Genomic DNA, 67276 nt, shown 5'->3' on the forward strand with positions numbered 1-67276 from the left:
GGATGGCGAAAGCAGCGAGGTGCGCACCTAAGGGAGCCCTTCCATTGGCCAGCTGCAGCACAACCGCTCGTGGAGGTCAGCCGAGTTTGGTGCCGCAGCCTCTGTTAGGCCTGGGCTACCGGGAGAGAGAGCAGAGGCATCGCCGCCATAGCCCCTGGAGCCCCCTGCTTCGCCCCTGCGGGAAGCTGGAGGCCTCAGCCCTGGATCTGGGCGGATCCGGGGCTTAGTGGAGCTAAGGGGGCGGCAACCCGCCTGTGTTGCCCACTTGCTGGCGCCTGGATCTCACAATGTTAAAGAAGTGTAAGTTTAAGGTGGACTTCAAGCTGGAGGAGCTCTCTTCTGTACCCTAAGTCAATGGGGTCTTCTTCTGTAAGATGAAGCTGCTGGACAGCAGCAGCTTCATCCCGGAGTCCTCCAGGTCAGGCGCCCTCCGGGCCTCCTGCTTCTCCTGAGCTGCCACGCCCCCTGCGCAGCCTTGGCTGGTTCATGGACAGCATCCCTTCCGTGGGCCCCTTCATTCCAGCCAGGCAGCCAGCCTCCTGAGCTCGCCGTCCTCCAGGGACTGGTCTGAAACCAGTCAGGAATGTATCCATCAGCACAAAGTGCTTCACAAATGGGTTTATCTAGGCTGGCCTTGACTTCTGCATTCCTGGCTCCAAATGGTTCCTGGTGACAGCTCTTTCCTCCCAATTCTCTAGGAATGGGAGAGATGGCCAAAGGGAGAGAGGATGCTAAGCATTAAGTGCTTCTTACAAAGTGGAATTGGAGCTGGTTTTTTTTGTTGTTTGTTTGTTTTTTTGTTTTTTTTTTTTAATGACCCCAGCTGCTCAAGTTCCAAGAATCTGCTCTGAACAGCCTGTGTTTGGTGTCACTCTTCTTTCTGGTGGGCTAGGAGGGATTTTGCATGCCCAGATTGAGGCTGAGGTAGGCCAGGTCAGCCTTAATTTAAGGCAAGTGTTCCTAGCAGATGAGGCAACAGTCCATGAGACTATAGATTGCACCTCCAGCTCCAAGCTAATGCTCATCAAATTACCTGTCTTGAAGTGACCACTGTGAGTCTCAATGTGGGAGACTTGGAACCAGGTGGGAAGCCCAAACTCTGTGCTCATTTTTAAATGAGCCTCTCCCTGTGTGCCCTGTGCACTCCCTAGGAGAGACATTAGTAGGTCCCAGAATGCAGCCAGGTGTGGCAATGTTCCTTGAGTAATTTCAGGGTTATTCCCAGATTGATAGATTTGCCCTAGGGTGTTTTTTTCTTTTCAAGAAAATAGAAAAAAACAAAAAAAAGTTTATAACTGAATTTTTGAGTTCTTGAGGTCAAGGAGAAGGATTTATAATCTTTGTTTAACCCACATTTAGTGGTCACAAACTATTTTTACACTAAAACTATTGTACTTTCTTTTTTTATCTGTCATCTCATTAAAATTGTAAAGGAAATAATGTCAATGGATTATGGAATTGGAGCCAGAAAATTGTCCATTGTGTCAATGTTGAAATCTATGTGAGGCCGATAATGTCTGGTTGGATAAACCAAAGGATGTGTAAAGCATTATTGATTCTCAAAATTAATAAATAGTCCACTGAGGATAATTTTAAAAATTAAATTTTGGTAACAAATCTGAGGATATTCAGCTAATTAATTTTAGTACATAATTTTTAGCACACCTATAAGAGAATACTGAAATATTATAATATTTCAAATAATATATATATGTGTTTGTGTGTGTGTGTGTGTATGTGTGTGTATGTAATACCAGCTCCCAAGGTAGGGACTGCAGTAATGTCATACCTAGAACTGGGTGGGAAAAAGGTACAAGCTAGAAAAGTATAATATTTTAAGACCTTCAAGAGTGATGAGGATATTAAAGTTTCAAATAAACCCAAGAGTTTTATTTATATTTAAAATTTGTTAAGTCGATAGTGAAATAGCAACTTATTTGAGAGATGAAAATACTTACAAATCCCATAACCCATAGGGTTTAATATCCAGAGTTGGGCTGGGTTTGTGGCTCAGTGGTAGGGCACTTGCCTAGCATGTGTAAGGCACTGTGTTTGATTTTCAGCACCACATAGAAAAATAAATAAAATAAAGTTATTATGTCCAATTATAACTAGAAATATTTTTCAAAAAATACCCAAAGTAATGGGCTGGGGTTGTAGCTAAGCAGTAGAGTGCTTTCCTAGCATGTGTGAGGCCCTTCATCATATAAAAATAAATAAGTAAAATTAAGGTATATGTCAAACTACAACTAAAAAATAATTTTTTTTAAAAAATCCCAAGTAAATAAATAACTCCTTCAACTCAACAACAATAAAATTTGATTAAAAAATGGGCAAAGGATTTCTCCAAAGAAGTTGCACAAATGACCAGTAAGCACAAGATGTACAGCATCATTTATCATTAGGGAAATGAAAATCAAAACTACAATTACGTACCACCTAACACCCATTATGATTGGCTACTATTCACTAATAATAATAATAACAAGTGTTGACAAGGGAATGGAAAAATAGAAACCCTCTTGTGTTGTTGGTCAGGTAATGTAAAATAGTGCAGCCACTATGGAAAACAGTATGGCAGTTGCTGAAGAAACTTAATAAGCAATTTCACTTTGGGGTATAAGTCTCCAAAAGAATTGATAACAAAAACCAAACAAGTATTTGGACACCCATGCTCATAGCATTATTTGCAGTAGCCAAAGGTGTAAGCATTTTAAGAGTCCATCAAAGGTTGAATGGATAAACAAAATTTGGCATACACACATATAGTAGAATACTATTCATCCTTAAAAAGGAAGGGAATTCTGATACATCATTAATGACATTTAAGGATATGATGCTATGTGAACTAAGGACAAATACTGTATAATTCTACTTAACATTAGTTAATCTGACCCAGAGTAGTAAGATTCATAGAGAAAGAAAGTTAGATTGGTGATTGCCAGGGAATGAATAGTGGAATATGGAGTTGCTAAATGGAAATGGAGTTTTGGTTTTGTAAGATAAAGAGTTCTGAAGTTTGGGCACACAACTGCATGACTGTAATTAAGCCACTGATCTGAACTGTACACTTAAAAATGGTTTTGATGGTGAGTGGTATGTGTATTCTACCATTAATTTAAAAAATGTGTAAATATTTTGACCAAGCCCCATATTTTTATAAGGCTAAGCTAATTACTTATGTGTTATTATATTCAAGTAAAGTACATGAGTGTTAAAAAGAATTTTCTTTAATACTCAATTTTTGATGAGTCCAGTCAGTCACTCTACTAACTAATATGATTTAATAGACATATAGCTTAAGATTATACCGTGATTAATTTTTATTTGACACTTTTGGAAAGTTCCTCCATCATAGTATAACTGTTTAACTCTGAGGCATTGCCAAGTCTTTTTTCAAGAGCCTGCACTAGGAAATGCTTTCTTTACAAAAAGCATCAGTGCAAGCAAGTGTGCTTCAGGTTAGCTGGGTTCTGGGGGCTCAGGGTTCTACAAAATTTAGATTTCAATCCAAGGTCATGGTAAAACATGTGAAGTTCAATGCCAGGACTGTGATGGTACAAGAGGGAACATGGAAGTGCCCACAGGACCCTCAACAGAATCCTCACCATGGATTGGCACTGAGGACATGAAGCTATAGTGGTGCTGTGATGTGCCTGGCCTCCTGTGAAGGCAGGAAAACTGGGAAAGTGTGAAACTGCTGGTGGATCTGCAAAGTAAAAATGGCTCCAAATATCCAGGGACTGAAACCCAGGAGCATTCTACCTCTGAACTGCATCCCCAGTTCTTTTTACAAACTTTATTTTGAGACAGGGACTTGCTAAGCTGCCCAGGTTGCCCTCAAATTTACAATCCTCATGCCTCAGCTTCCTGAGTAGTTGGGATTATAGGAAGGTCAAAGTCAAGGTCAATTTCTGTTTTTTTTATGTTTTTTGTTTTGTTTTGTTTTGTTTTGTTTTTAGTACTCAGGATTTAACTCAGGTGTGCTCAAACACCAAGCCTCATGCCCAGCCTTCTTTTTTTTTTTTTGTATTTTATTTAGAGAGAGGGTCTCACTGAGTTGCTTAGCCCCTTTTGCTGAGGCTGGATTTGAATTTGCAATCCTCCTGCCTCAGCCTTTTAGGCTAGTGGGATTACAGGTATGCACCACAGCACCAGGTGGAACGTCAATTTCTTGATGTGAAATAATCAGGCAGATCTGTGGCAGGGCTGCTTAAGCCTGTTGATAGAGATCCATATGTTTAGTTTTTGTCTCCACCTCTTTTTTTCCCCTATTTTCTGTTACCTGTCTTTACAATACACTCAATCTTGTATGTGCAGCAAGGCCTGTAATTATACACACCACCCATTAGTCAGTCGTGGACCTCTCTTACTAAGTGAAAAAGAAACAGTCCAAAAGTACTCTAGGAGTAGAGTGGAGGTTGCCAGGGACTGGGAGTTATCTTTATTAAGCGTGAAAAGTTGCAATTTGCCAAGATGGAAATGTTCTGAAGATGGTTGTTGGTGATGGTTGTACAAATGTGAATGTACTCAAAGCCATGAAACTGTAAAGTTCTAGTTAAATATTAAATTTTGTGAGTATTATATATATATATATATATATATTAAATAAGTCTGATTCAGAAAGTCAAGTTTGAATGATTTCTCTCATAGAAGGAAGCTTGACCAAAGAAAGGGGAAAAAGTGGGGGAGGAATCTTGTGAAAATAGAATGGAGATCAGTGGAGCAACGGATGGGGAGGGAGGAGGAATGGGAAAGGAGAGGAACAATGGATTGAAATTGACCAAATTATGCTATGTACATGTGAATGCACCATAGTGAATTTGACCTTTATGTTTATATATAAAGAACAAAATTTTAAAATTATAAATAATTAGAAGGAAGACCATTAGAGTAGAAAGGAAATAGGAGGAGGGAGAAGGAGAGGACAAAGAAAAGTACTGGGGACTGAAGTGGAGAAAATTTTATTCCATGATATATAATTATGTCAAAATGAGCCCCACTATTATGTGTAACTATAATATACAAATAAAATATTCAAAAGTAAAAACATATGCTCTGTTGATGAAGATTTACTACTGATATACCACTCTTTAAAATGCCTTTTTTAATTGATTTTTTTATATAACAGCGGAATCCATTACAATTTGTTTTACACTTACAGAGCACAGCTTTCATATCTCTTGTTGTATATAAAATATATTTACACCAATTTGTGTTTTCATACATGTACTGTGGATAATGATATGCAAACATAAGTCAAATGTTATTCAAGTCAAAATGTCTGACTTTCTGTCATCTCATTTTCCCTTTTCTGGTTGAATCCTATCACTCCTATTTCAAAACTTAGCTCACATACCACTTTTACTAAGTAATCTTTTCTAATTTCTCAGCCAGGATTAACAGTTCCATTGTTTTCTTTGAACTTACCCTTAACCAGTAAGGGGAAAGAGCATATGCCCCAGTAAGTCCCAAAGGTGTATATGCTAGATAAATAAAAATAATATGTTCACATAGAAAATTGCACATGAATTTCATATGGCATTATTCATAAGAGCCAAAAATATGTAAATGACCCCAGGATCTGTCAACTGAATAAAATGTGGTGTATCCATAAAAGTGAATATTTGGCAATAAAAAGAAATGAACTACTGATACATGCTGCACGATAGGTGAAACCTGAAAACATCATGTTAAGAAGCCAATCACAAAAGACCACGTAATATATGATTTCATTTATATGAAATATCTGGAGAGTCGTGGGAGGGGGCGGGAGCAAAGGAGGGGAGAGAATTGAAGAGGAAGAGGACGGGGAGCAGGAGGTGGACTTGCCATGATCCCGACCCCAGAGAACTAAGAGCAAGCAAGCAGGACCACCTGTACTAGGAGTGCTACAGGGACATGTGGGGGAGGAGAGGATCTCCAACTGCATCCTCACAAATGCCTACCGCCTTGGCATCCTGCTGAACTGGGCAGCTCTGCAAGGCAAGACCTTGTTGGAGGTGGGCGCAGGCACAGGCATTTTGAGCATATTCTGTGCCCAGGCTGATAGTGCCATTTGGCAAGAGGCCCGAGAGGTAGGGTGGTTCAACGGGCTGGAGGACCAAGTGCATGTCCTTCAGTGTTCAGTGGTGATGGTGAAGTTGCCAGAGCAGGTGGATGCCATCGTGAGCGAGTGAATGGGCTATGGACTTCTGCATGAGTCCATGCTGAGCTCTGTGCTGCACCTGCAGACCCAGTGGCTGAGAAAGGTCGGTATTCTCCTACTGATTTTCACTGAGCTCTTTGTAGCCCCCATCAGCGACCAGATGCTGGAGTGGAGCCTAGGCTTTTGGAGCCAGGTGAAGCAGCACTAAGGCATGGACATGAGTTGGCTAGAGAGTTTTGCCACAAGCTGCCTCATGAGCCACTCGGAGATCTTGGTGCAGGGTCTGTCCGGCCAGGATGTGTTGGCCTGGCTGCAGCACTTTGCTCAGCTCCAGCTGACCTGCGCACCTGGAGCTGGAGCTGGACTCAAGGTGGGTGGGCACTTCCGCTACAGCTGTTATGGCTGGGCGCCCATGCATGGTTTGGCCTTTTGGTTCCAGGTGACCTTCCCTGGAGGAAATTCGGAGAAACCCCTGGTGCTGTCCATCTCGCCTTTTCACCGGGCCACACTCTGGAAGCAGGCACTCCTCTTCCTAAAGGAGACGGTACAAGTGGAGCAAGGCAGGGTCATTTCAGCAGAGATCACGCTGCTGCCCTCCCAGGACAGTCCTCTTCACCTGCGCTTTCTGCTTCGCTACAAAATGGGGGACCAGGAGGAAAAGACCAAAGACTTTGCATGGGGAACTGAGCCTTGCTTTTTCTCACAGCCATCTCCCAAGGCAGCCTGGCCTGTTTGGGAGAGGAATAGGGAGGTCTGAGGAGAAAGGGAGATTTCATGTGCAAGTAGGGGACTATCTCTCTTTTCCCTCATGGTTCTTGGGGAGAGAGAGTGACTTCAGTCTCTATTAGCGAAGATTCTTCTGGCAATTTATAAAGTGATCTCCTCAATCACGGATACAATATGCTTATTGATAGGCTTTTAAGCCTTAAAAGCATGTGGTAACAAGCACTTGTATTTCCATTTCTTTTATTTCATGGAAGAAAAAAAAAGAGATGGATAAAATGTCAGTTTATGGTGGGTCCCATGCACAAACTAAACACCTCACACCTTATCTAAGTCTGCAGCTGGGAAAAGGGTATAAGAGTTCAGTTTCACTCCAGAAGTTTCCACTATGACTTAACCTCTCCAGAGCCTTAATTTCTGTGTCTGAATTCCCTCCATTGCTAGATGCCTGTAGGCTATGGTACTTGTTCCTCATTGTTCCCTAAATAAAACTCATTACTGGTAATTAAGAGGTGGAGATGAGGAAGTAGTTAATATGGCCCAGTTCCTACTACTTTTATTGGGTGCTCAAGTTTATGAACACATGGAAATGGACTTTATATAATTATATAGCATACCTAAAAATTTCAAAATCCACATTTAGGAAAAAAAAGTCTGAAAAACTGCGAAGTAGCATGGATTTTAAAAATTCTTATTACTATTAAAACTGAACCAAGAAAATGTCTCATTGTGTTCCATAATATAGGAGTAATTATGAAACAGGCTGATAGAGAAGGTTTCTGGACCTAAACCCAGGCCTTATTCATTACCATGGGTACATTATTTAAGCTCACTAAAATAAGGAAAATGCATTCTCAGCTAGAAAAGTGTAGTCAATTTAAACATGTGGAGGGATTAAATGACTTGGCCTATTTACATGTAGTGAAAGTTCATTTCTTTTCTTTTTTAACTTTTTTTTTTTTTAAGATCACCCAAATGTGAAAGTTGTGAATTTGGGAAAATGGCTTGTAATGAAGTGTGAGTCATGTTGTCCAATTCATTCCACTGATGTTTCCCTCCTTATCTCCATGGCAAATAAAACATTTGCATTCGTATTATTTTTAGAGATTAAGTAAGATTTGTGTGCTGTTTATGAGTTATAATGCTTTTTGCCTTTTTAATGCCAGTTCTTAAGTGTTACAAACTCTTCAGAACATAGCTTCAGGGCAATTCAAAGGACTAAAGGTATGGTTTGTGCATATTAGAAGCTTTTATATGCTAATAGAAAAAGTGTAGAAGTTGTGTTCTTAAGTACTCTAGCATTTTATTTATTGTAATTTGCATTTTCTTTTCTTCATTGCATATTAAAGTATTTAAGTCTAAAAATAAAAATAAAAGAAATATCTGGAAAAATCAAAATCTTAGAAACAAATGGTAGATATATTGTTGTCACTTGAGTCTGAGGGGTGGGAGGGAGGGAGGTATAGAATGACTACTAATGAGTGCAAGCTTTCTTTTGGAGGTAACAAAAATGTTCTAAGGTGATTTCACATACTGAATATACTAAAAACTATTTAAAACATCTTTTAAATAGATAAATTGAATATTATGTGAATTATATAAAAAAATTTGTTTTAAAAAACAACTGTTTTCTGATTAATTCCCATCACGCACAATCTAATTTCTTGGACAAGTGCATTCTTTTATTTAACAAATACCTGTTGAATATCTACTAGATACTATTTCAGGAATTAAACTACTTGTTATTTTTTTGCTTTTTTAAATACTATTAAAATATTTTTCTTGGTGTTTATTCTCTTATGTGTACAATGTATAAAGATTTTATTATTCTGATTTATTTTGATTTCCATAATCTGTAGAGTGGCTATTATTTTTATTAAGATTAGTTTTTTAGGATCAGATTATGTATCTAAATTCTATTAGAAATTTTTAACTTGTATGGCAGTTTATACTCAAGAGCAAATGTTATCATGTGTCATGTTAGCCAGTGAGTTTTATGTTTATTATTCCTACCAATATATCCATTATGGATTGAATAAAAGAATTTCATTTTTTCTTAGGTGATTCTGAATGTTGTCCTCCAGCCTCTGTCTTAGGGTTTAGGGAACAAAGTTCTTCAAGGTTGACATTTCCCACTTTTGACAGATTTGCTAAGACATGGACAGAACCATGAAGGAATGTTGAAAACATAGTGTCCAGCAAGAGAGCAGAGAATGTTTTGGGATATAGTGAGGGACAACAATGCAAAGTGTACTGAGTGTTAGATTTTGTGTGAATGCCAACATAAAAATTGGGGCTTACTTCTATTAGGTGCAGGACAGGCTGAGTAAGCTGTCTGCAGGGCATGCCAAACAAAGGTAGCTGAAGGATGACCTGGCCTCTCAAACCCTCTATCTGGTTCTTTATCACCTGTTTGCTTCAAGCCCAAATGCCCAAGCCCCCACTCAAGGCTGAGCACTTTCCCCCCTGCTCAAGGCTGAACACTCAGCCCACCACTCAAGGCCGAACACTTAACCCCCTTGTGCCAACAAGGCAGCTTGCAGACCCAGAGACCCCATTAGATTTGGGCTATAAAAACTCCCTCCTTCTGGGCCCCTCTCTGTCTCTTGCTATCTCTCTTGCTTTCTCTGTCTCTCTCTCTCTTGTTCTCTCTCTCTCTCTCTCTCTCTCTCTCTCTCTCTCTCTCTCTCTCTCTCTTCTTATCTCCTCTGTTGCACTGCTGTAATAAAGATCTCTTGGTTGATCTGAGTGTTGTGATCAATTTCCTTTCATTGGTGTCAAATCCTGGGAGAGGGTTAAAACCCACTTTTGGGTCCCTTTTTTATTCAGAAGTGCCACACACTGGACAGCCTGAACCCATTTTCTGCACCACCAGAACTCCATCCACCACCGGCCTTCAATTGGCAGTTTCCCCTTCCTGGATTCTTAAACCCAATGGTGGTGGCAAGAGAATTTGACCATTGACAATCCAGCAAACCTCTTTGCCCACCTGAGGGGAGGAAAACACCCCACCACAGCCTTTAAGGCCACAGTGGCCCTCAGGGACTCTTTCCTTGGGCAGATTAGACTCTTGGGTTCAAAATTTTTCCCCTTCCCAGCTGGTAGTTTACCAGCATAGGCTTTGTAGGTCTCCCTCAAAGGACTGTGTAACCTCCAGGGACACATAACAGAGAACCAAATATCACACCCCACCCAGACCTTCATGGTTTCTGTGGCTCTCATAAAGTCCTAGTCCTCACCTTCAAGACTCAGGTACTAGAGAGATGCTTACTCTCCGCTTCCTCTCTCTTCCCCTGTCTCTTTCTTTCCCCTCTTTATGTTCCTGGGATTATCCAGCCTCTCCAGGAAGGGTCCCAAAAAGCTTTGGCAAAGGTCTCCCATGGCTCTGGCTCCATCCAGGAGGAGAGCTTTCACTGTCAGGATTTGGTGATGACCAATCTCTGCAGCTCGAACCTGCCACTAAGGCACTCCTAATTTTTGGCTCTAGTGGGATGCCCCTTTTGCCAATAAATCCGTTTTCTCCTCCTCTCTTATATTATCTTTGTGTCTTCTTCCCTCTCCCTTATACTATGTTTGCGTCTCCTTCCTTCTCCCCTATACTACCTTGCATCCTCTTCCCTTCTCCTTATACTACGTTTGTGACATGGGTAATGTGTCCTCTCTGCCTGTCAACTGTCCCCTACAATGCCTCTTGGATAACCTCAAAACCCGCTCATTGACACCACACCTCAAACCCCCAAAATTTATCAAATATAGCACCCAGCCCTGGCCCATTTATCCCTTTAACAACCAAAGCAGATGGCTCTCTTTTGGGTCCCTGGATCCCTCCATTCTAAGGGATCTCTACAATCACTGTGAGCATTCGAAAAAATAGTTAAAGATCACCTTCTTCTTGCTCCATTCCAATTATTCTCTCTGCACCTCTTGCAAACCTCTACAAATTCTTCCAGCTTGCAAATCAACTCCCCCAACCATTGATCCCCAACTTTCTCTTCCTTCGCACTCATCCACTACTTTTGACCCTGCTAATGAACCTCCATCCTATAGCCTGGCTCGAGTAAGTCCTCACCCTCAGCCATCTGCCCCAGACTCTCTGCCTTCACTCCCACCTCAGTAACCTGCTTTCTCCCCTCCAAATACTAGATCAAAAATGTACATCACTACCCTTCCTCAGACTCTTGCTCCCTTGCTGAGGTAGCAGTTACTGAAGGAATCCCTCCACCCACTCACTCCTCTCTTCTCCTGTCAGTGCCCACACTCAGTCCCACCAGGTCCTCTTACCAGATAACAAAAAGCTCAAACCAGCTGAGGAGAGCCCTCAGACCTCTATTCAAGATCTGGTGAAAATGGCCTTTAAAGTTGCTTTATCATCATTAAAAACAGGTTACTAAGAATTAAAGTCCCTTACAGGCTTTTTGAGATATTCACTCCTGTCTTCCCCTCTGCTCTACCTGTTCTACTGCTCAAGTTTTCCTTGCTAGGGAAAATCCCAAACCCCTTTCCCATTATTCTTTTACATCTTCTTCTTCATTCTTAGATTCACCTGAGCTGCTCTCAGCCCCACTTTCCTGTCTTCCCCCTCCCAACACAGGCCCACAGAAAAGTCTTTACTGACCTTCTCCAGCAATATTCACCATGGCTGATTTTATGACTTTCAGCAAAAGAATCTCTACAAAACAGTTCAGTGTAGATAAACTTCCTATTTTCATGTTGCCCTGTTTTACTTGGCTACTGTCTGGGAAAAATCAGCACTCCAGATGCTGGACACCTCCTTACTAGTTTTTCACAAGTGCTGACTAAATTTCTAAGATAAGGGAGTTACTAACTGGGCTCCATGGTAACAGCTGGCAGGGGGAGGAAAGAAAGGGAAGAAAAAGTTCTCCCCTTCCCAGGTGTCCTTGAAGTGTTAACTTTCCCAGAACAGAAAAGAAAATAAAAAACTGCTTTTTTGAACTTCTGCAGACTGTGAACTTCTGAGCACTTTCCCATAGATGCTGGGTGCAAAATTCTGAAACTACCTAAACTTTTAGTTCAGGGGATTAATTGATTACAGCAGAAGCTGTGCCCTCTGAATCTGGCTGCAACCAAATAAAACTTTTTCCCTATCTTCACTGCTATCTTAGGTGCCTTGCCTTGTCCATCCTAGAACAATATAATTATATACATTTAAACATTGTTTATGTTTTAATGAAATGGTAAAAAGATGTGATTAATTGTGTACTGAAAATAACAAAATATCTCTTATTAAATTGGAATAATTTGCCTAAATTCAGAAATTTACAAGTATTATTTCAAAGTGTGAATAAAGAAAGAGTTAACAGATGGGAAAAAGAAATTAAAAGGTTCTAAGTATGGATTTAATAGAAAGAAAATGTGTTTCTGGATAAGAGAGTCTATTAAGTAAATAAGAGGGTTTAAGCAAATGATAAAGAAGGTCTGTGTACATTGGCTATATAAGTTTAAGCAAGTGATAAAGAAGGTCTATGTACACTGGTTATGTATGTAAGTTTTTTGAGCAAGTAATCTTGAAGGAATTCAGGATTATACAACTATGGTTAAACAACAACTGTTATTTTGCAATATGGTAATATGTTATTTCTTTAAGAGCTAAACTTGATTAATATGAAAACATCAATGTAATTGTGGTACTATTACTCTTCTTTGTATATTAAATGTGTTCATATTTTCCAGGTATATAAGGCTTTAAGATAGGAGCTTTAAAAAATTATATCAATCTGATGTTCTCCAAAAGGTTGAATGGTAATTTCAGGCTTATGAAAATAACATATTGGAGATGTATTTATATCATTTAATGTTCTATAACTGGACGTGTTATGAATAAGATTAATATAAAGTTCTATACACTGGGTACAATTTAAATGTAATATCATATTGTGTTAGCTAATATTCATGTGACATAAAGCAACAACATATGTAAACTTTATAAAATAATATATTAAATAAGATAAACTTCAATACTAGAACACTTTACCTAAGATTTATAAAGAGCCCTGGCTTACCTGAGATAAGGCTATGCCTTCCATCTTACTACATGTCAGAATGACTCCAAAGTAGGCCAAACTTCAGCTAAAGCCCAATACTCTTAATTTAAGGTGAAACTAACATTGCTGGATGTTTATAATCAAGACTTAAACTTAAATTAAAATAGCCAAGAAAACCAATATTTGGCTCTTGCCCTCTGAGTCAGTCTGAAATCTAGGGAACAGGGAATTTTTCTAAAGCACTTTGCAACTGTAGGTCACATAACCTCCTGATCAGGGAGACTATTGAGACCACTGGAGAATGAAAAGCCAATCAGTGCATTTGCTATGAAGAGGAGGTTCATTAGAGACAAGAGACATCCCTGATACTTCCAAGGGAAGCCACATTGTGAAGCAAGACCTAGACCCATCCTAGCTCAAATGGCACTAGCAGAACTAAGAAACTGTTCTCAAGTTCCCCCACAAGTGACCCCTATGGAAACTCAGCTGACACTTCACAATAAATAGAAACAAAGTCAATTTTGTCTAGCTTGATCTTAAACACCTACCAAAGAGTTAAGCCAAAATGCAGACATTCCTAAGAGTAGTGAAGGACAAGAACAGCTAGAGAAGAGGAGACAGCAACCAGGCCAACAGTCTCCATGGGGAATGTTCAGTCAAATATGGAGTTGCCTCTTTCCCCTCATAGGACCCCTATTAGTTCTCTTTATGTTTCTCCTAATAGGACCATGACTATTGAATTGCCTAGAGAAGTTCCTGCAAGATCAGATACATAAATTCACCAACCAGTCAGTCAATCAACTACCAGCCCCTGATGCCCAAGACAGAGACCCGGGACTCATGACCAACTCCTCTAACTCCAGAGACTCTGTGCCTATCTAAAACTCTCTCTAACCCCCTTTTCCAGTTTTCACAACCCCTCTTTCACGTCCTAGGAATGAGAACTACTGTCCAGCAGGTCCACTCTGCTTGTTAAGTCTGCTCTACAGTATCCCCACAAAGAAGCAACAAACCTAAACTTCCCACACGTCAGATGAGGAGCCACTAGCCATGCAAAGACTGGTAGATCAACTTCACTCACATGCCTAGGCACAAAAAGCTTTGCTACCTACTTACTTTGGTTGATACTTTTTCAGGTTGGATAGATGCCTTCCCTACATCCAGGAAAATTGCTGACACTTACCTCCATCCTCATTTAGGGGATCATTCCCAGGTTAAGAATTCCTGCCTCCATCAAGTCAGACAACAGTCCCGCCTTCACTTCTCAGGTTTTTCAACTAGTCTCCAAAGGTCTCAATATCACTTGGAGGCTCCACATCTCCCACCAACCCCAGTTCTCTGGTAAGGTTGAGAGGCCTAACAGCATTCTCAAGGATCATCTCGCTAAACTTGCTTGAACCCAGGCTCTTCTGGCCCAATTTCCTACTCTTGGCTCTCACCTGAATTCAGATAGACCCAAGAGCCCCCTCAGGCCTTAGCCCCCTTGAGCAACTCTATGGGTGCCCTTTCTTAACCACCCAAAGCTTTCCAATCACTATTCCTCCCCTTGTGTCCTACATGTCCTATCTCACACTTCTACACAAACTCCTAAGGGAAATGTAGACTAGTGTCTTCCTGTGCCATTCATTGCCTCAATCCCAGCACAACCACAAACTGAATTGGACACTCTTCAACTGGGTGACTCAGTCTTACTTCAGGAACTGCATTCTCAATCGTTAGAACCTTGATGGACGGGACCCCATATGGTCATACATACTACCCCACTGGTGACCAAGCTTTTGGGGCACTCCCCCTGGTACCATGTCTCCCACCTAAAAAGGCACCTGTTCCAAATGTCCAGTCCTGGACTTCCAACATACCCACCAAACTCAAAATTTCTCACCAACCCTCTTCTTCTTTACTAATCATTATTCTCTCTCAAGCTTTTATCTCAAACCACAGATGCTGCTTCTACAACCAAGCCACAAGGATGACACCACCCACTCTCACTTTATGGGTCAAAGCAATTGCTCTTCCACTGGCTGCAATCAGGCTGTCACCCTTAACATTACTGGATTTAACCAAGCCACTTCAATACTTTCTAGAGTTCCTACAACAAGACCAATGATTGATACAAAAGATCTTCTCCCATCAGAAATGGTTTGATGCCATTGACAACCTATGGCTTCAAGGAACTTTTATGGACTTTACCCCTACCAAAGTAGTTATCTAAAGCCACTGAGTGTTATTTTTTGTTGAGAGCCACAGCCTAGTCGGAATGGCCTCTGGCATTTTCCAGAAGAAATGGTTGAGAGGCAAGCCATTAAAATAATACTGGATCGAAAAAGGTTGTGTATTTAATTGTATATAGACCCTTGCTGTCCGACTCCAGCACCTGTTACTTTGAAGTTCTTGTAGGAATTCCTAGGGAGTTCGGGTTAGTTGGTGAAGTTTTGGTGGTGGGAGTTGGTAGGTAAAATTTTGGTGGTGGGAGTTCCGATTAATGTGTGGTGTGCCTGGAAGGGCTACATGGGTGGCATTCTCAGGAGTTTGGAAAATATATAAAGTTTGTTCCTGCTTGAGTGGCTGGGGATTTGTCCGCAGCCAGACTGTGGCAATTTTTGGCTGCCCTGGTGTTCTCAGACCTGTCCCTCCCTCCTCAACATTCCTCCACTTCTTCTTCTAGGCCCAAATCTAGCCACCATTAAGCAGGAAGTAGCCAGAGGACATTACCCCACCCCCATGTCACTTAGAAAAACAAAAAGGGAGGGATGTTAGGTGCAGGACAGGCTGAGTAAGCTGTCTGCAGGGCATGCCAAACAAAGTTAGAAGCAGGATGACCTGATCTCTCAAACCCTTTGTATGCTTCTTTCTCACCTGTTTGCTTCAGGCCCAAATGCCCAAGCCCCCACTCAAGGCTGAGCACTTTCTCCCCCTGCTCAAGGCTGAACACTTATCCCACCACTCAAGGCCAAACACTTAACACCCTTGTGCTAACAAGGCAGCTTGCAGACCCAGAGACCCCCATTAGATTTGGGCTGTAAAAACTCCCTCCTGCTGCCCCCCCACTCTCTTCTCTTTCTCTCTTTTGTCCTCTGTTGCACTTCTGTAATAAAGATCTCTTGGTTGCTTTGAGTATTGTGGTCACTTTCCTTTCAACTTCTGTAGCCAGTATGAACTTTTAATTTTTTTTTTAGATGTAGATGGACACAATACCTCAATTTAATTGTTTATCTCTTGTGCTGAGGATCCAAACCTAGTGCCTTACACATGCTAGGCAAGCACTCTCTACTATTGAGCCATAATCCCATCCCAGCAATAGGATGTTAAACTCACTTTTTTACTGAGTCTAACATTACATCAAGATCAGTATAAAAAATTTGGAAAATGCATAAAGTTACCAAGAAGGAAAAATGTTACCCATCAGAGGTTATCACTATTAACATTTTGGAGTGTAGCTTTCTAGTTTCCTCTGAATCATTTCTTTTTTTTTTTAGAGAGAGAGACAGAGAGAGAGAGAGAGAGAGAGAGAGAGAGAGAGAGAGAGAGAGAGAGAGAGAGAGGGAGAATTTATTTATTTATTTTAGTTCTCGGCGGACACAACATCCTTGTTGGTATGTGGTGCTGAGGATAGAACCTGGGCTGCACGCATGCCAGGCGAGCGCACCACCGCTTGAGCCACATCCCCAGCCCCTGAATCATTTCTTTACATAGTTGAAAGTAAATTGCATACACGTATTTTAACTTGTTTTGTTTAAAACTGACATTATAAAATAAACATTTTCCATGTTGTTAAGCACTTTAGCATATGCTATTTTAATGGTGCCATACATAATATTCTTTCAGGATTGTAGTGTAATTAAGAATTGTTCGTTTTAGATATTCCTATTGTTTACAATTTACTGCTTTTATTTTTCATACATATTTCTTTTGGATCTCTGAATGTAAGGTGTATGAAAGTATGCAGGTGGTTGAGGGATAGCAAATAAAACAATACCCAAGGGTCAGAGGATGGAATTTTGGTAGAAAGAGACCTGTTTCAGGTAAATGAGGGGCATGATACACAAATAAAAATATGGAAAATAAAATGGCCCTGACGCTGTGTGGATACATGGGGTGGGGTTAGAGCTGCTGTCTTTATTTGACAATATATTAGCAAGCTCTGAAGGAGACCATTCACTAAGTCCTAGGAGCAAAAACCAGGTTTCCAGGACTAAGTGAGTGAGCAAGTGGTGAAGCTCAGAAGCATGGAGTGTAACTTTACTTTTGGGAGGTTTGTTGATGAAGAGAAGGAGAAAAATGGAATGAGGTAAAAGGGAAAAAACAAGAACAAGTAGCATTTTTATTTTATGTGTTTATTTTTAAAGATAGAGACTAGAACATTGTTAGGGCCAAAGTATAGCATAAGAGAAAATAGGTGGTTGGGATTGTGGCTCAGCAGTAGTGCACTTGCCTGAAATGTGTGAGGCACTGGGTTTGATTCTCAGTATTGCATATAAATAAATAAATAAGGGACTATTTGTTAGGGTCTAAACAAGTCAAGATGGTGCGTGGCATTTTGCCAGAGGGAGTGGTTTGTGAAGTAACATCAGTGAGCCATTAAGTGTGGAGATTCCTTATTGGTTGACTGCTGTATCTAGTTTATGTTAATTAAGATAAGCTGTGTGTAATGTATATATACCCCTCCTTTGCTACAATAAACGACTCCCACTCCTGCTGTATCAATGTACACAAGTTGCTCGTTTTCCCCGGTTATTTTGCTTCAGCCCGACTATGGCAGATGGTGGCCCTTCTGGGGAGCCCCAAGACACTCAGGGGTAAGTTATGAAAAAAAGGTGCCAATCAATAGATAGGACAGAAGCAAATCTGCTCGTCCCTATACAGATAGGGTGAAAGGAAATATGGCCATTTTGAGAAAATGGAGAAGATTGATACAGTATGTTTGTATCTTGTTTTGTCTCAGTGTATTGTATTGTCTTTGTGAAGAAAATATGGTAGGGGTGAAAAGTAAATTACTAAGGGAAAGAGGCACCCCAGTGGAAACAAGAATAGTTAGGGCATGTGTTGATGGAAACCCAAGCACTCTAATCAGAAAGAAAAAGAAAGTTCAGAAGAAGAAGGATTATGAGGAAAAAAGTTGCAGCAAAAGGCTATTACTGAATACTTTTCCTTACTGGATGGTGTGTGAATAAGCACGGTGTCTGCCACATGTGTGAGTCGGTCATGGCACAGCAAGGACTTTCCAAGCTGCAGCAGCCAGAACTTCCCCGCCCCCCGCCTGGGGAGTGGACACCACAGTGGAGAGCCCAAATCCAAACCTCACCCAGAGGCACAGTCTCACAGGCTCTTGCTCCCTGTGCCCGGAAGCAGTTTGAGTCCAGGACACTCCCCAGGGCCATCTGGGGCTGCCCAGGATGCTGCAGGTAAAAGACGGCCCATGCCCCTGAAGTTTGATCATTTCCAAGGCCAGTAACTACAATGGTTCTCCCACACATGAAAGCTAATGAGTAACAAGCACTATTAAGGCTTATTTCAAATGTAAATAAAAACTTTCAGATAATGTACTAAATTGTTCAGAAGGTTGTTTTCTTAGTGCCTTCTGGAATACTACAGGATTTTCTTTAGCCATCCGTAGTTCCTGCCTTCGTCCCAGTGCCAGTGAAGATGAAGGTGGAAGAATTTCCAGTGTTGCTGAAAACCTGAGGAAACTTCAGATCAAGCTAGCTCCCTAAAGAACTTCCCTGGACTGTGACTTAAGCTAGCTACCTGCAAAACTTACCTGAACTGTAATATACATAGACTGTGAGTTAATCATTTGAGACACTGCTTTACCTGGACTGAGACAACAAACTGTAATCTACAACAAATTGTAACTCAGTATCTTTGCTAACGGTGTCATTGCAAGGGCTTCTTGCATGGAGCCATCAATTAGCTTGGTATGGTGGCATTTTGTATCCTCCCCTTCTGCTTGTAGCAGGTTATTTACGGTGTTTCTGTAAAAAACCACTATGGTCCTCATTTAAATTAAACAAAGGGGGAAATGTTAGGGTCTGTAAAAAAGTCAAGATGGTGCCTGGCATTTTGTCAGAGAGAGTGGTTTGTGAATAACAACAGGGAGCCATTAAGTGTGGAGATTCCTTATTGGTTGACTGCTGTATCTAGATTATGTTAATTAAGATAAGCTGTGTGTAATGTATATATAACCCTCCTGTGCTACAATAAATGGCTCCCACTCCTGCTGTATCAATGTACACAAGTTGCTCCTCATCCCCCCCCCACCCCGGTTATTTTGCTGCAGCCGGAGTGCAGCACTATTAATAACTAGTACAAGAGAGAGAGAGAGAAAATAGAGATACGAGTATTAAAAACAAACTGAAGATTGGAAGTCCATCTGCTGTTTTACATTATTTTTCTTTTTTTTCTTAACCCTGGTAGTTTCAGAAGAAATTTTGAGACTCCTCATAATCATTGCATATTTTCATACATTGTGGCTTAGAATCTGACTTACACTCAAGACCTATTTTAGCCTAATGAAATGAGGAACTACACATAATGTTGATTTTAGATGTTGCATGTTTGTTTTTGTTTCATATGTGTCATAGTAGTATATCATTAGAATAAGCTCATTTAGTAACATCCTCTCTGAAATTTTATATATTTTATATATTTAAATATATAAAATATATAAAATTATATAAAATTTTATATATTTCCTTGTCCACAGACTGCAACCACATTTCAATAGCAGTTTCTGGGAATTCTCTAGTCCTGATGTCTAAACAAATTATTAACATTTTATCTCCTATTGTTAATCTTTTTTGACCTGTTTAGGTTCCCAGTATGTTTTATATTTTTAAAATATTACCTTTAAGTCTCATCTGTGCATTTTGTTCATTCCTTATTGTTAATAAATGACTTCTAGCAAGCTCACATTACTATCTTGCTTGGACTGTTCTTGTCAAATAAAGACAGCAGTTCTAACACAACTGCATGTATTCACAAAGTGCCAGAACCATTTTATTTACCATTCAAAAGATTGTTCATGGAGCTTGGAAAAGAAGCTAATTGGTCCTAAAATTTTGCTTTAGACTAAATTAATAAAGAATCTTTTATAAGCAACTGTAAATGAGCCACTATAAATGACACTTACAATTTCTACTAACGGAAAAATAATCATCAGGCTAATAATACAGATAATATGTATTTGCAATTCAACAAGTTAAGAATTGTAAATTCATTATACTAATAAAGTGCCAGGCTTCCTTCAGCAACCAGGAACTCAGTAATAACTGCAACATTAGCACTTAGCATTTCCTCATTTGAGAAAACTAATATATCAGCTGGTAACAAGTCAAAATGAATTTGAAAACTTTTTTTGCTATTCTAAATTGTATAAAACCTAGCTGCTATATAACTCTCTGCTGTATTATATTGCCTTCAAAGAAACATCAGTTTAGCATTCAAAATAATTAAGAAGATGTTATTTTTTTTTCAGTTTTTCTAACACAGCTACCTTGTTTATTCTAGGTTTCCTAGATGTGAGAGGTGGTATCAGACAGGTGAAGTAATGCAATGTCATGCATAAATATGAAACTTATTTGTAACAATTGTGATCATTATCAGCAGGAGATTCCACAGTAAAACTGTGCCATCATTGCAGCAGAAACAATGCAACTCCTAGAAGAAAATATAGGATCAACATTCCAGCATACAGGCATAGAAAATGACTTTCTCAATAGGACCCCAAAAGCTCAGGAAATAATGATAAGAGTTAATAATTGAGATGGCACCAAATTAAAAGGCTTCTGCACAGCAAAGGCAATAATTAAGAATGGAAAGAGAGAACCTAAATAATGGGAGAAAAACCTTGCCTAGCTACTGTTTTGAGAGAGGATTAATATATAGAATATATAAAAAAAACTCAAAAAAATCAAATAACCCAATTAATAAATATAAACATACTAATGTATTAAACAGACACTTCTTAAAAGAAGAAATACAAATGGCCAACAAATATATGAAAAAAGGTTCAACATTATTGGCAATTAGAAAAATGCAAATCTCATAACAGTCAAAATGGCAGTCATTAAGAATACAAATAATAATAAATGCTGGAGAGGATGTGGAGAGAAAGGGACACTTTTACACTGTTGGTGAGATTGTACATTAGTACAACCACTATGGAAATCAGTATGGAGGTTCCTTAAATGGAATCACCATATGACTCAGCTATACCAATCCTCAGTGTTTATCCTAAAGAATTAAAGTCATCATATTATACTGATACATGTATATCTATGTTTATAGCAAAACAAAACACAATAACAAATCTATGGAAGTAGTCTTGGTGTCCATCGACAGATGAATGGGTTAAAAAATGTGGTGTACACAATGAACCTTTATTGAGCCATAAATAAAAATAAAATTATGTCATTTGAAAGAAAATGAATGGAAATAGAGACTATTATGTTAAGCAAAATAAACCAAAGTCAGAAGATCAAGTGTTGTTATGTTTTTCTCTGATATGTAGAGGCTAGAGAGAAAAAGGAAAACAAAAGTTGGGGTGGATCTCCTAAAAATCAGTGGGAGGTCAAAAAGAGAAAAGGGACCAGTGAGTGGGAGAAGGGAAGTGAGGGAACAGTGCTAAGGAATGATATTGGCCAAATTATATTCTTATAATGTGTGCATGTATAATATGTAACAAAAAATCAATGTGTATAATTATGATACACCAATAAAAATATTGAAAATAAAATTCATGACACAAAAAAGGAAAAAAAAAACTATTCCACTAAAGAAATACCCCAGCATGTATGCTCAGTACAGGCCTTTTATATACAGCCTCTATGGAATCTCATCCTTTTACAGATGTGTAGATACAGCCCTTCCAGGCTCCTCCCCAGACCTTCCTTTAAAGTAAAGCTAGCTACTAGTGTTTCTGTTTCTTTGATGGTAATTTACTTCAGCTGCAGGAGTTTTTATGTTTGTGATATCATTATGGTGAAGATAACCCAGACAGCCAGAATGGAGCTTCACACTAAAGTATGCAGCATTTTTTTTGTGCTGTTTTTTCATGCTCCAACTGTGTCATATTTGCTCTTTCATTTTAATCTCAATAATGATTATGTATAATCATAACAAAATTATGCATAATTTTATTGGTGTATCAAATCTCATTTTGCATTCTTCTCCTTAACTGTCTCTCCAAGAATGTCTTGGTGGCCTATACAGGCTTTTCTCACTCCACTACTTAATATTCCTGTTAAAAAATGCTTATACATTTTACTCCTCTAGAATTATGTATTTCTCTTTTGTAAAAACTTTTGTGGTAATACCAGCAAAATACTTTCATAATAAATATCAAAATTACATTAAACTCTTATCCCTTGCTCTTGTATCTTTTCTTTACAATGAAACTACTACAAACCTACATGTAGAAGACTCCAGGAGTTTAGCAGAACAAGAGAAATATGTTAAGCAGGGACTTAAGAAAAGCTTTGGAGTGAAGTCTTAAATCATAACATTTTGTGGTTTATGTAATGCTTTATGTGTATCTATAAAAACAGTAAATATTCCTTCTTATAGTTTTATTTTTAATAAGAAACTACTCACATATGTTTATGGGGTACCATGTGATGTTTCAGATAAATTAGCATATGCATCACCTCAGTATTTGTCATTTCTTTGTAATGAGAGCATTTAAAAATTCTGTCTTAGCTATTATGAAAAACATATTATTACTAATTATAGCCCTCCTCCTATCTAACTTAACCTCATGCCAGTTTACCAAAGTCTCCCCTTTTCCCCATCTACCCTCCTGGCTGCCTCCTGCCTCCCTGCTACACACATGAGACTTGGTAAACACCATTGTACTCTCCAGTTCTATGATTTTGACTCTTAGATTCCACATGTTAAGTGAGAGCATAGGCTTTTTTCTCCCACTACTTGGCTTATTTCACTTAACATAATCTCCTCACTTAACATACTGTCATCCATATTGTTATAAATGCAGAATTTCCTGTTTCCCTAGGGTGAATAGTATTTCGTTGTGGATGTATACCACCATATCACCTTTTGAAAGAATCCCTTCATGTGTGGGGGGACACTTAGGTTATTTCTGTATCTTGGCTATTGCAAGAAATGCCTCAGTTAACACAGTGGTATATACACTAAGAGCCACAAGTTTCTTCAGGAAACTGCCCATAAAATTATAAAATATGTGACTATAGAAAGTGTTCACAGCTACTATTTTCACTTGTGTTTTTAGAATATTCACAAAGGGCAAAAAGACTTTTTTTTTTCAAATATACAGCACTTTTTAAATAACAGATAACCTCAGTTTTTTTTTTTAATTTTTAAGAACTAACATTTTATTTATTTTTTTCATGTTATTGTACATTTCTTTGTCTTATTCAGAAAGGTGTAAGTTTTATGCCTCTCTGAGAAACATTTTTACCTTCTTCTGAAAGGCATAGTTTGGTCTAGGTATAGACGCCACAGTTCACATCAACTTCTGAGTTCCTGTTCCCTTGTTGCTTTCTCCATTTTTTTATAATTGCAGGACTGGGATTAAATCTCATGCTTAGTTGTCCTTTATTCACAAAGCTGCATTCCCAACTCTTTTAACAAGTGTGATGAGATGTATCCATCTTACAGTACCATGCAGAATGTATCCACCATCCAGTACTACTATGTAGTGGCAGGTAGAATAGTTCCGTTGCTCTAAAAATCCACTACGTACCATCTTGTCTTCCTTCCTCTACTCCAACCCCAGTTCCTTTCACTTTTTTTTAGTCTTATCTTTTTCAGTAGGTCACAGTTCATAAACTGATTTTAATTTCCTATGTCCTCCAAGGTGCTGAAGTCTGGCTGGGCACAAAATAACAGAGCCTCCACGCAGCCTTGTAGGTTCAAACAGCAACTCTTTATTTTGGAACTCTCACCAGCGCTCTACACACACTTCCTAGGAACACACTCCCACCACCGGGGTCCTTGTGCCAATTCTCCTGGAACCAAGAGAACTCCAGGGGAACTTCAAAGTAGAGTTTGCCAGAAGCAGCAGGATCTGCCCTAATCCCAGAGCCCCAGAGCGGCCCTATTCTCTGGGCAGGGTCACCTTTCAACCATTCTCTCTGGAAAAATCCCAGGAGTCATTCCGACTAAACTGTGGCTCTGGACAGGCAGGATTTTTAATCTTATTGAAATTGGGGTGTTTTGTTTGATTTTCTCGACTGGGTGTGTGTTCTCAAAATTTCATTATGAGGTCTTTTCTTGAATTGATCTAGCAATTTTTCTTTCATTTTTTATTGTGTCTTGTGCGTCTGTATTTTTCTTTCTAGAAAGTGTGGAATTGATGAATTTGTATAGCTCTAGCCAAAAGAATTTACTTTCTTCAATGAGTTTGACTTTTCGACCCTATATAAGTGAGATCAAGCAGTATTTGTCTGTGTCTGGGTTATTTCACTTGGCATAATATCCTCCAGGTTTATCTACATTATTGCAAATGGAAAAAATTTCTCCCCCTCAATCCAGTTCATGGGGCCTCCGCCTTCCTGCGGAGCCCTGGTGCCTGGGCTTCAGTAGCTTCTGGTGAAGTGAGGGTGGTGTGTGGCACTCTGCTAGCAAGGTCCTTGCTGGCCACTCTGCCACCATCCAGTCTGCCTCCAGGCACCATATGACCCTGGGAATGTCCAGCATGTGTGAAGCCACCACACCCAGCCACATCGCCTTGGCCTGCCATGCCCAGGCCCCCGAAGCCCCAGACAGGACCCTCTCAGCACCTTGCCATGGAGCGTTCTCCCAGCCCAAGGTGCTGGCATCCAAGGCACCCTGTCAGTCCTGGACCTGATGCTCCTGCAGCAGCGGGTTGTGCTCTGCCCAGTCTCATCCCCCTCTGGGGATGGGGGAAGGCCCCAGCCTTCCGCTATCCTCTTGTCATAGCTGTAGCACCCCAGCCATAGCGGGAGTCCCAGCCATGACACTCTGGAGGTCCTCCATGGCCAAGGAGGTCATCTGAATAGTGCTTTCTCGCTCTCCTCTGGCTCTGGCAGCATAGGAGTTCCCCCCAACACCCAGGTTATGGGGTCTCCCACCTGGAGGGGCGAGTCCCCTCTACATGGCTGGGGGGTATACAAGCTCCCCCCAACACCCAGGTGGGAGGGGTCTCCCGCCAGAAAGGAAAAGTACCCTCTACCATGGCTGTGGTTGTGTAAAAGCTCGCCCTGACACCAAGGTGGGAGTGGTCTCCTGCCTGGAGGGGCCAGTCCCCACTTCTTGGCTTCGGGGGTATAGGAGCTTCACCCACCACACCCAGGTGGGAGGGATCCCCCGCCTGGAAGGAAATTCCCTCTACCCTGGCTGTATAGGATCTCCCCCACACACACTGGTAGGAGGGGTCTCCTGCCTGGAAGGGCCAGTCCCCTTTACCCTGGCTGTGGTGATATATGAGATCCTTCTGACACACAGGTAGGAAGTATCTCCCGCATGGAGGGGCCAGTCCCCTCTAGCCTGACTGTGGCTGTGTATGAGCTCCACCTGACACCCAGGTGGGAGGGGTCTCTGACCTAAAAGGGTGATTTTCTCCTCCCTTGCTGCAGGGGTTTACCAGCTTTCTCAAGACCAAGGTGCGAGTGGTCTCCTGCTTGGAGGGGCAAATGCCCTCTATTCTGGCTGCTGTGGTTTAGGAGTTCCCCCCCCATACCAAAATGGGAGATATCTCCCACTGGAAAGGGTGCATCCCCTCCACCCTGGCTCTGGAGATACATGAGCTCCTCCCCACACCCAGGGAAACGTGGTCTCTTGCCTTCAGGGGCAAGTCTCCTCTACAATGGCTGCAGCAGTATAAGAGCTCCCCTGACAACTAGGTGAAAGGGGGTCTCCCTAATGAAGGGGCGAGTCCCCTCTACTCTGGCCAAGGAGGAATACAAGCTCGCCCTGGCACCAAGATGGGAGGTGTCTCTCACCTGGAGGAGCGTGTTCACCTTACCCTGGCTGCAGCAGTATATGAGTTTCCCCTGACACCCAGGTGGGAGCAGTCTTCAAACTGCAGGTGCATGTTCACTCTACTCTGACTCTGGTGGTATAGGAGCTCCCCCTGATACCCAGGTTATGGTGTCTCCCGCCTAGAGAGTCGAGTCCCCTCTACACTGGCTGAGGGGGTATAGGAGGCCCCCCCATAGCCAGGTGAGAGGGGTCTCCCTCCTGGAGCAATGAGTCCCTTCTACCCTGGCTGTGGACATATACGAGCTCTTCAAGACACACAGTGGGAGTGGTCTTCTGTATGGACAGGAGAGTCCCCTCTACCCTGGCTTTCGAGGTATACAAGTTTCCCTGACACCCAGGTGGGAGAGGTATCCCACCTGGAAGTGCGAGTCCCCTCTACTTTACATTTTGCCATATAAGAGCTCCTAGTACACCCAGGTGGGAGGGATCTTCTGCCTGCAGGGGCATGTTCCCTCTACCCTTGCTGTCACAGTATTGTAGCTCTCTCTGAAAGCAAGCTGGGTGGGGATCCTGCCTGTAGGAGTGAGTCCCCTCTACCTGGATGCTAAAGTAATCAAGCTCCCTTGAACACCCAGGTGGGAGGGGTCTCCAGATTGGAGGGGCGAGTCCTCTCTACCCTGGCTGCAGAGGTATAGGAGCTCACCCAGACACCCAGGTGGGAGAGGTCTCCCAACTAGAAGGGAGAGTTTGCTCTACCTTGCCTGCAGCAGTATAAGAACTCCCCCTGACACCCAGGTGGAAGGGTCTCCCTCCTGGAGCTGCGAGTCCCCTCTACCCACACACCCAGATAGAAGGGGTCTTCCATCTGGAGGGGAGAGTTCCCTCTACCCCACCTGCAGTGGTATAGGAACTCCCCAGCCACCCAGGTGGGAGGGGTCACCCACCTGAAGGAGAAAGTACCCTCTACCATGGCTACAGTGGTATAAGATCTCCCTCTGACACCCATGTGGGAGGGGCCTCTTGCAGTTCCCCACTACTCTGTATTTACTGAATTAAAAAAAAATGCTAAAACTGTGGCTCAGTGGTTTAGTGTCCTTGGGTTCTACTCCCGGTACAAAAGTAGGAAAAAAAAAAGAGAAAAAGAAAAAGTGACTTGGGTACCTTGTTCTTTTGCTGAATAAAATTTTGGGGTGCAGAGTTTTAAAGGCTGTCATTCTTCCTATCAGAGGAATAGGTTGTTATATTTTTACTTGATTTTTTTTTTTTAAAAGAGAGTACTGGTATCAGAGCAGAAGGAGATTCTGTTCAGCTTAAAACGCTCTTTGGGAACTGTAAAAATTTTCTAAATCCAAGAGGAAGCCCAAAGAAAAAACAAAAATGACAGAATGTTCACAAATAACAAAGAAGGAAATCCACATTTATCCCAGAAGAAAACACCAACCCACAGAAACAGACTAGAGAGTAAGGGAGGAAAACAGAGAAAAAGATCTAAACAGAAATCAGAAAAAGAAACTTAAAACAAAGAAGACCAGCAGAAATAATTCTGTATCTTTCAATCAAAAACCTTGAATGTAAAGGGAATAAAATCCCCTATTTTAAGATGTAAAGTGACTGAATGGATTTTCTTTTTTTAATGGACTCAGTCACTTGCTATCTACAAGAAAGTTACTTCACCTCAGGAGACACACAGAGTGACAGTGAAGAAATGGAAATGATATTCCACACGAAGAAAACAAACCTAGAGCAGGAATGGCTAGACTCCTGTCAGATAAAATAGACTACAGATTAAAACACAATAAAAAGAGACAAGGTGATCACACCATGATAAAGGGGTCAATTCAGCAACATGAGACAGAAATTGTACACATACATGTGCCCGACACCGAGCACCCATATGTGCAAAACAGATATTACTGGAATGTAAAAGAAGAATTCGACTACAACACAGTAAGAACAGTGGAGGCTTCAAATCCCCCCTTTTTTGAGAGAGTGAGAGAGAGAAAGAGAGAGAGAGATTGATTTAATATTTATTATTTAGTTTTTTTGGTGGACACAATATTTGTTTGTATGTGGTGCTGAGGATGGAATCTGGGCCCCACACATGCCAGGCAAGCACACTACTGCTTGAGCTACATGCCAAGCCCAGTCAACTCCTCTTTTAAGCACTGGACAGATCATGTCTGCACAGGGTAGACATTTACAGACCATCCCACCCAACCACTTCAGAACAAACATGCTTCTCAACAGCACACGACATATTCTCCATGTATTCTCAAAATAAATCTCCATAAATTTAATAAGAATGGAATCCATAGCAGGGGCAACACCTGGACAGTTACAAAGCATGAGAATTCTTCAGCGTGTTCCCCAACAACCAATAGGTCATTGAAGAAATCAAAACATTGTCATGTATGTAAGAAATAAGAAAAATAAATAAAAATAAAAAAGAAAGTGTAAAATGCCTGCAGATCAATGTAAAGGGCCACACAAGATATTCAAACCTGGGGATACAGCAAAAGCAATTCTAACTTGGAAGTCCTCAGCAATAAATAGCTTCATGAGGAAAATATATCTTGAATAAATGGCCCAATATTGCATCTCAAGGGACTGAATAAAATAAGGATGTGTCATGCCCCAGTTAGTAAATTTGGGAGAAGTAATAAAATAATAAATCTTCTAGAGTACCTGGGATCCCAGGCATGTGCCACTGCAACTGGCTTTTCATACTTGATTTTTATTGTTTTGGGGACCAGACAGTGAACCCAAGGGTGCCACACCAGTGAGCCCCATCCCCAGGTAGGATTTTAAAACAGGGTCTCACAAACTTGCTTACAACCTCTCTAAGATGCTGAGGCTGACTTTGAAATCACCATCCTCCTGCCTCACATCCTGAGCTGCTGGAACTACAGCTGAGCACCACCAAGCCAGCTTTTCCAATTGTTAGTGGAACAGAATCTTTCAGGACATCAATTTGACCCACCTGTCCAGACCAATTAAAGAATGCATTCCATTGTTTTCATGTGGGTTGTGGTTCTTTCTTTTTGAATATTTCTAACAGATAGACAGCTCTATTTCAATTAAACCTTCCCAATGTGGTCACATCATTTTTGGATTTTTTTTTGTTTACTTGTCTCTGTGATTCCTTGGATGGAACCCAGGCCCTTCCACATGCTAGCAAGTGCTCCACCACAAAGAAATGTCCCCAGCTCCCTGAGTTAGCTTTGATGAAGTTAACTCATTTCTCTAGAATAGCATGGTTTCTGGGTTTTCTAAATAGTGGAGGTAAAATTGGCCAGTGTTCCAGAAGGGGCTATAGAGTCTTTGGATACAGGTGCACAAAGGACTGTGCATCTTTCAGTGGCCAAGGAGTGAAACCCAGTCCCCACTTCCTGACCTGGCCACCCTTACAAATCACGTTCTGTTTGTTATGACATCCTACAGTTGTGTGCTCGCTCACAGCACAAATTAACCTAGAGTCAAAAGATGAAAAACTCAAAGGGAGGTGAGTGCTTTATCTCCAGGCATCTGAGAAAACAAAGTGCCCTCACAATCCTTCCAGAGTTCAAGGGGTCTGGAGGCACCAGAGTATCTTCAAGTCCCTTTTTACTCATGATAGCTCTTTAAAGAACACACGATGACAGATGTCATTATGCAGATCTTCCTTGATTTTATTTGATCTTTGAATCCAACAAAATGAATGCCATTCAGAACCTTTCACCTGCCCCACATGTGCAAGCTAGACTTAGATCTCCAGAAAAGGAAGTGCCACAAAGAGGGAGCAAGGCACAAAGATCACTCTGTGGGTGACAGAGAGGCTGGCTGTGCTTCACCCAGACTCTGCTACTAGTTTCAAGAGTGAGCTGCAGTCTGCTTACACATCAAAGTGGGTTCCAGTTCACTATGTGTGGAGAATTATTCAAGCCATAATTAAAACATGTCCACAGGCAGCTTTAGATTACCTCAAATGAAGACTGGATGGACATTGTTCTCATCCTTGGATGAGAAACTAAGGCTAAGGTCACTGCACAACCCCATCAGCCCTGTCCTCAGTGGAGAGAAGTGTTAGAAAAAGATCTCTCAGTTATGTGCTAAACGTGCCCCTTCCACCAGAGCTTGTAATGGATTCAGTTTCATTTTGAAATATTCACAAGTGTTATCTACCTATATGATTCTACTATTTTGCTGAAGGGAATGTGAGTAAATTTAAGGGGCACCAAATGTTTAACTGTGGACAGACTACCTAGGTGGATAACAGGCAAGGTTTGGTGAGGCCCAGAGGTTCTGATCAATGTGCAGCATGGACACCTCCTGCAGCACTGGGAGTGGGACAATGGGGCCTGATTTATGCACAGATGCCCTTGCCCAGCACACCCAGAGACCAGGACCTGAGTTTTCTGGGTCTACATGGAGACCCATTAGGAAGAACCAGCATTGAATGTCTAGGTGGCACTGAGGCCCACAGAGAAGAGATTTTCTTTCAATGGCTCATGTTCAATGCCTACATAGAATGTTCCAATCCACCTTTGTGAACATGCATGTGTTAAGCCACAAAGTAGCCACACATCATAACCAGATTTCAGTTTGATACCCTGACTTCCTGGGGCTGAACCTCATTGTTCACCAAGTACCTCATGCCTTCTTTCTCCATCAGCACCTGGAGAATCCCAAGGTTTCATAAGAAAGCCAGGAAAATCCAGTGCAGAGGATGACAGAAGACCAACCTTGAGATTCTGTTCCTCTTATGATGATTTATGGACCAGCCATGAAAGAAAGTAGCATCTTTCTGTGCCCATCAAGCCTGAATGCCACTCTAGAAATCCAGGTCCCTATGTATGTCTCTATAGAGACACATGTCCTGAAGGTCTTATCTTAGGGGGGTTTTCCTCCAATGGAGCCCCCTGCTGTACTTTCCTTTTCCCATCCACACTTTAGGCAATGCCTGAAATGGTGGGCTCTGTGTTCCCTCTAAGTTGACCTTACATCCTGGTTATACATACAATTGCCTAGAGGTACACTTTTGAAACACACTCAACTAGGCAGCTATTGGACAGGAACACTGAATGAGGCCCTGGTTATACATGAACTTGGAGCCACAATGACGACAGGGGAAAGTACAGAACACAAGGATGTTTGGCTGCCTAAAATCCCTCACTATTGCTGTCAGCTCAGCACAGAGTTGGGAACATCTCCCTGGGTGGATGGTACCCCAGGCAACATAGCTCTCCAGAGGGGCAGGGTACAGCTCTACGCTCAACTGGCTCAACCTGGCAGTGTGAAGCAGCAGGTCACTCAGGGTTGACATAGAGAGGCGGTTCCCATGGATGCTCAAGACCACAAGCTGGGAGCAGCGGCTCAGGGCAGGCAAGAGGGCTTGGAGCTGGGAATCAGTGATCCCGCAAGCTGCCAAGTCCAGGCTGTTCAGTGTGGTTGCAGTGCTGTTCAGCAGGATTTGGAGGGGCTCCAGGCTGAAATCGGTCAGTTTGATGCCTCTCAGTTCCAGGTGTCTGAGCTGTCTGGCGTTTGGATATCGGGAAAAGTATTTCCAGTCAGAATCGGACAGTGGGCAGTTGGTTATAGAGAGGGTCTCCAGGGGGGTCTTCAGGTGCCTAAGGAAAAACCAGACAGTTAGTTCTGAGGAGCAATGTCAAGGAGGGAGAAGACAAATTGGCCCAAACCCAAAGTCACCCTGATGATCCGACAATTGTCCACACTTAGGATGCTGCCTTTTGTGAAATCTGGTAATTCACATCACCCCATGTCAGGGTGAGCCTTTCACCACATCTCCTGTGAACAGAAGAGTCCACATATCTGTGTCCCCTCCTCACTTGAAAGCAGAAAGTCAAGGATCTGGCCACAGGAGGTCATGGGGAGTCATGTATGAAGGACAAATTTGGGCAGGATGTAACAAAATCCACTGGGGTTAACCCTCTGAGAGGCACACACCCTATATCCTCAGCAAGATTTCCACCCCTGCTCCTGACCCTTACACCCAGGATCACTACCTGGAGTTCAGAACAGCCTTCCCTAGGTGGGTATAGAGGCATGTCCTCTGCTCCCAGCTGGGGAGCACAGAGCTTCCCTGTTGACAGGTGTCAGTGTTGGGGCTTGCCTCCTTCCAAGCACTCTTCTCTACCTGCTTTCCACCACGTTCGCTGGACAGGCCTCCCATGGAGAGAACATCAATCCCATTTCTAGCTTTTGTCCCTCCCAAATGCATTCCTAGCATGGTGGCACTTTCCAGACTCTGGACCCTCATTTAGTAGTCTGCTCCAACACACGTTATGCGAACTAGCTTCAGGATCCAATAGGAACTAAAGGATGAGTTATTTACCTTCTAGTGCCTTATTAACCAGAGTGTCAGTAGCTAGTAGGTACCAATTTCCTGTAACTGTTCTGCAGAGGATATTCACCCCCTCTTACTCACCTCAGCACCTGTTCCAGGTGGCCCTCGAGGAGGAAGAGAGCATTGGCACAGAACTTCCGCAGGCAGTCCATCCTGAGGAACTGTGAGGTGAGCTGGGCAAGCAGCTGTTCCTGCTCCTCTTGGGAGGTGTAGGCAGGCACATAGACCTGGGAGACAAGCAGCTTCCTCAGGTTCCTCATCTGGCCCAAGAAAGGAGCACAAGCTGCCAAGGTGGAGGGCGCCCAGGCACAATGCACTTCTACCTTCTGGATAGAGTCCAGCTGCAGCAGTCTCAGGACCTTTCTTGTGTAACTGGTGGGTTTCCCAACGATCTTCAGCCTATTGCAACACAGGTGCAGCCTGTCCCTTCTCTGTTTGACCCACAGGAACAAATGTGTCAGGAATTCATCCAGGGGTTTTTTTCTGAGGCTCAAGTCTATGAAAACCTTGAAGGGTGGCTTAGCTGCCATTGCTGGACCAAGTTTCAATGTTTGATTCTTCTTAATGTCTTCTGGTGAGCAGGTATCAACCACAGCTCCAGACCACATCCTCTAGAAGTTCTGGGGAACATTCCGCAAATCTAGCACCTGCAGTTTCCACCTTCTGCGGGAACGACAGCAGAGTATCAGCCCTGAGGTCCCTTCTTCACCTCTTAGCTGCTGCCCCCAGCTCCCCTTCTTCGTTCTGTCTCACTTTTCTCCATTCACTTCCCTCCCATACAGCCTGGTGCCCCCACTTGTAGAGACTGACCCAGGGGCAGGTATAGCCTCCTTCATAGGTCATCACAGCTGCCAAAGCACCTCAACATCTGGAAGCCTTTCCCAGATGGGGCTCAGCATGGCCAAGGCCTCTCTACCCCTCTTTGCTGGCAGCCCAGGAAGCCTGAGGTGCACAATTTAGCACCCACTCTCCCTGCCTATACCCATCCCTTCCCTGGCACCCAGGGTGCTCCCTTCCAGGCCATGTAGGCCCCCCTCACCTGGGGTGATCCTGCTGGGCAAGCAGCATGTCCAGCCCTTCCAGGGCCACTTGGATCATCTCAAGCTGTGGCTTCCTCATCAGTGCCCCCAGGGGAAGGCGGGTGAAGGGCCAGGCCTGCACCATTTTCTTCAGTATCTCAGTGTGTCCCCTGCTGAAGGCCTCCACAAAGAGTGGTGGAAAGAGCTCTATGGGCAGGTCCTCCAGATACAGGACAGCCCTGGACTTGTTGCTCAGCAGGCTGCGCCCTGCCAGCTCCAGCAGCGTGGGTGGGGATTGGACGCTCATCCTGGGGAGACTGAATGAAGAAAAATCCTGGAAAGTGGTCCAGGGAAAAGGTCACTATACCATCCATTGCCAGCCTCTGGGAAGGGGGTACTGGGAAGTATACAAACACATCTCACCCTTATGGGGGAAAGATTTGGATTAGTATTTTGTTCTTGTAAAAGGGGGAATTGGAGTGTCAAGTGACTTAAACAGTAGGCTCCTAGATTCAACAACTATATGGGTGGAAATAGACTAGCCCTCATGTGTATAACATTCCTTTTAATTTTTTTAATAAATGAGCATTTATAAAGCATGTGCCTATATTATAAAACACTTGGAAATTACAACAGAGTCTCATGGATATCTGTTACACACGTGAGATTCTGCCAACTTAGGGGGATGTTGAAGAGAACAAATAGATCAGAACAGAACTGTTTCATGAGATCACTTGAAGCTTTTGTTTTAATTTGTTTAAACAAATTATAAAAGTAGAAAACCACCTAGGCCATAGAGTATACTCTTTTAGGGGCCAATATTGGCAACTGAATTAAGGACACTCAACCACTGAGCCACTTCCCTAACCCTATTTTGTATTTGAGATGGAGACAGGGACTTACTGATTTGTGTTGCATTTCGTGTTCTGAAGCTGGCTTTGGACTCCAGTCCTCCTGCCTCCTCAACCTCTTGAGTTGGCGGGATTATTGGTGTGTGCCACCACACCCAGCAAAAGAGTATAAGTTATAGGCACACAATATAAATATTTCCATCATTAGAAAATAAAATTGCAATCAATTAGAATGAAATAGGAATCCAATCTCCTTGGTGAAGAAAGTGGCTGGGGCCCGAACTGGGCTTGATCCTCAGCAGCACATAAAAATTAATAAATAGTGACGTGGGGATATACCTCCATTATTAGAGTGCTTGCCTCGAATATACAAGGCCCTGGGTTCAATTACCATACCACCAAATAAATAAATAGATGAATAATTAAAACAAAAATTAAACAAATCAATAAAAATTGGGCATGTGAGCCTAGACCTATAATCCCAGGGGCTCTGGAGACTGACAAAGGAGGATCAAGGGATCAAAGCCAGCCTCAGCAAGAGCAGGTGCTAAGCAACTCAGTGAGACCCTATCTCTAAATAAAATACAAAACAGCTGGTGATGTGGCTCAGTGGTAGTGCTCCTGAGTCCAATACCTGGTACTTCTGAGTTCAATACCTGGTACAAAAAAAAAAAAAAGAAGAAAGAAAAGAAAAAAAAAAGTAATTTGAAAGTGACATAAACCAAAATGGAAATACTAATATTCAGCATAAAGGCAAAACCAAACTGAGAGGCAAAATCGAAGGCCTAAGTTGGTTCATGAGAAAAGACATGAACAAAATTGTTCCTGAATCCACACAGGAAAAGAGGGAAGGCGCTGTTCCTTAGGACAGTGAGGGACTTACAGAATCTAGCCAGGTGTGAAGGTGCTCTGAGCTTCAGCAGGTCAGGATGTGTCTCCTTAGGCTGCAAGACTCTTGTGTTTCTCTTCTGGCTCTGCAGAAGCTTTTATGGACCTCTCTGGCCATGCCCTCACCTCCATCTGATTGATCAGCATCCAATTAGAAAGCAGTATGTGATCACCTTCCAAAATCTCCGCCCACTTAATAATGCTGGGATTTTCTTTCTTGCATTAGTTCATTGAATCTGATGGTCATGCAAGAGCACAGAATTGGGAGATGTGAGAGTCAGCGATGACTTTGTCCATGCACTCCCCACCATGGACTCAATTTTGTCCATATGTGACCCTCCTATTTCTACTGTGAGATATAAAAGTATTTAATCCCTAATATAAGAAAAACATTACTTGAAAATACCTTTCTACAGGGATCTTTGCCATATCAAAATTATTTGAAAAAAATAATTTTCAAAAATAGTTTGAAAATTCCAGAGAGAAAATAGCTTTTTGAAGACAGTAGTGTCATCCACAAAGATTATAGAATGAAAACCATGTTTCCCACAGTCACACAAGTGTCAAGTTAACTTGCAGCAAATATTAGCACAATAAGTTAGGTAGAGCACAAATGAAGGTAGAATCAGTCTTCTAGACTCAGGGCAATATTTCTTCTGTCTCTTTTTACTGGGGATGAAACCCATTGACTCACTTCCAGTGAGCCACATCCCCATTCCTTTTTATTTTTTTTTGCTTTTATTTGGTGGCAGAGTCTCATTAAATTGCTTAGGTTCTCCCTAAGTTTCTGAGGCTGGCCTCAAACTTGCCATGCCCCTTCCTCAAGTCTCCTGATTGCTTTGATTACAGGCATGGGCCACTATGTCCCATCAGACTTGGGAACCTCTGAAAGCCACTGAGGGTGGAAGTGTTGGGCAACTTGGGATGTTGGAGAGAAAGACACAGGGTTGGACAGCAGGTGTCCTTGACTTCAGGGAAGCTACCAATTAGAGAACCTTCCTTCAGAATCAGGGACTGCCCCAGGTCATATCTCCCAGAAAACCTTTGCCCCAGGCACTTTCCAAGGCCTTTAGCCTGGGAGAAGAACAGAAGCAAAGGAAAATTTCAAGAGTCTGAGCAAAATGAAATTCTAAAATTCAGGAAGGAGAGACAGAAAGAGATGAAATGCTTGGATGAGCCATGTGAGGTGAGCACTTCCAGGGAACATGTAGAAGGAATGGTTTGATGGGTGGTGGTTAGACAATGGAATTTCTGTTTTTTCAGTCTGTCTTTGTTTTAGTTAGCTTTATGGTGCTGTAACCAAAAGACCCAAAGACAACAAATACAGAGGAGGAAATGTTTATTTGGGTGGCTTGGTTTTAGCGGCCTCAATCCAGAGATAGCACATTCAAGTTGAGACTGAATCTCATGGCAGAAGCGTTTGGCAGAAGGAAGAGGCTCACATTACCAGAAAGCAAAGAGAGAGAGAGAGAGAGAGAGAGAGAGAGAGAGAGAGAGAGAGAGAGAGAGAGAGAGAGATGGCCACTTGAAGATACAAACTCTACACCCATATTCACACCTCAGAGATCAGCTTCCTCCAGCCACAGCCCACCTGCCCCCATTATCCCCCAGTTAATCCCACTAGGGATTAATTCACTGGCTAGGTTAAGGCTATAAACCAATCATTTCTCCTCCAAAAACATTGTCACATGTGAGCTGTTGGGAGACACCGCATCTAAACCGTGATGGTCTTCTGGGGTATCTTGTTGGAAAATATCCCTGCTAACATCACATAATCATATGTTAGTTGGATAATTACAATTGGCTAAGGTTATATTTGGTTTCTGTTTCACATAATACCTTTCCACAAATGAAACACATTTAATTTCATGTGTGTGTGCAGCTATATAGGATTAAGGCTACATCCAATATTGTCTCTGGTTTTTATGCTCTACAATATTTGAAATCTACTTTCTGATTTTATTTTAAGTTTCTCTGGAATTTGTTTGTGTGTCACCAGCTGAAAGGGTGACTTCATGCCAAAGCCCTGCCTTCTCTTATTACTCCTGACTTGGTGCACAAGGCAGATCAAAATGACAATCAACCTAAGTCACAACAGACAGTGGCTCTTTAAAGGACAAGTGTGGTCAAACATAATAGGGCAGGAATGCAGCATCCCCAAAGAAATATGAGTCAGAGCCCCATCCAGGAGGCAAAGGGAGAGAGGGTGTCAAACGCAGCTTTGAATCAATTATCAATGGCTCCACAGATTCAGTACCAAGGGTGGCCTGAGTTCAAGGACAATAGGTGGTGTCTGTCCAGGTTTCCTCTTAGAAAAAATGGGGGGTGAGGGTTTGGGTGTACTTTATGCAGAGCTGAGGTTGGGTTTGACTGGTTTATGATAGTTCCTGCCATCAGTCAGGGCTGTTCAGGGAACTTATCTTTCCAGCACTCTGCTTGCCCTTCATCAGGATTTTACACAGTTACTGCCTGTTGATTTGAGCACCATTTGTATTTCCCCCTTTGGATGAAGATTTTTTCTCTGGATGTATCACATAATTGTTAAGGTTTGATTCTATCTCAGTGCCAGGATACATTTTTCCTGGTTGGTCCTGTCCCCCATTGCTGGGAATTAATATATTACTAGGAATCAATGTTGAAACTCATTAAGCCACATTTGAACAACAAGGTTGGTTTGGAGGGAGTGGTTCTCAGAGTCCCTCCACAAGGAAATCAATTTTAAATTCAATTTTGCCTATTTATTAGGCCTTGGGTGTCTCATCTCCAAGCTCCAGCCTTTACTGTTCTATAAAGAGTTAGACTTTTGCAGAAATTTTATGAGTACAGGTGATCATTTTTAAAAAATATTTAAGCCCTGAATTTATGTATTTTTATTTTTTATTTTTTGACACTGGGCATTTAACCTAGGAGAGCTTTACCACTGAGCTACATCATCTGCCTTTTTTTTCATTTTTATTAGTTAATTATTTAGTTAATTAACTTTTTCATGTTTTCATGAATTCAGTTTGGGTACCAAGGTTTGAACCCAGGGGAACTACACCACTGAGCTACATCCAGAGCCCATTTTTTTTTAAGTTTTTTTCTTTCTTTCTTTTTTTTTCTTTCTTTCTTTTTTTTTTTTTTTTGAGACAGGTTCTCACTAAATTACTGAGACAGGCCTTGAATTTGAGATCTTTCTGCCTTAGCTTGCTGAATAGATGGTGTTATGGGAAGTCCCTCCAGAAAGCACTCTAAGTCTGAATTTCAAATCAAAAGAGAGCTTTACTTCCCTGACTAGGGACTGTCACCCACCACAGAGTCTCAAGCTCTGTGAGAGGACAGCAGCTTCCTGATCCATCCAAAGACATTATAAGCACAATATCCATATCTCAGTGACTTGCTTATCTGCATGTAAAGCTAGCCAATAATAGAAATTAAAATATTAATAAATGGGGCCTCTGGGCTCTAGGCAGGATAAAAATTTTCCAGTCGGTGAGCCAGCACATTAGCTTTGCAGTTCAGTGAAGCACGGTCCTGGTTTCAAGCAGGTGCTAGACAGTCACATCCTGAATTTGGGTGGGGGTCATCGGGATGAGAATCTACTTCAGTCATGTAGACCCAAAATAGCATCAAACTCAGGATACAGCTCTCCATGTCCACCAGTGCATCCTGAGTAGGGTACAATTTGTGGGGTACAAAGTACAGAAGTGCAATTTTTTTAAAATAAGAAAACAGCTGCCATTTCAGTTTCTCAGAAATAACTCTTATAACAGTCTTTCATAGGAGGCAGCAAAATTGAGTCTCAGGCCTGCCTATGAGAGTTCTTGCTTTATAATTGTCTTATCTCACTTTTCAAGTTTTTATATTTATCATCTGTATTTTTTACTAATCTGAAATCCATAACTGACAAACGTATTGATTGTATTTATCATTTCACACCACAGCAGGTTGGATTAAAAGTATTCACAACCACACCCTGTTTTGAATTCCAATTTTGAAAAGATAGAGCATTTGCCTAGCATGCATGAGGCCCTGAGTTTGAACCCTAGCATCAATAAATAAAGAAATGAATAAATAAACACATAGATAGATATTCAGACAGATAGCTAGATGATAGACTGGTGAAGGCGATCCCCCACTCACTGTCTTGACAGGGTCACAGTGAGAAAAAGTGTTGGCAAAGCCACTCTCCCACTGTCTTGACAGGGTCACAGTGAGGATGAATGCTGGCAAAACCATGCTGGATGGTGGGTAACCGAAACCATGAGACCCTTTTTTTTATGTAATTGGGACTTTGCGTTTTCATGCTTATGTTTCTCACAGGAGGCATGAGTATGTTACATGCCAAACAAATTAAATTTCAGATGGCTAAAACAGAACAGGTAGTTCATGCCTTGGAGGCTATTCTACTACCCCTCAGAATATCAAGGACAAAGTAAAAGGCTATTCTTCTATCTTAGTATATTGTGGACGAACCTAATAACGGACAACAATCATCCTCTGAAAGGACATGAGAACTAGTGCACCTTGACTGAGAAACAAACTCTTTGAGAACTAGTGTACCTTGACTGAGAAACAAAGAAACTCTTTGAGAAAGCAGCTCAACCAGTTTTATGAGAATAAATTTAGAAATTAATTAAAATAGCTGTATAAGACACAGTTTTAGAATAATGTTAGAAATATTATTTTATTTAGATTCTTAAGTTTAGAAATTCTTAAGTCTTTAGTTGTATAGGTTTCTGATATGCTTTAAGGATGATTCATAAACTTTAGGATATTTTAAAAATAAGATTTAGAGAGACTTTTTTAGATGGGAATTTTAGATTAAAAATAAAGTACAAGTGTACTTTAGGTTAATGATTGGTTAGGAGACTTAGAGTCTGGTTACATAGTTTGGCATTAGTTAATAAGAAAATAACATATCTTGGGAAAAATAGTAAATCTTGGGAAAATCTAAAGGATGTAAATTGGTGAAATGTTTTATTGATGATTCTGTACTTTTGATGATTGTATGGCTGGGGGTCATATCCTGGAAGGATGTAGATTGGTATGCCCTTAATCATGGTTAAGGAAATGTCATGTCTTGGCAAAGTTTTAAGTTATATAATTAATGACGTATTGTGAACCTATAATGATGAGAAAAATTGTAATAAAAAGGAGATCCAGAGAAAGCTTCTTTAGCTCTCTCTCTGAAGATTGCTCAAACAGAACGATTCCTGTCTCATCTTTTCGCCGATGACCCCGGCAATAGACCTGTGTTCAAATAAACTTGTTAGTGGTTTCTGTCTTCTTAATCAATTAATCTGATTTTAGTTATGTTCAGGGCAATAATCCAAATGATAACTTTTTTTTTAGAGAGGGGGAGAGAGAGAGAGAGAGAGAGAGAGAGAGAGAGAGAGAGAGAGAGAGAGAGATTTTTAATATTTATTTATTTATTTATTTATTTGCAGACACAACATCTTTATATGTATGTGATGCTGAGGATTGAACTTAGGGTCGCAGGCATGCCAGGTGAGCACCATACCACATGAGACACATCCCTACCTACATGATAACTCTTGATGCTAAACATTTAGAATCCTCATGGTTAAAAATCTGTTGGGAATTTACAATAACCAGTTATTAACAAGGTGATTTGATTGGCACACATTTTAACATAGTGTCCAGAATTATGTCTAAAAACATATGAGATTCTTTATAAATTTTTGCCATTTTAAATCAAATATTAATAAAATATCTAAAAAATATAACTTGAAAAAGTTATGTCATATTTGACAGGACTTCCCCTCGTATCAAATTAGGCTAATTGCCTTAATGTCTCTCTTCTAGAAATCCCTTGAGCAAATATGGAGTTCTCTAGAACATCCCAATGTTAGCTCAAGGTCAAATGACAATGTAGACTTTGATCATGAAAAGTTAGTCAATAATCTCAAAAGGTTTAAAGCACTTAATGAAACCTGGCATCCCAAATCATTATAAAAGATAAGTCATTTAACCAAAGTGATGAAAGATATTTAAAGTGAATACAGAAAGTTATGTCCTATGAAATAATACTTCAACTTTTAACAGAGATGATTTAGTTTTACTTTTCCCATGTAATCAAAGAACTTGGTAAAACCAACTTGAAGCCTAAAATCTTACTCTCCCCTCCTCCAGTACTAAGCATTGTACCAGGGGCAAACTGCCCAGTTCTCTTTGGTTTATTTTGAAACAGGCTTGCCAAATGACCAAGTCTGGCCTGAATCTTGCCATCCTCCTTCCTCAGGCTCCTCAGAATCTGGAATTACAGGCATGGCCCACCTCACCTTGCTTAAAAGAGCAGCTATTTGAGAGATGTTCAACTGGAAAATTCCACTTGGAAGCCATTACTGTTTTTAATTGTCTTCGGAATCATTGCCCAGCTTTTTCAAAATGTGCTTGAGAATGAATCATAATAGAATCCACTGCAGTGCAGAAGAAAGGCTCTCCTGGAGTTTCTTGCAAGTTGCAGGTCCCATTCTATATTTTATTAATTTCTTGAGAGCCAATGATAAAAAGCTTATGATCTTCTTTGGAAAGTTAGGAGTTTAGAAGCCATGTTTTTTTGGTGTAATGTTGTGGTTTTGGCAACGTCCTCCTGAAAGTCTATTATCAAACTATCAAGGTCAAGAACCTTCTACTGCATGGTTCCCTGCGCTCCACTTTTGTGAGGATTTGGTACATAAGTTTCACTTTGATTCTGCAATCTTTCACAGTAGCATCATCAGCTGGGACACTGTGACCACAAAATATTCTAAGCCATTACATGGTCATTCTTGGCTCCCTTGAGTTGTCTGAATCTGATGGCAATCACTTGGCATGCATGAGGCTGCTGGACATGTGTGTGTGTGTGTGTGTGTGTGTGTGTGTGTGTGTGTAGTACTGGGGACTATGTACCTGGGGCAGTTTACTACTGAGCTACACCCCCAAACACTTTTTATATTTTATTTGAGACAGGGTCTGACTATGTTGACAAGGCTGGCTTGGAATCTCTGATCCTCCTGCCCCAGCCTGCCAAGGTACTGGTACTGTATGTGTGCACCTCAGTACCTGGTCATAGAGCATTTAAATCCCTCAAGAGATTACATTGCACCTGGGAGCAAGTGCCATAACTAAAAGGAGAATTATAGCCTCGGACTGCAAAATTCCTCTGGATGAATGTTATATGGATACTAAGACCCTTAAATAACTCTCAGACCACATATTGCCATTCCAATTAAGCCTTTATTGCTTTCCAGCAGCAGACACTCTACTCTCTAATTGCGAGATGTTCAGAGTAACATACCACCTTCAGTTATGCCTCATATTTCAGCCAAATAAACCACAAAAGCGAGATTTGGGGGTCAAGCCAAGGTAACCAAGCACACTTAATATGTGAAGAAGAGTAGTGTACTACAATTTTATTGATGTTTTTAAATCAACCAAGTTTTAGACTCTGTAATGTGGAACAATACTCTAAAATAACAGTTGCTGTTTCACCAGAGGTATACAAACCTTCATTTGTCCAGTTAGTAGCTCTAGAGAATAAAACTTAACAGACATAATGTAATTAATATTTTAAGAAGTGTTTGTCATTTTAATATGTGAATCAAACTTTGTTTTATATCAGTACATTAATACTTGCTCTTAGGGAATAACCTTGAATACTTTTAACTATTTGTATTACATATATAAACAACTTAGTTATAAAAAAAATTAACATTTCTTCTTTATTTATAGATGTTTACATTACTTACTTAGACCCTCTTGTATACTTAGATGTATTATAATTATGTTTTACCACACAAAGACTTTCTTACCTGGAAACATGTTTTTTGCTAAATATATTTTTATATTTAGAAGCTTTTAATAATTTTTGATCCATGGATCCCTCTTTTTGCTTATACCTTAAAATAACCCTTATCAATTTATGAATTTAGATAAATTAATCAATTTTAATAAGAGAAAATATATTTATAGTACTGTAATTGAAATGCAGTTAAAACCTCTTGACTATTTGTATATAGAATTATACCCACTGGGACTTTTAACTTTTAGTAACCTTGTTTTGGGGATAATGTAATATGAATTTTTTAAAATTTATCAAAATATGAAAACACCAACAATGATTAAATATTTAACCTTATGGAATTTAAAAAGTTTTATTACTTAATATTACATTTAATAGTTAACATTTAAACTTTGTAAACCAATCAGATGTCTGTAACAAACACATCCATGATTAATTTCATATAGGTAAGATCAAATTTACATTTTTTTAAAAAAAAGGTATAAGACAAGTGCATTGAATAGCATTTGTAATTTTTTCCCATTGAAGAAATATCCTAGAGACAATGAATGTTAGACACTTTATAGACATTATCATTTTATTAAATATTTGATCACCTAGAAACAAAACTCTGCATTAGTAACTTTAAAGACATTTTGACTTTTATTTATTCACCCAAATTGCAATTGAACCTTTTATATCATATGAAGCAAATGTATTTGTATCTATTTTTTAAATTTTAATTTCTGAGCTTATATATTAATTTTTAGTACTAAATATATGTAGACATGGCAATACATGTATACGAAGAGTACCCCGGTGCCCTTACACAAAGCAGACAAACAAAAGCCTTGTAGATTATTTGTTAAAAACCTATTAGACCGTTAATTAACCCTTGTAAATTGGCCTTAGAACAAAGCAGAATGTAATTAAAAAAACATATTAACCTATGTGTATCAGATCAAAATTATGAATTTAACAAATATAGACTTCAAAACCCTTCCTGTCCTTCTTCCTGAGGTGGTCCTGCTCATCACAGGTGAAAAGAATTAAGAGAACATAGAAAAATGGCAGGGCCTTATTCCTACCTGAAGGAACTTTCCAAAAAGAAACTCCATAGGTCTGCTCAGGAGAGTCACCCAGGTTGGGGTCTCATTGTATGTTAATATGAGAGCCCAGTCTCCATAATCCACTGAAGTGGGAATTGTGAGTTCTTTGGGAAGTTTGGGAGCAGAAGATATGTGTCAAAGGCAAGTGTTGTAAAGGTAAAATTTCTAAGCTGATTCTAAGCTGCAAAAGTCTGAGTTAAAGTGTAAAAAACCGGGCATTGTAAGGTTTCTAAATTACAAGGCCTGGGCTACAAAGTAAAAGACAAGGTATTATTACAATTCCTCTGCTACCCCCGGAACCTGTAATCTCTGTATCTGTTAGGACAATACTGGAACTGCCCACTAAATATTTCCATTGATTCCCTGCTTGTTTAATAGCTAAGGGCTCCAAGTAGCTCAGCACATAAGCATCCAGGCCACAAAACCAATCAGTTTAAATGTGTACCCTGCTTAGGAGTGACCAATCACCCCTGCCCAGACTGTTCCCAACAATGAATGTACTAATCCTGTCTAGAGTTGTTGTTCAATTTTCCCGAACCACACCATGAGTTGTTCTGATGTATGCAAAGCCCCCAGCCCTCTCCAAAAAGTGTACTTAAGCTATGCTTGACCTCTGCTCTGGGCTCTGGGCTGCTCTCCCTTCATGAGTGAGCACAGAGCCCCAGCGCACTGGAACGGATCCCCAATAAATCCCCTTCTGCAATTGCATGAAGCCAGTTTCTTGTGTGGTCTCTTCCTCCGATGCTCCGCTGGACCCTGTACAGTGTCTCTGATATGGTTTGAATATAAGTTGTCTCCAAAATCCTCTGTGTTAATGCAAGAGGTGAAATGATCAGATCATGAGAGGTAAAATCCAATCAGTGGATTAATCAATCAAATGGATATAGTTTTGTGCATGTGAGTGTGTGTGTGCATATATATTCTGTTAATTAGAATGTTTTAAATCCTAGATAACTATTGACAAAAAGCAGTTTCAGAAGCCCTTTCTGGCTGCTAGGGTCCTCTGACAATGACTGCTTTGAGCTGGGTTTCCATAACCCAGGTAGGTGCCATCCCAACCAGAACACAACTCAACTTTCCTCCTCAGGGGTTTTCCTGAATCTTCTTCAAAGCTTTTGTTTGTCCAAGCCTTTTTCTAAATCCGATAAGTCCTGTCCTTTCTGTCCTACAGTCTTTCAGTCTGATACCTTGTCAGGACTCTTGGGATAATCTTATGACCCAAGCCACTGGAAAGAAAGAAGGTGTGGGGGTATGACCAAAATGTTTGGTTGGAAGATGCCCACAGAAGGCACATAGGAGTCTAGTCATTACCTGGAACTAGGGGAGTTTAGAGAGTTGGGGCTGGAAAGGTGGCCCCATGCAGGGCTTGCTAAGTGGCAACTGGAAGGCTTGCGTAGGGTTGGAACATGGCCTGAGGTCTGTTTCCATTTCCAGAAGGCTGTTGAGAGAATCATGCTCCCTAGAGGGAATTAACAAAAAACAGAGACAGCATCAGGAAAATCATAGCCACCAAGGTGAAAAAGACTGGCTTGCATTTGATGACCATGAACAGCTTGGCAGACCATGGAGGTGGCCCTGGGCAACTTGACTGGAAGTGGCTCTTTTGCACCACAAAGAGGAGTAAAGCTTCCCTTGGAGAGGGAAGAAACCTACAGTGGCAAAGGTAGTAAGACTGGCCTTTGGGGGAGTCGAGGGAATTGAGACCTTTGGTTCCCAGAGGCCACACACAGCCAGGCTCTGCTTGCAACAGGAGTCACAGGAGCTCTAGTCCAGGAAGAAAAAACACCCAGCAGGAAAGCTAGATTCACCAACAAATAGGGTCCAGTTTTCTAGTTTTGTCTCCCCATTGCCTTCCAAGATGCCTCTAACCAGGTGCACCACCAGCCCCTACACACCCTCCAATAATAAAAACAAAAAAAACAGAAAATCACTTTTGGGGGTGGAGGAGATTGGTTTTTAATTAATTTTCATGGCTACTCTCCACAGTCAGTGCCAATCACAGAAAAGTGTAATCTGAAGCAAAAACCACCTAAAAATCAGTGTCAAAAAGCCAGTAGGGGGCAGGCTTGTCCCAGTGTGTCCCCTTTCCTATCAAGTGACTTTATACTGCTGGGTTTTAGAGCCAGATGTCATTGTGCCCAGTAGAGGGAATGGGCAGCTTGTGGGTGGACTCTGCCTTAGCTCAGGGTGGTCCATTTGCCCTTAGCTATTGTTGTTTTCTTTCTCTTTTCCTCCTCCTCCTCCTTATTCTCCTTCTACCCCTCTTTCTCCTCCCCATTCTTTATCTTTTTTTTTTTTTTTTGGTACTGGTGTTTGAACTCATGGAACTTAACCAGTGAGTCACATCCCAAGCTCTTTTCAATTTTTATTGAGGCAAGGTCTCACTAAGCTGATAATGGCCTTGTTAAGTTCCTGAGACTGGCTTTGAACTTGTGATCCTTTCTGCCTCAGCCTCCTAAACCACTGGGATTACAATCATGGCCCACCACATATGGTTCCCATTCCTGTCTTATGCTGAGACAGGATCTCACTTTGTTCTCCATACTAGTCTCAAACTCATCATAATCCTGCTTCAGCCTTTTGAATAGCTGGATTACAGACTGGTACCAACATGCTCCATTTAAATGTAAGCAATGCTAAAAGCCACATATAGTATTTGAAAATATTAGCAAATAAGAGATGGAAAATGCTACCTTTGAGATGTGGCTCGATTGTCATGTGTATCTTGTACATGTGACAGCATGCCACTTTGGAGTGGAGTCCTGGGATAGAAATATATCAGAATAGAGTCCAGCATGTAAAAAATATTGTGTCATTCCAGGTTTGGTGACCTGCACCTGTAATCCCAGCTTCCTGGGAGGCGAAGGCAGGTGGATTAAGAATTCAAGCAACACCCTTGGCAACTTAACAAGACACTGTCTGAAAATACAAAATGAAAATGCCTGGGATGTAGCTGCAACAGATCATCCCTGGGCTTCAATACCTGGTAATACACACCCACACATATTTGCAAAGGGGAAATAAAGAAATTTAGCACAGTGTAGTGGCACGTGTCTGTAATTCCAATGACAAGGGGCTGAGGCAGGAGGATCAAATTGCTTAAGCAAGGATTAAATTGCTTCAGCAATTTAATGAGACCTTAAGCCACTTATTGAGACCCAGTCTCAAACTGAAAATATATAAATGAAAAGGAGATGTAGCTATGTGGTGTAGTGCACCTGGATTCAATTCCCAGGACCAAAACCAAAACCAAAACAAAACAAAAAATACAACAGAAAAAGGAAAAGAAAAACAGAAGGAAAGAAGTTTCATATGATCTAAACCAAAGCAGAAATCAAAATTATTGGGATGAAGGGAAATTGCATGTAGAGACCCTAAGTCCCGACCTCTGGTCATTTGAAGAGATAGAAATGTGATATTCTCTTTTCATCACAAACTATGTGCCACAATCTTGTGTTTCTTTTTTTGGTACTGGAGACTGTACCCAGTGGTGCTCTACCACCGAGCTACATATCCACCTCCATTTATTTTTATTTTGAGACAGATCTTGCTAACTTGCTGAGGCTGGCCTCCCACTTGTGCTTCTCCTACCTCAGCCTCTGGTGTTGTTGGGTATGCAGGCGTGTGCTACCACTCCTTGGCTCCAGGTCACTAGGGAAGACTGTCTGAGTGTAGACCCTCTAAAGGTTCTGTTTTGAGCTCAGTTGCCCTATACCATTAAAGCACTTGTTTTCAAATGCTCTGTTCTCAACCCTGAAGCTAATGTAATAATGAGGATACAGTTTTGAGAAAAAGGAAAGGGAATGTTTACTATTTTGGTAGAAAAAAAAAAGAGGGTCTTCTGTCCCAAGGGCTGTCATTCTCCCTATTAGAGGAATAGGTTGTTATATTTTTGGCTTGATTTAAAAAAAAAATAAAAAGAGTTGGCTTCCAGGTCATCTCTCTTTCTTGATTTTTCTCTTTCTCTGGCTTTCCTCTTTCTTTGTTCTTGGAAGTCTTCACAATCAACTCCTCCTCTGTCTACCCATTAACTATTCTTCAGAGCAGCTCATTCTTATCTGCCTTTTAGACTTCAGCCATCAGTAAATACCACAATCCCCCAAAGCATATTTTCAATCTTAACCTTTCACATGAGCTAAGGGTGGCCCTCTCTCCCTTCAAGCAGTTCAGATAAAGTCTCATTATTTCTCCATTCCCAACCTGTCCTCCTTCTGCTTCCAGTACTCAGTCCACTCAGTTGTCCAAGTGACAAACTTCAAAGTCCCCCAACTCTTTCCACTGTTTTTCCCCCTTTGTCCTGCTGGGCAACATGTTTCATCCATTTTCACAATTTACACTCTGTTTCTGAGTCTTTATTTTTCCTAATTCTTTCCAAATACTTTGCATTCTTTGAAATTCAGAAAACTGGTCAATTTCAATCATTGCTTCTTCCTCCAAGTTCTACCTAAGTGATTTCTATTTTTCTCTGCTTGTGGGATTTGTTTGTTTGTTTGTTTTTTCAGTTCAGGGGTTTGAACCCAGAACCTTGCACACATGCTAGTTAAGCACTCTACCACTGTGCTATAGATCCCCCACACTTCTTAAAATTTTGGGCCAGGGTCTCAGTTTCCCAGTCTGGCCTCCCACTTGTGATCCTCCTGCCTCAGCCTCAGAAGCAGCTGGGCTTGATGGGTACCTGAGCCCGAGTAGATGGCTAGGGCACCTGGCTTGATGCCATGACTTTTAATGTTGGATCTAAACATGTCTCCATCAGAAGATAAAATTATTAGGATTTTTTTTTTTTAGTCATTGGGACTAGCTTGTGATTGATATTTTATGCAATTAAAATATTTTATATGAATGAATGAATAAATGAATTAACTGGGTAAGAGAATCTTTTCAATTACACCCTTTCAGAGGTTATTGCAAGAGAATCTTTGAGATTAAAGGATAATAGTCTCAGTTGAAAAACCTGAACTTTATGTGACCAAGTCAATATACACTTTAACAAGATATTGTATGTGCTTATACAGGACAGTTAATTGCTATGCACGTAGCAAGATTTTTTTTTAAGCTTACACTGCAGAATTTGATTTTAAACATTTTCAATTCCGAGTATGGGCAAATTTTAAAAGGTAAGGTGTGATTTTAACTCCTTCTATGCTCTTTTTTACCCTGGGTGACAGGCATTAGATAAAAGAAAAAAAAAAAAGCCTCTATCAGTACAGGGCTGGGCACTTGGTAGGCCCTCAACACATTTTAATCCCTTTCTTTTTTCCTCCTCTTTATTTCATATTTGAAGGTTCGTGAATGTGATTATTTAAGAGAAGTTTTAGTTTTTGGATTTCAATTTGACTAAAACAATGTCATATTCTGACAGTTCCTATTAACTCTGAAACCTAAGGGAAAGAAATCGCTGGAAGGGGAGGGGGAGAAAAGAGGTGGCGCAAAAACTGAAAGCAAAGGCGCCCAGGAAGCCATAGAAGGCAGTTTTTTTGGCTGCCTTTGTCTTTTTTAAGCCCAAAGAGGCGTGATGCGCTAACTCCACTCGCGGTTAGTTTCCCCCAGGAGGCGCCCGCCTGCCCAGAATCTCCCCGCCCTCCAGGTGCCTCCTGCTTCCGCCCTGCAGTGCGCTGCAGATCGCGGCCGCTGGGGGCGCCAGGGGCCGAGTTTCTGAGGTGGAGACAGCGACCTTACTCTGAGCTTCGCCTCTCAAAGCTCTCAAAAGGGTGGCCACAGTGCGGAGGTGCGCACCAAAGGGCGCCCTTTCCCCGGGCAAGCTGCAGCACAACTGCTTGCCAAAGGCGCCTGGGGTCCGTGACGCAGCCGCCGCCTGGCTCAGGTTCAGGCTGCTGGAGAGGCTGCGGCGGCGGTCCTGGCCCCTGCTGTTCAGAGGCGCCCCGGGTCTGGGCAGATCCTGGACTCAGGGGAGCTAAGGCAGAGCCCGGCTGCGCAGCCCCCTCGCAGGTACCTGGCTCTCACAATGATGAAGAAGTTTAAGTTTAAGGTGGACTTCGAGCTCGAGGTACCCTTCATCAGTGGAGTCCTCTTCTTCAAGATGTGGCTGCTGGTCGGCCGCAGCTTCACGGTAGGTAAGGCGCCCTCCGTGCCTGGCGCGCCTCCAGAGCCCTGCCTGCACAGCCTTGGCTGGTTCATGGACAGCATCCCTTCCCTTGGCCCCTTCATTCCAGCCGGGCAGCAAGCCTTGTGAGCTCCCTGTCCTGCAGGGACCCGTCTAAAACCAGTCAGGAATGTATCCATCAGCACAAAACACTTCACAAATGGGTTTAACTAGGTTGGCCTTGGCTTCTGCATTCCTGGCTCCAAATGGTTGCTAGTGACAGCTCTTTCCTCCCAATTCTCTAGGAATGGGAGCAATGGCCAAAGGGAGAGAGAGGATGCTACTTGTTTTCTTTAAGACATTTCCATATTTGTAAAATACAAAGTGTAATTGGAGCTGTTGTTAAAATAAAAAGGATCCCAGCTTCTCTGAGTTCTAAGAACGACCCCTGTGAACAGCCTGTGCTTGGTGTCACTCTTCTTTTTTTGTGGGCTAAAAGGGGTTTTGTGTGCCCAGATTGAGGCTGAGGTAGGCCAGGTTGGTCTTAATTTAAGGCAAGTGTTCCTAGCAGATGAGGCAACAGTCCATCAGACTGTAGATTGCATCTCCAGCTCCGAACTAAAGCTCATCTAATTACCTGTCTTGAAGTGACCACTGTGAGTCTCAATGTGGGGGACTTAGAACCAGGAGGGGATCCCAAACTCTGTTCTCATTTTGAAATGAGCTTCTCCCTGTGCGCCCTGTGCACTCTCTGGGAAAGACATTAATAGGTTCCAGAATGCAGCCAGGTGTGGCAATATTCCTTGAGTAATTTCAGGGTTATTCACAGACTGACAGATTTGCCCTAGGGTGTTTTTCTATTTTCTTGAAAAGAAAAAAAAAAGTTTATCACTGAATTTTTGAGTTCTTGAGGTCAAGAAGAAGGGTTAATGATCTTTGTTTAACCCAAATATATATATAGTGGTCACAGACTTTATTTTTACACTAAAAATATTGTACTTTCTTTTTATCTATCATCCCATTAAAATTTTAAAGGAAATAATGTCAATGGATTGTGGAATTGGAGCCAGAAAATTGTCCACTGTGGCAATATTGAAGATTATGGCAGCCTGATAATGTCTGGTTGGCTAAACCAAAGGATGTGTTAAGCACTATTGATTCTCAAAATTAATAAATAGTCCACTGAGGATAATTTTAAAAATTAAGTTTGGTAACAAATCTGAGGATATTCAGCTAATTAATTATAGAACATAATTTTTAGCACACCTGTAAGAGAATAATGAATGGTACAAATAATATATGTGTGTGTGTGTGTGTGTGTGTGTGTGTGTGTGTGTATAACCAGCTCCCAAGGTATGGAAAAGCCTATATCAATTCCGAGTGTACTGTAGGTGAAAATGACAGTCTTGTTTTGCTGCTAGGTTCTACCCCCCTACCTGGAGCAGATAGGTGAGTACTCCTGGCAATGGTGACACCTGGTGGTCAGGACACTTGCTGGCTACCTTTTGAATATAATTCATTAGTTCTTTCTTTTTTCTTTCTTTCTTTTTTTTTTTTTTTTTTTTTGGTACAGGGTCTTTAACTCAGGAGTCCTGGACCAGTTAGCCACATTCCCAGCTCTATTCTGTATTTTATATTTATACACAGGGTCTGGCTGAGTTCCTTAGGGCCTCACTATTGCTGAGGCTGGCTTTGAACTCACAATCCTCCTAAAATATACTATCCTATTTAATTCTCACAGCAAGCCTAGGGATCCACATTTTGTGAATAAATGATTCATAGTCCCCACAGATGATATGTGTGATGCTGAGATTCTGATACAGGTGTAAACTAAACAGGGTGATGCCAGATAAAAGGAGAAAGTGTGTTCTGTGCTGAAGAGTTTCTAAATAGGCAGCTTCCTAATGGTTTTAAAGTGCTGTGGGTATCATTTGATTTGTCCTCTGCAAGAGTTGGAAAGGAAAAATATGCTGTGGTAAGCTTCACCCTTTCTCTTCCAACTAAAATCTGGCTTTAATCAAGGTAAACACTGTTAAGCATATTGCTTGATTTTTTTTCTTCCTTTTTTTTTCCCTTTTAGGCTGAGCAGAGAATGAGAAAACTCTGATTCTTGATTTATCCTCCCACTTCATCCTCAATTCTTTTTTTAATTTATTTTTTTAATTTGTTTTTGTAGTTGTAGATGGACAGAATGCCTTTGTTTATTTTTATGTGGTGCTAAGGATTGAACCCAGTGCCTCACACAGGCTAGGTAAGTGCTCTCCCACTGAGCTACAGCCCTACCCCTTCTCCTCAGTACTTATCATTACAAAATTTGTATTTATGAAAAAAAAAGAATAGTGCTTGGTACAGCCAAAAAACTAAGAAACAGAATTTGAGGGAAATGATTCAAAATAAGAAGTATGTGCCTTTGAAGTTAGGTAGAGAGAGTTAGCATAAAGCTAAGAACAAGAGTTTGCAATTAGGTAGGTTTAAGCCTAATCCTAGTTCCACTATGGTAGATCTGGTTGTGGTTACATAGGCTCTCAAAGTTAAAAAACTGTAAAATTAAAACAGTCACTGACACTTGAGGAGATTTTGAGTATTTAGTAAGCTGATGTGCCTAAAATGTGCCCAACAGTGCTTTGGCATCTATTTGGCACTTATTCAAAAATGTCTGCTTGCTTTAGATGTCATAGTTAATTTCTTTTTCCTGACAAATACAAAAATGTTGATTTAAGAAACATTCCTCATTTTACAAGGGAAAAAAGAAATCCTGAAATACCAGTTGTCAGTAAATTATTTCAAAATTGCATAACTCTTACCTAGTGGATGCCAGTCTAGGAATGCAACTTTGATTAAATGCTAGATTTAATTTCTAAAAATTCATTTGTGGGACCCTTTTTAAATCAGACACATTAAACACTGTAACATTTCTCCAATAAATATGTGAAATCAATAATATGTAAAAGATATAATAAAGCACACTCAAAACTGTTGTCTTTAGAAAGGTTTACCAGGTTGTTCTTGGCTAGTGTCTGGGAACCTGAGTGATAAATAGTTGTATACCTGATATAAAACTTCATCTAAATGATACAAGGTGGTCAATGTGCCTAGACTGCAGAAAGTGTGATTCCTGATAAACACCTTCTGAGAGTCATGCATTTGGGTCCATTAAGCAAAGGGTGCTAAAGTAACCAACCTAATAAAAACCTTCAGCACTGAGTCTCTAATGAGTTTTCCTAGTAGACAACACACGTGACAATTTGATGCTAAAGAAATTGTGCCTGAGTCTGCTTAGTATCCTGTTGCTGTAATAAATCATAGCCATAAAACAACTATATACTGAGTCCTGTGAGATCTCCTGAGGAATCTCTAAACCCAGGGATGGTCTTGGGAACCCCCCTACATGAACTAGTGTGAAATAATATTTGTTTGTTAGAGAAAAGTCTTGGAGATATATAGAAAATTCTCTGTCTCTTACACACACATACACACACACCACACACTTGGCTTTTTATAAAACCTAAACATGCAGATATTTCATTTTTCACCAAATATTAATTGTGCATTTACCAGTTTCTAGCTGTTAGGAATCATAAGAAGTACAACAAATAAAGGTTCCACAAAAAAATTACCTCAAGTTAATAAAAATAATTATAATTATTTGTTAGTAGGAGACAGTGTGACTTGCTGCCCTGTCCATGGGTCAATATGTAAGGGTTGTTGAAATTATAAAGGAAAAGAGTTAATTTACAGCTGTACCATTACTTAAAATTGTATTTGCATTTCAGTTGAGCATGCTGGGAGGGTGGATTTTTATTGACAATAAAGTGAAGTGGGAGGATAGCTTGAGCAAGACACTCATAGAATTGGTTCTACATCACCCTGATTCCACAGAGTTCATGTAGAGAAAAAGCAGAAGATTAGGAAAAGCTTTTAAATGCCATTTTAGTTTGCTTTCCACTGCTCATAGGATAAAATTCAAGCTAGGATTCTTGAACTGAGTTGTAGTTCAAAGTGATATTTGAGCTTCCTGGCAGGATGATGCTTTTGAATTTAAGTGATAATAGATGCGATGAGGAGAAAACTTAGGAGCCTATTAAAATAATGCAGGGAGAAGCCAATGAGATCCTGAACTCAAGTTTCTCATATGAGTGACTGATAAATGAAAATGCTGTGATAGAGCCCTTGATACCAGGAGAGAAATAAAAAAGTCCAGACAATTGTATATGGTGGTAGAAGATATGAAGACTTAAGTTGATAACATGATAACATGATACATTGGGGGTGACAGTGAGTCTAATAAGCAGTCGAAGTCACATTTATTGTGATACATGTGTTTCTTAAATTCTAGTCTATGGGAGCCATACAAACCTGCTTATTTCTCATTTAAGTCTTCCTTATACTGTTTTGGCCTTTTAGTGATTGTTAGTGAAAATTAATTTTAGAAGGATCCAGTTTCTCCAGGGAATGTTTGCTCAGTGAAGAGTTTAAAAAGAAATAAGACTAGAAGGTATTTATTTGAAATGAATGATGTTGTTATTACGATTTGGGTACTGGGAATTTAACCCAGGGGTGATTAACCACTGAGCCTCATCCTCATCCATTCTTATGTTTTATTTTGAGACAGGGTCTTTTTAAGTTGCTTAGAGCCTCACTAAATGCTGAGTCTGACTTTGGACTCGGGATCCTCCTGCCATAACCTGCCATGCCCCCAGTAATTGGGATTACAGGGGAGAGCCACCATATCCAACTATAATTGTTATTAAAATGGTCAGGGTAAATGGTTAGATTTTACATAACCACAATTATTATAACATTTGGAAAATACCTTATACAATTATATTGGTCTATTCAGCTAAGCCAAATTCTTGCATAATAAAATATTTTCAAATATCTCTTAGACAAAATATTATATTTTTTGAATCTTTTTAGAGTTCTTCTTTTGTAAACATTTTAATCACTTTTGAAGTTTTATTAAGACTTTCAGGATAAATTTAATTCTGTTTTGTTTAAATAAAGGAAGAAATTTTTTCTACATATTTTAGGACAATTTTCCTTATTTCTTCATCTCTATGGGTGGATGGGTGCTAATACTTAAAGTAATTTTTCAGATTTCACATGAGTTTGTGGCAAAAACACATTTGAATTCAGGGAGTGTCCAGGAAGCTATTAAACACGTCTGTGTATTGCATCTTTTACTTTGTAAACAAGCTGAAAAAATTTCTCTTTTTTTTTGTCAAAGACTGTCTTTATGTTTTCAAGATTTTATTTTTTTTAACTTGTATAACACATATTTATTATTTTAACTAAATTATTTATTCTAATTTGGTAAACATGATGGCAGAATAGAATTTATTTCATATTACATAAATAGAGCACGAGTTTTCAAGTCATTGATTGTACACAAAATATTTCACACTGTTCATGTCTATGTACATGTACTTAGGGTAATGGTTTCTAACTCATTTCCCCATCATTCCTACCCCTGTGCCCCCTCCCTGTTTTCAAGATTTTAATTCACTTCATTGTTTATTTCTTTTTAGTAATTTTCCATAATTCAAAAGTAATATAGACTCATGTGGAAAATTTAGAAAAGCAAAAAGAAACGAACAAAAATTGCATGTAAAGGAACAATCCAGAAATAAACACTATTACTGATATTTTGGTGTATGACCTAAAAACCTATATCAATCCCCAAGTATACATACATACATAGACATATATGCATGCCCTCTCCACAATCATCAGCATTTTTAAAAAGAGATAATATTGTAGTTAATACATTTTTGACTTCTATATCATTAAATATTCAATGTTAAAGTGCTTTAAAATTGGCATACTATAGGGATCTATGCATAATAAAGTTTATATCAGTGCAATGCCAAATAGTGGAGTAAAGGAACCAGTCTAGGTGCCCATCAGCAGATGAAAGGATAAAGAAAATGTAATATATATAATGGAATTCTACTCATCCATAAAGAGGGATGAAATCATGGCATTTGTGAAGTAAACAAGACTCAGAAAATCAAGGGCAAATGTTTTCTCTCATATGCTGAAGCTAGAGTAAAATAAGGGGGAAAAGGTGGGGGCCCCATTCAAATAGAAGGGAGACCATTGTAGTAGAAGAGGAGGATTGAAGGGAAGGAGGAGGGACTTTAAAAGGGAGGATGGACAATAAATTGACCAAATTTATGATCTGTACATATATGATTGTACAAAAATGAATTCCACCTTTATGTGCACCTATAAAGCACCAATTTAAAAAACAATAAATACATAGAAGGAAGATCAGCAGAGCAGAGGAAGGGAATAGAGCCAGGCAAGAAGGGAGGAAAAAAGAAAGTATCTGGGACTGAAATGGAGCAAATTGCATTCCAGTCATGTATGATTGTATCAGAATGAACTCCACTATTATGTATAATTATAATGTGCTAATAAAAATGAAAATGTTTTAAATAGATGCATATCATTCTATTTTATTAATTTTAATAATTTATTGTACCAACCTTTTGTAGCAGTCAGGTTCTTGTTGTTATTTTGAGATGCTGGGTATTGGACATCTACCTCTGGGCCATATCCCCAGTTCTTTTTTTCCTTTGTAATTAATATTTTTATAAATAAATCATCATAAACATCCATATGGCCCAATTTTTTGCATGATTATTTAGGATTAACACTTAGAAATGAAAATATCTAGTAATGCATGCATGTTTTAAAAACATTTGACATATACTGCCAGTTCACCCTTTTGAATTAAATCAATTGAGTTTTGATGATGAAAAAAACTAATAAATATTAAATATCAAAAGTAACCAATATTAGAAAATGCTCTTTGACCATATGACAGATAACTGTTTACACCCTGGCTCCAGCAATGGCCCTTCTGGGTATATATACAAAGGCATTTAAATCATTATGCTGAAGAGAAGTCTGCACTCTCACATTCATTGCAACATTATTCACAATAGCCAAGACACTGAAACAACCTGTCTGTAACAGATGAATGAATTTTTAAAATGTGGTATATCAAATGAAATAATATTCAGTCTTTAAAAAGAAATAAATCCTTTCATTTGTGACAAGGTGGATGAACCTGGAGGACATTATGCTAAATGAAATAAGCCAGGCATAGAAAGTGTACATGTGTAACGTGAAAAAGGCCAACTTGTGGAAGCAGAGAATAGAATGGTGGTCTCCAGAGCATAGGGGTGGAAGGTATGGGGGATTTTTAAATTCTGTTAGAATGAATAAATCCCAGAGATATATTATATATAATAATTATTAGAGTTAATGTACATTTAGAAATTGCTGAGAGTGGATGATAAATGTTCTGAGAACAACAAACAAGTGAATTGGTAAAATTATTAACTTAATTGAACCATTTCACAATGTACACATATATCAAAACATCATTATACACCATGTAATAACACATTATGAAATAAATATATAATTGAGTGCATAATTTTTGGTCAACTATATATTAATATAAATAAAGATGTAGGAAGAACTCTTTATATCCTCACTGGAAATGGAATCATCAATTCACTTTATTATAATAACTGTGATCTAGTAGCTAACACTTATTTTAGCACTTTATATATATATATATATATATATATATATATATATATATATATATACACACACACATACACATGATCATGTACATATAATTTAATTGAAAAAAATATATATTTTTTTCAATTAAATTATATGTACATGATCATGTGTATGTATAAAAGTACAAATTGCTCATTCATTAAACACCTTCTGAATACCTGGTAGGCATCAGACATTGGGAAGGGTGTTAGGAATCTCTAGTAATGATGACATCGATACCGGAAATGAAACAGCAGACTTTTCTCTGGAGCCTTCTGAGGTAGGCATGGAACAGGAATCCTCCACCTAATTTAGTTCCCATTTTATAATTAAAGAACAAAGAATTAGAGAAAATATCTAATTCAAATGATCAGCTCTACTTGCAAAGTGGTTATCTAAATTATGGTCTGTTAGGCTCAAAAACGTGTCCAGCTACGTCACACTGTGCTCATAGAGAAGACAGACGTACTTTCCCCAAAAAACAAAGGTGACAAAAGACAGTAGATGTGTGGAGAGTAAGAAGACACCATGGTACATGCTGTCCTCTAGTATTGGTCAGACCCTTCACAGATCTCTAACAGAGAAGGTCAGACCAATACTACGAGGTCCATGGATTTTCTCGTGCATATTTTCTCTGTCTCCAATGCTTCCTTTTTGAGTCCCTTCCTTCTGGGACTGTGAAGTTGACTCAGTCAGGCTTCTCTGGCCTGCAGGTCACAGGTGCAGAGGCCATAGGACTCACTGGATGCATGTGGCATTAGGCTGCCCAGGAGTCGGTGTAGGGCAGAAGAGCGCAAACCTGCTCAGCACACCTCATAGCTGGCCTGCCAAGCAAGACCAGACTCCCTCATGGTGGGATACTAACAGAATGACCAGGAGTCAGAGAGGGCAGAGTCTGTTTGTTCAGCCAGCAAAACCCCAATGGAATCAGCTACTTGTTTCTGCTGATCTCATTTTTTCATCTCTTCCAAGGCCTGATCAGTTTAGTTTTCTTTAAGTTGTGTTTATGTTAGTCACAAGCAGTGGCTGTTGGTGACCAAAGAACCCAGTTAACAGAGGGTATCTACATGCTGGAGCAACCGAGTACTCCACAGGGGTCACTTCCTTTAATTGTCAGCAAAAGCAGATGTGGTAGGAAGGAAATTATGGACTCTACATGAGAAAGCTGGGAACAGAGATGTCAAGTCAACTTCTCCATGCCACACAGCTAGGCAGTGTTGGAGCTGTGACTCAAACTGGGGTCTCTCAGACCTCTGAGTTCATATCCAGAGCCTTTCTACAGTCACCACTTCAGTGAAATGTCAGGTGCACACAGTGCTGTGGGGCCAGGAAGATTGATATAGTCAACCCAGCTTATGGGTCAAGAGGGACATTGCCGCCCATCTGAAATCCATCAGATGCATCCACAGAGAGGGGACAGGTGGGCCTAGCATACTAGGTGACCAAGTTAGGAAGGACATTGCAAGCAGAGAGCCTGTCCATGAGACCTGGTCTCTTGCTGGTCTTAAAGAGACCAGGAAGACAGATGGCCCAGCACTAGTTGATTCGTGGCTCATCCCCCTTGAAATGAGGTTCCGCATTCACCTGGCTTCTGACGTTTCACCCTGATTCTTGGGGTTCAGGCAAGCAGTCCCTATCTTATCCCCCACCTTTCGGTGACCCGTTTTTGTGCCTGCTTCTTCCTGGGCATCCGATTACCTGCTGTCTGAATCCACCAGCCACCTCTGCCTCAGGGGTCACTGAAACCAGTGCCTGCTTAGGGGGTGTTCATGGAAACCTCACAAGGTCCTTGGGGAGATGGACTCCAGGCACCCCTATCAGATGGACCATGAACCAACCATGCAGTTCCCAGGGCTCCTTCATGGAAGCCAATGGACCATCCCAGACACACAGAATAAAGGCTTGTTTGAACCCTTTTTGAAAACTCACAGTTTGCTTTCTACACATGCACTGGCAGAGATTTCTCCAGGATTTTGTTCAGTTGATGCCCAGGGTTAAATTTTCAGCTTTGGAATGAACTCAGAGGTGTTGAACTGGCATAGGTTTTGGAGTTAAACTTCAAACAGCTTCACAAAGGATGCTTTCTGGGGAAGAGCAGCTGCTCCCAGAGGCTTTGCTGCCACCTTTCCAGCTCCTCCTATGAGCATCTTCTCTCTTTCATGATGGCTTACCTGCCCACCCTTCAGTGGGACATGATGGTGATAGCATGCAGGCTGTAAGCCAGAGGACTGGACACGGGGGTCAGAGAGCAAGCACTGGAGTTATTTTGGCAGGCTTTCCTTGAATAGGCACTTGGATTTAGGTGGCAAACACATTGATCTTGGTAGGTCAAAGTCACTACTATGGAGCTGGGAAGAGTCATGTGGATCCCAGGCTTGGTGCTGGGGCCAGCTGCTCTGCTCTCTGTGTTCGTCTTACTCTGGTCCACGCCCCAGAGTGGTGTGTCCGTTGTGCGGAACCTGATGGCAAGGTGCAAGGCGGCTGGGCCCGACTTCTTGGGCAGATCATGGTCCAGAACTCATGGTCCAACTGCAGTCAGTTCTGCTGACCAGTGTCGTCTATGAACATTATTATTCCAAAGTACTCCTTTTCTTTCAGGTTGAAGTGTGAAGCCACAAGGTCCAGCAGCTCTCTTGACAGAACTTTGGGCTGAACCAGCAGCTCCAGCCTTCTGTCATCCAGGAGCTGCACCTGTAGTGCCTGTCCTCTGTCATCTGGTACACATCCGCAGCCCGCACAAGTCCACAGCACCTGATGGCAAGCGCGCAGCCACTCCATCTCCGCAGCCTGGACACTGTCAGGTTCCACACGAAGGGGCTGCTGGTGAACAGCAGGTCCTCCACGCAGCACATGAACAACGAGGCCATCCTCTTGGCTCCGCCAGGGTCCCCACCGCCATTCCAACGCCACGTCCAGGGGCAGCAGTGTCAAGCCTGTTGCCTGGCTGGTTTAAAGTGTGCATCCGGGCCAGTTCCAGGCAGCATGCCCTGGGATTGGGCACGTGCCAGCCAAAGGTGGCGGCTGGCACTGGCGGCCTGCCTGCACACCAACGGCCGGATTGCCCAGCAGGCTGCGCTAAGCTCCACCAACTCCTAATATATTTTTAAGTCTTTACGTTAATCCTCAAAGTAATCCTATGAGGAAGTACTAATAGTAATGTTTCTCATTACTATTGCTATTATTACCATTGTTGTTATTATTACTCTCATTTTATACCTGAAGAAATAGAAACACAAAGAATTGTAGAAAAGTCAGCTAGTAAGTTCAGAGCCAAGAGGCAGGCTGGCTCCATTGTTCATTTTTAATCATAGACTTTAATGCTGCTTACGTTTTGGGTTGTATGCTTTCTCAGCTTTATGTTTTAGAAAACCAATACATAAATCTATGTAGTATAATTTTTCCTGAATGTTAGTTATAGGAATTTGGTTCCAATATGTGATACCACTAAATGGGTTAGTAGACCTGGACCATTTACATTTGCCTCAAGATAGTCATATATAAAAGATAAAAAATATAATACTCATGCATATACTCGATTTTTCAAGCTGTGGCATTCTAGTTCTAAGTCTGCAATATTCAGTCTCATTACTACGTATTCATGCCTTGTAAAACTTTTGCTAATGCCATTTTATGCCACTAAGTTAGTATTCACCATTATATCATTAAACTATGCACACAAGGCAGGAGAATCTGAAATTCAAAACAAGTTTGGGCAACTTGGAGAGGACCCAAAATTTTAAAAAAGGCTAGAATGTGGCTGAGTGGTAATATACACTGAATTTGGTTCCTCAGTACAAGAGATGGTGGAGAGATGAAGATCTTCAAATGCTGAGAATTGAAAATATATATATATATATATATATATATATATATATACACACACACACACACATATATATATGCTTATATAGTATATAAAATAAAATATACATGTATAGTCTAGCTCATATATATACTATATATGCATGTATATTTTACATTCCTAATTTTACCCAATTCTTACAAACCCCTTTAACAGAAGTAAAAAAATTACTTCTACTTTTTTTGGATTAGCAGATATATCATAACACATTTAAAAAATTTTTAATGTTAAGCATATTATCAGAATAAGGGTTTAGAAAAACAAAAATATTCTGAAAAGACCATTCATCCTAGTACATGAGAAATAATTGAAGTGCTAGATAGTTTAGGAACTGTCTCATAAAAAGTAAGTAGATCTGGGGCTGGGGTTATGGCTCAGTGGTAGAGCTCTTACCTCGAACATGTAAGACCCTGGGTTCGATCCTCAGCACCACATATAAATAAAATAAAATAAAGTTTACAAAAAAAGAAAAAGAACAGAAGTTTTATCTGACATTAGTGTCACAAGAGCACAAAATGAGAACCAATAGGTGGGAGCTCTAGGGGAGTAGATTTATAATCAACCTAAAGAGCACGTCCCAATGCTTTGTACTGACTGGACATCGAATAGGTTTCTTTCAGAGGATGGTGGAATCCTAAGCACCATCTGAATAACTATTTTGAGAAATGTTGAAGAGTGAATCTTTGGAAATTTTTTTAAAATACTTTTTTAGTTGTAAATGGACACAATATTTTTGTATGCATTTATTTTTATGTGGTGCCAAGGATTAAACCCAGTGACTGACAAATGTGAGTGGAGTGCTCTATCACTGAGCTACCACCCCATCCCAGAATCTTTGCAAGTTTGCTAAGTATTCTGTTCCCCTCTCTCTGCAGTAGATTAAATACCTGTGGAACTCAGAAGTAATCATATGACTTTCTCTGACCAATGAGATGTGAGCAAAAGTGACATCTGCCATTTCTGGGCTGAAGGTTTAAGAGAAATGATGTAGTTTGCTGTGTCTCTTTTCCTTTACTACAAACAGCTGTCCATGTGTGGTCAACCTGGAGAATAAATGAATATGGTATGGTTTAGAGCCTCAAGTGACCTCCACTAGACATTACCATGAACAGAAACAAACCCTTGGATGTTTTTTGAACCATCAAAATTTCAGGGTTGCATATTAACTGAAGCATAATGGACCCTATCCTGACTGATACAGACTCTTCTTGATTTAGGTGACCCCTAAAACTAATCCTATACTTGAAGTTTTCAGGATGTGATGTCATCTGCAGTATTTTTTAGTTGTTTACTTCCTGTATTTTTTCCTTATAGTTGAGTTGTAATTATCAAGGTTTATAGAGTCAAGAAAAAAAAATCATGTAGTAAAATGCTTGTCTCATAAGAATAAAGGCCTGGGTTTTATTCCCAGTACACCCCCCTACACATACACAACATACAAGAATCATGAATTGTCAAAGTTACCCTTGAAAATAATGAGAAACACCCACAAAACCAAAACAATAAATGCAGTAGTATATGCATATCTCTGTCAGTATTATACCTAAATTTACAATGAAGTTGTTGGATTATTTTTTAAGGATAATGTTGCATGACAATACATATCTTTAAATTCTAGAAATATACCTGTGTAGCAAGATGTGCATGTTTTAATATTACCAGAAAACTAAGGACAATGTAACTGAAGAAATTGAAATTGGTGTTTCCCATTTCATGCTGAGTGGGGGCTTTTGCTCTCTGAGTGCAGTGGTGAGGGAGACCCTGTGCTCTTTTTCCCCACTATGACTCTAAGTGTAATGTTCTCTAAGTTACATGTGCCATGCCATGGTGCAATTGTGTGGCACTTCTTTCCTTCCTTATACTTTGAGTATTAAGGGCTGGGGTTGTGGCTCAGAAGTAGAGCTCGTTCCTAGCACATGTGAGGCCCTGAGTTCAATCATCAGGACCACATAAAATAAATAAAGATACTGTGTCCATCTACAACTAAAAAATAAATATTTCAAAAAAATTTTGAGTATTAAAAAGCGAGCTTAGGTCCTGAACCAAAATTTCAGGTGATTACAGATTAGAGAAGACCGACAAATTTGGACTATATGTGTCATAACTCATTTATTTTTAAAAAGTAAGAAGAAGCTTAAACTAAATAGAAGTTTATTTCTCTCTTATATAAAGTACAAACTGGCATGGTAGTTCTGTCTTGTCAAGTGGTCAGGGGCCTGGTTTCTTTTTATCTTGTTTTCAGGGTATTGTGCTCATCTACAGGGATTAACTTGGCTCACCTTACATCCGAATTCTAGCCCCAAACTTTGGGAATGAGGAAAGGGGATGAGGAGGTCCCTTTTGCTCACAGTCCATTGACCAGAATATAAGCAGAATATCACATTCAACTCTCTGGAAGGATAAAAAATGTAATCATTGCTGGGTTCCATATACCTAGAAAACAATTCTAATTATAATAAATGGAGGGGACAGCAGCTATCAGGAGACAATTAGCTTCTGTATACCTCTGTTTTAGAGATAAGAAAGTTGATCCTCAGAAAATAATTTGTTCAAGGTCTCACATAACTAAGATATTTGAAAAGCTGTAAAAAAAAGAGAAGTTAGAGTTATGCTGAGTACATCAGAAGTCAGAACCAGAATTGGTAGAGAGATGTTAAAGGAGGCATGTTTCTATACAGTTAATATTAAAACAAATAATTTTCAACATTTAGAAGAGTACAATAATGAAGAGGCTACCTCAGTGCTATTACCAATTGAATGACCTTGTCCATTTGTCAGGGATGTCATTCTTAGCTAGGCACCATGCCTGTAATCCCAGCACCTTTTTTGAAGTAGGAGGATTGCAATTTTTAAGCCAACCTCAGCAACTAAGGCTCTTAGCAAGTTAGTAAGACCCTATCTTAACTTGAGAGATTAACAGATAGATAGATACATAGATAGATAGATACATGAAAGAAAGATAGATCATTCTTCATTAGGAAGATATGTCACTTGGGTGATTCTTAGATCTTTTCTAATTGCAAGTGTCTATGATTGAGCTTTCAGTTTTGTCTCCTAATATGAGTGTTCCTAAACCTTTTTTTTTTTTTAGCCAGGACCAGTCAACTTATATTAGCCAAATATGTATGTGTTTGTTTTCTTGGTAACCTATCCTTTCCCTACCTCTCCTTCAAGCTTCTTTTAGTTGATTCACATTCCAACTTTTCTTCAAGATCTCGATGTAATTTAATGTCTCATCAGTTTGATTGCCACACCTGTCCCAACTACAGCCTACCCACATGTTTTTCTTCAACCCTTGGTGTACATACAAAATATGTTGTTGATATCTTGGTAATTTGTTTAATGAATGAAGAAGCTTCCTCACCATCCTACTTTTACTTCTCACTCAGTTGTTATAATTCTTGGTCCTACCAGTCTCTTCACAACAAATGTGTTCTTCAAATTACCTTTATTGATAATTACCATGCCATGTAAAACTGCAATTATACAAATATGAAGGAAAAGAAGAAGAAGAAGAAGAAGAAGAAGAAAAAGAAGAAAAAGAAAAAGAAGAAGAAGAAGAAAAGAAGAAGAAGAAGAAGAAGAAGAAGAAGAAGAAGAAGAAGAAGAAGAAGAAGAAAAAGAAGAAGAAGGAGGAGGAGGAGGAGAAGGAAGAGGAGAAAAAGAAGGAGGAAATTAAGGAGTATTTAACTACTTTTTTACCATTTTTCCATTTTTTGTGGAGGGGAGTTAGGAGACATGAAAGAGATTTCTTTAGGAATGTTTTTTTTTTTTAATTCTAACTGGAGGAGGAAATAAAGTGGCAGAAGAAACAGCATATACAGCATGAGCAACATGGTGTGTTCAGGGCACAGTGAGGATAGTGGTATTTTACTGATGCCACAGAAAGATAGGGAGAGGAAGTGGTTATTTCAAGGAATCTAGACTTGTGTGCATACTGTATTTAAGAAGTCAAAAAGAGAAGGGTGACTTAAACAAACTGATAGGTGGCTTTAGGCTGAAATTGAAGGGAAATCTTATTTGACAGACCACCTTAGCTTTCTCAGCAATCAAGAAAGGTAGACGAAGGTATAATAAAATATCAGAAAAGCTTCTACAAGTGATGGAATGGGAAGAAGAACAAAGGCAAGTTCAAAAAGCCCCATTGAAATTTTAAAATATGAATTTTAGTATGAGTAGCATGCACATTTGTACAGTTTTTTTTTCAGCAATGCTCATAGGTTAGGTGTAGGAGAAAATGGATGGTAGGATTGATTCAGGTTTAGAAGTTGATAGCTTGATGAAAAGGTCAAAGGCAAGGAATTAAGAGTGTTGAAAAAATTTTAAGAAATCAATTATGGGATCCAAATTGCATAAGAAAGAAAACCAGGCCAAAAAGATAAATCTGGAAAGTATAGAATGTTTGCAAGATGAGGCCTCAGTGATGTCAAAGAAGGTGTGTATTTAATCAGTAATGCTATTATGCTTGATTAAGCTGGAGGAGGGGTAGAGATTCAAGAGTGGGATATTAAAGCCTGAGTTTCCTTAAGTAAAGCAGTATAGAGTGGGCAAGGTCAAGGGCATGGGTGTTGCTGAAATAGCATGAATGCTTGGGTAGGGCAAAGAATGCTGAGCCTAGGGTGTTAGGTTATTTTTCTAGTGTTAAGGTAGCTAGTATGATTGCAGGTGTTGGGGTGAAGACAGAGATTGCAAAACAGATATTTCAACTGTAGTATCAACTAGGAGAAGAGCATGACATAACCAGACACGTTGTATCTTCAGATTTTGAGTCTTAAGTTTGAAAGTAGAAGTTTGAAAGTTTGACAACCTGCAAGTGACAGGGTGCTACAAAGGGCTGGTGCTGCCTCTGGAACTGTGGGAGATGGGGGTGGAGAATTAACCTCCTACCAGCAGGGGCATAATTCCAGTGGTATCCTCTTGAGGTAGTCAGGTTTCAGTTAGGCAGTAAGTGGAGGGTTAGTGAAAAGACTGAGAATGTGAGGGTTTACTGAATCCTGGAACAAAGGTTTGAGGTGGTGTGACAGAATGAGGGGAAAAAAATTTGCAACAAGAGAATGAATCAGAGTGAGGTTAGGTGTAGGAGAAAATGAATGGTAGGATTGATTCAGGTTTAGAAGTTGATAGCTAGATGGAAGGGTCAAAAGACAAGGGATTAAGAGTGTTGAAAGAAATATAAGCAATCAATTATGGGATCCAAATTGCATAAGGATGGTAACCAGGCCAGGGAAATTTTTTAAAAATCCAAAACAAAGAGTGAGAAAAGACAGAGGAAATTGGGAACTGAAAGAGAATAGGTGACCAGGAATTCCATTTTCATCTTCTCCTGTGGATTGTGTGGATAAAATATATAGGTAGAACTGAGAGGCCTGAGGATGTCCAATATGGACATGAAATAGTTTATATCAAAGGCCCTGGATATACAAGGCGACTGTCTCACCCCTCTACTTATGGACTCAATCCTCATCACTATCTGCCTATTAGCTCTCATTTCAAAAAAATAGTATTCCTATTATTCCCTGACATCCCTATGTCTTTGACCCAATCCACATCTTATTTCCTTCTCCTTGTTTTGTTATGCAATTCTGAGCTAAATTCATGAAAAAATAATCTACAATTCTTATATCTTAAGAATTCCTTTTCTCCCTTTTAACCCTTACTCTGAGTCTTGCTGTACCATTTGACTCAAAATTTCTTTTTGCTAATATCATCAGTCATCTCTAGTTGACATAACTAATCAATATTTTCTCATTTGTACATTTGTGCTCTGCTCAGAACTTTATCATTACCTATTTCTTGAAACTTGAGTATTTTGGTTTAATGAACCATATTCTCTACTTTTACCTCCCACTTCTTTATTTCCTTTACTAAATTCTCTGAAGGTATTACTTCTCCCCATTTTAAAAAATCAACTTTATTTTAAAAGCAAGTACATAGTTTCCATATACCTCCTGTGCTCCCACTCAAAGAGCCTTCCCCACCATGGTCATCCTGCGTTTGTTACAGAGGCATACTTGTTAC

General features: G+C 40.4%; 1 protein-coding gene and 2 pseudogenes across 1 annotated transcript; 1 reads left to right on the forward strand and 2 right to left on the reverse strand.

Annotated features, from left to right (window-relative positions):
- The first annotated feature begins 374 nt into the window (after nucleotides 1-374).
- On the forward strand, nucleotides 375-6905 carry LOC144368593 (protein arginine N-methyltransferase 6-like; annotated as a pseudogene).
- A 23921-nt stretch (nucleotides 6906-30826) lies between these two features.
- LOC101955178 (PRAME family member 5) lies at nucleotides 30827-33463 on the reverse strand. Its single transcript, XM_078027782.1, is given in 3 exon segments — nucleotides 30827-31400; nucleotides 32219-32800; nucleotides 33177-33463. Coding segments are annotated over 3 exon segments (1443 nt in total).
- Nucleotides 33464-59578: 26115 nt separating this feature from the next.
- Nucleotides 59579-60982, reverse strand: LOC144368594 (uncharacterized; annotated as a pseudogene).
- Between the last annotated feature and the right edge of the window lie 6294 nt (nucleotides 60983-67276).

Source organism: Ictidomys tridecemlineatus, chromosome 11 (assembly GCF_052094955.1).
Source record: "Ictidomys tridecemlineatus isolate mIctTri1 chromosome 11, mIctTri1.hap1, whole genome shotgun sequence".
Classification (NCBI taxonomy): domain Eukaryota; kingdom Metazoa; phylum Chordata; class Mammalia; order Rodentia; family Sciuridae; genus Ictidomys; species Ictidomys tridecemlineatus.